General features: G+C 37.1%; 2 protein-coding genes across 3 annotated transcripts; both read right to left on the bottom strand.

The window, feature by feature from the left end:
• Nucleotides 1–3,675: 3,675 nt before the first annotated feature.
• Nucleotides 3,676–15,277, bottom strand: LOC121420857 (selenoprotein S-like). Of its 2 annotated transcripts, none has more exons than XM_041615476.1 (6): nt 15,055–15,277; nt 11,196–11,333; nt 7,699–7,805; nt 6,230–6,319; nt 4,997–5,054; nt 3,676–3,946 (listed from the first exon to the last, which is right to left on the bottom strand). In XM_041615476.1, the coding sequence occupies exons 1-6, from the start codon at nt 15,134–15,136 to the stop codon at nt 3,870–3,872; spliced, it is 552 nt and encodes a 183-aa protein (XP_041471410.1). In that variant the 5' UTR covers nt 15,137–15,277; the 3' UTR covers nt 3,676–3,869. The 2 variants fall into 2 exon arrangements, with proteins under 2 accessions (XP_041471410.1, XP_041471409.1); XM_041615475.1 differs by having other exon boundaries at nt 4,997–5,063; nt 15,055–15,275.
• Nucleotides 15,278–29,759: 14,482 nt separating this feature from the next.
• Nucleotides 29,760–60,274, bottom strand: LOC121420463 (serine/threonine-protein kinase SIK3-like). The gene is given in 13 exon segments (XM_041615109.1): nt 29,760–30,358; nt 30,360–30,382; nt 39,633–40,731; nt 41,694–42,066; nt 43,083–43,180; nt 44,791–44,964; nt 45,837–46,160; nt 48,441–48,686; nt 49,397–49,620; nt 52,172–52,295; nt 53,323–53,447; nt 54,800–54,961; nt 60,071–60,274. Coding segments are annotated over 13 exon segments (3,621 nt in total). The 5' UTR covers nt 60,177–60,274; the 3' UTR covers nt 29,760–29,815.
• Between the last annotated feature and the right edge of the window lie 11,815 nt (nt 60,275–72,089).

Raw genomic sequence — 72,089 nt, 5'->3', positions numbered from 1 at the left:
AGGGTATAAATTAGATTTTTTTAAATCTTTTTTCTCTTGTTCCCCTCTCTTTCTCTCTCTCATCCCCCACTCACTGTCTCTCTCTTTCATCAAATCCAGATAACTAATTGAACAACACAATTCTATTTTAGATTCTCTTCTCACTCTTTAATGAAAGCAGGATAAATTAAACATTTACAAATAACTTTCATGTCATCATAGAAAAATACATGTAACAAGAGGAATGGACAAAATCATTTAAATATCCCCCACTCAGAAAAGCACTAAAAGACCATGTCAATGTTAGGGCGTTCTCGGTATAAAGCCACGATTTAAAAACGTTTGAGCCTTAAACGTCATACAAGTAAGTTAAGCAAGGAAATTCAGAATAAAGAAAACACAAATATAGAGTGGTTTCACTGAGCTGTTTCTAAAGTTATGAATGATCTTATGAACGACATGAATAACAACTACCAACATGTGGGCCAATGGTTTTTTTACATATTGAATTTAAAAAATCCACAGTATATCTAATAATTCCTTTGAGATATTCCTACGCATTTTTGTTCTGGACTGGAATGGTGTTTCCAAATATAATCATCTACCTATAAAGACATGTACATGCATTCAATTTTCAGCTAATGAGCTTAAACATGATTAAAAATCTTATATTTGGCTGGCATCATTCCAATTGCTCGTAAGTTACAAAAAAGTTCATGAAACTACATGTACAACTGTGCTACTTCACTTTAATAGGTACACAAGTTTTATAATAAAATACACTTTCTTTTGAAAAGGCATGTCTGAATGTACACAAATAATACAGAATAATGCTGAAAAGTATGGTATAGCTCAAGCAATGTTTGCACTGTAAATGAGTATTAAAGCTCCAATCAAATTATAAGAACATATCATATTACTGTACATTTTGTTTACCTTCAAATCTCAATTAAAAAACAATTTTCCAGCAACTGTGTGAATCTTTGAAAATCTCATCATCATCATCATTGTCATCATCATCATCATTGTCATCATCATCATCAGATATTACCAAACACTTACAGGCAAAAGACAAAGATTATATTTTTACTATATACACTAATAAATAAGAATTTCATATTGCCCTTAGATCTTAGAATGTCTTTATATCTGAATTTCCTTGCTTGTTTCTTACTGCCTTATAATATTGACATGGCAACCCAAATTCCAAAGCTGAAATGTAATAATAACTAGAATTCACTTTTTATATGGCGCTTTTTAACATTGAAACGTGTCTAAGCGCTTTACAGATATATTATTACCCCGGTCATCGGATTCAATCAGTCATTCCCGCACACAATGTGTGCACATCCTCCACTCCCTGGGGAGTATTCCAATGTAGCATTGTCATCTATATATTATATGGTTTTCTAGCAATACAGATAAAACAATGATGCATGCTCATGTATGTTGAGAGTAAAGCTGCAAGTCACCATCCCCCCAAAAAATGAATAAATAAAAAATAATAAAACAATCAAATGAATAAATAAATAAACAAAAAATAAATACATATACATTGTTTTTAAATGAAAACAAAGAACAGAGGTGGGAAGAAGGCACAGTTATCAGGAAAATAACAAATTTTTTATAATACAAGATGAAAATGACAGAAGTACATAGGCCCGTATTCAATGGTCCATTCCCATGAGCTAACTCTAGTCTAAAATTATGGGAAGCCAAAAACTTCAAACAGTTATTCACATTGGATGTTTTTCATGTCAACTTTTCTCCTTTCCTCATGCTTTTAAATGATGAAAATGGGAAGTTTAGTTGCCATTTCCACAGTTTTTTTATGATTTGAGTGCCGATGTAGAAACTGTACTGTTAAATATTTGTGTCTTAGCGAGCTTTCCATAGTTAAAGGGGAATCCAGCCTTGGCCACAAAATGTTGTGTTAGGAAGAAGAAAAATGAATTAAACAGAATGGTGAAAGTTTGAAAGAAATCGGACAAGCAATAAGAAAGTTATAGCTGCTTTAAGATTGAAATCACTAATACTATGAAGATTTCAAATTGGCAACTGGGTAAGTAAATCATGACAAGTGGCAAGGACAACTTTCCCATAGGCCATGTACTTTATTATCAGGGATTTGTGGTTTTTTCCTAAGTACCCATTCTCCTGGGGCAGAAATCTATATATAGCCCAGGTAGTATATTGTTTTATGTCCTCATGAAAGAAGAATATGATTTTAAATAAAACTTTTGGGGAAAATGACATTTTAGCCATAATATGTATTGGAGTATATGGAAGAGTAGTCCTTGCCTTACATCACTATGACATCCCATATGCTGCCAATTTGAAGTCTCCATGGGTATAGTGATGACCAATATTTACAACTTTTAAAAATTCTTAACTTTCTTGTTGTATGTCCAATATTGGTTGAACTTTCACCTAACAACTTGTCTGATTTTCCTTTTCCTTATAAAAACAAGTTTTTATTTGGGTTGGATTCCCCTTTAAACCACAACTTTAGACCAGAGCTTAAAACATTTCCATTCAAAATACGGGCCATAGTATACCTGAAATCTAATCATAACTTTCATTTTCATCTCATTCAACATGGCACAAAGTTCCACATAATACTTGCATGACTTCAGGCAAGAATAGGGAATGATTAATAATTTGACTTCACCAGCTTTGGAATTTGGGTTTTAAGATCAAAAAGTACACAAATACAAGGTCACACAATAATCCAGCTGTGATTCACAAAATGAAATGTTCACCCAGACAACACTTGAGCCCTATTACGGTAAATTTCCTATCAGCCAATCACATTTAAGGATACCATAGAAATAACGATGGATGATAAAATTACCATAATAGTAACTTTCAAGGCAGCTCACATGTAAATATGTAAACATGGACTACATGTCCAAATATTTTAAGGTGTTTCAATCGATTGCAAGTCAATTTTAAACATCAAAAATAAAATTTGCGATCAATTGTTAATTTGCATTTGATTACAGATTTGCTTTTTGTGGATGATAGCATTTGATTTGATATGCTTAAAATTGGCCAAGTCAATTACTCAACAATGTGAAATTGGTAATTGCAATCAATTATAAATAGCAAGGTTCTGAATGATGATATTTGTGATTGAAATAAATATCTTGCCACACCTCCCTTAAAGGACAAGTCCACCCCAACAAAAACTTGATTTGAATAAAAAGAGAAAAATTCAACAAGCATAACACCGGAAAAATTTCCTCAAAATCGGATGTAAAATAAGAAAGTTATAGCATTTTAAAGTTTCGCTTATTTTCACCAAAATAGTTATATGAACGAGCCAGTTACATCCAAATGAGAGTTTTGATGACATCACTCACTCACTATTTCTTTTGTATTTTATTATATGAAATATTTCTATTTTCTCGTCATTGTCATGTGAAATGAAGTTTCATTCCTCCCTGAACAGGTGGAATTCCATTATTTTAACATTTTGTGCTTCAGGCAAGGAGGTCCTAATCGTCGAATTCGTGAAAATTGAAATATTGTATAATTCAAACAATAAAAAACAAAAGAAATAGTGAGTGAGTGACATCATCGACTCTCTCATTTGGATGTAACTGGCTCGTTCGTATAACTACTTTGTTGAAAAGAAGCGAAACTTTGAAATGTCATAACTTTCTTATTTTACATCCGATTTTGTTGAAGTTTTCAGCATTGTGCTTGTCTGATTTTTTTCTATCGTTTCAAATCAAAATTTTTCTGAGGTGGACTTGACCTTTAATGTATGTTACAGTATGTGGATGTTACATATTCACTACAGCTGTTTTGGGTATACATGTATTTGATGAAGTATGACTGGATTACTGTGTGACCTCTGAATGACCTGTGTACGACCTTTAACCTCATCCACCTCCGCTGAATCCTCGTCTAGGTGCCGGCCGGAATCCTGAACCTTGTCCACCCCATAGTGGGTTGTAATCTATTATGAGAAAAATATCAAAATGCTTTATTTAGATCATAGTGAGTATATCTTTATAACTATTAATTTGTATCTATTTATGATTTTAATCATATTAAGACTGTATTGTTTCTGTGCAAATTCTTCATGTACTGATTTGATCCTTATTATATAGCCAATTTATACAAGCAATTATGTTTCTTTTAACCTCTCCACAGGAAAAACATCCTTTTTTTATGTCAATGGTTTTGTATAAACTTTTTTTTTCAATTGTGGAAATAAAGTTGAACTGAACTGAATTGAATTGGATGCATAAGATTTTGAAGAAAAATGCAACTTTGATACAAAAATACTACTGCTGAAAAAATGGAAGAATCAAAGCTGACAAAAGAGCTCCAAATAGTCAAATGAGTTACATAGGATTATAGAGACTAAATCAGCATTGTAACAATTTGTAAGATACATTTGAATGGTCAAATTCTCAGATAATCATACTGGGTTAACATTGGTTTGACTTTTAAAAAATCTGAGCTAGAGGGTCACTCTGTCACCTGTGTCTGTGATATGTTACAAAAATGAAGCCCAGAAAAAAATTGCATTCAAAAATAATTATTTAGTGCTTCAAAAATTGAAATATAAAGTGACCGGAAACACCATCTTAATTTCATCCCATACACTTATGTGTACTATTCAGGTGTCTATAAGACGCCTATTTACAAAATCGTGGTTTGCCTTGTAGTTTTAGCTTTTCATTCTCAATAATGGTTGTTATCACGGTTTGTTAGTTCTAATACATGTACTTGTACACATGTTTCATCTCGGTTTGAGAATCTTTTTAAATCAGCTGCTCACAAAGTTAAATAATACCTTTAACACCTGAGTGAGAATAGCAAAGTGTGGATTGACGCCTTGTCAAGGGAGGCTAGGCCATGTTGGTATTCAAAAACATGACCCTCTGATTTCAAGGTGAGAGTCAAAACCTCTAAAGCACGACTCTTCCACAGATTAAGAATGAGTGATACGACCCATCCAAATTTTCCACACACACAAAAAAACCTAATCCAGGCTTACCATCTCGGAGTTTTTTCTTAGGTTTATTCTCTCGACTCGCTCCACGGGCTTCCGCTTCCTCAGCTTCCTGTAAAAAATATAAAAAATGATGTTTGGTGGTGACAAGGACTCTGTTTCATAAACGTAAATAATACAAGTACCAATAACAAATCATAATATTCTGTTATTTTGTATTTAGGATCCAAGCCAGAAATTTGTATATACAATAGCTTGAAAAATACTTAATCATGTATCAATTACAGAATAAGAAATGCTGCCCTTTTTGTATTGTTACTTTTGTATTCAAATTGACCCTATGATACCGTAATTAAATGCAAGTATAATCAAGTTCAACATCTGATAATTCGGGCATTGTTTTGAAAATGACCAGGTTACGTTTACTTGGAGACAATGCATGAAATGAATAGAGGGTCAAGGTAAAGATTGTACGTAGGAAAACATGCTTCAACGTGGACCAGATCAATGATGCAACTGTACAAGGTCCAGCTTCCACCTATTTAGCAATAAATAATAATGATCAAGAGCTACCAATATAAATGTAATGCCATGTGATTGTCCGATCAAATTTTGTCATCAACATAATGTAGTGATGGATATGTGTTTATATAAAAAACTTGATACGAGAACTCAGGATCAGTTCAGGCCCATTTCATAAAAACTTGTTATAATGAAAATGCACAATTTTTTGTAACAAATTTACCATCAGCCAATCAGATAGGAGGATTTCAGTAGCTTTTCACTGTTACTCCAAATTTGGTATTACAAGTTTTATGAAACGGGCCCCAGAAACCCTGAATAAAAACGTTTAAATGATGATAAACAGTCAGTTATTGCTGAAAGTGTACATTGTTCACTGCACCCAGTATTGAACAAATTTGACTTATTGTTTGAAAATTACAATTGATTATACACTTTGGTTCCCTAGTTATTCCTAAATCCGTTAAGACATGGGGGGCACAGGTTTTTGCTCACACTGGCCCTGTTCTCTGGAATGATCTTCCCCTGACAATCCGTGAATGCACTTCAATTGACACATTTAAACGTTACCTTAAGACTCGTCTATTCAATGCTTCCTATTGTTAATTGTTCCTGAATCTATTATATTTGTACTTTATCTCTTTCTTTCTTTCACTGCACCTTGGGCACTCTGCTGAGTGGATTTGTTGCATTACAAATCACATATATTATTGTTATTATTATTATAACAATAATCTGACTGATGATAAACCTTACCTCCTGAGCTTTCTTTTTTGATTTGTAACCAAGACCTTTCTGATGACGCTCCCAGTCTTCTATCTCCTCCTTTCTCTTCTCCTCTTCTTTCTACACAGTGTGTCCATCAAGAATGAAAAAACAATTGGATTGTTAACTGATTTAGCGCACAAGATATTCATTGCTGCTACATACTTTGTTACAAGGAAGACATATCATGCAAAAATTTATGAAAATATGAAATAATGATGACTTTGTGTATAAATAGAAGGACAAGTGGGGATGTGAATCATCATCCCACCTGATAAATATTTATTCATGATGGTGTGCATTGTAGCAGTTTGCAAAAAAAAAATCCTATATCTAAAATTTGATAACTCTTTTTATTTATCAGATTTTGATGAACTTAAAGGAGAATGAAACATTTGGAACAAGATAGCTTGTGTGAAAACAGAAAATCAAAGAAACAGATCAACGATAGTTTGAAAAAAAAATGGACAAATAATGAGAAAATTATGAGCATTTGAATATTGCGATCTCTAATGCTATGGAGATCCTCACATTGGCAATACGACAAAGATGTGTGATGTCACTCGTGAACAACTCTTTCAATTACTTTAGTATATATTTCACTTCTAACGGTAGATCATGTGTTATTTCTATAGGAGTGCATGTAATACATATATTTAAAGAATACATCATGGATGAAGAGTTTGTATCAAAAAGCAAAAAAAGAGACATTTTAGGGGTATTTTATAGTCCATCAAAGGGAAAGTTATTCACATATGACATCACACCTCCTTGTCGCATTGCCAATGGGAGGATCTCCATGGCATTAATGATTGCAAGATTCAAATGCTCATAACTTTCTCATTATTTGTCCGATTTTTTTCAAACTTTCTTTGTTTTTATTCTTTGATTTTTCTGTTTTGACAAAAGCCTACTTGTTCAAAGGTTTCATTCCCCTTAACAGAGTTGCTTCAAGTGAATATAACTCCTTATTTTTACATATTATTATTTTCAGTGTGAAGTACCCCTTTAACATTGCGGTGGACAGGGATTTTCCAGGGCTCTTTGAAAATGTCAGGGGCAAAATAAATAACCTCATGATCACAAATATCTCTTTTCCCCTGGTGCATATCATGATAATAATAATAATATATAGCATTTATGAGGTGCCGATCTATCTAGTTGTCTATTCAGTGGTGCAATATATATTACCCCGGCTGTAGCTCCAGCTGCTAAAGGCCCTTGGTGCATTCAAGGAATTAATCCTGCCGGGTACCAATTCACCTCACCTGGGTCGAGTGCAGCAGTGTGGATAAATTTCTTTCTGAAGGAAAACATGCCTTGGCTTGGAATCGAACCCACGTCCTTCAGATTGAAAGACGAGAGTCTTAACCACTAGACCACTACACCCACAAATAACCTCAAGATCACAAATATTTTTCCCCCTGGTGCATATCACCATTATAATAGTCCATTCTAACCTCTTTCTGTTTCTGAAGATATTCTTCAGCCTCAGCATCATACTGGGCCTGTAGTCTTTGTCTTGCTCTCTCCAAGGCTTCCTGTCTCTCTAATACTTCATTCGCATCTAAAACAAGATGGGAGAAAAAGAAATAGGCCCATATTCTGAAGTCAGGTTAACCTTAGACCATGGCCTAACTCTGTGCTCAAATTATGGGAAGCGAAACCTTTCAACATTTTTTTTTACAGTGAATGCTTCTTTATGAAACTTTCACCCTCCTGGAATTAATACAATGGAGATGGGTATTCTTGAATCTGAAGTTAAACCCTTTGGCCCGTATTCTGAAGTCGAATTTAACTTAGACCATGATCTAACTCTGTGCTAAAATTATGGGAAGTCAAACATTTCAAAATTTTGTTTACAGTGAATGCTTCTCATGTTAACTGTGATCTTTACTAATTCTTTAATGGTGAAGACAACTGTCATAATTATCCTTCTCAGGCAGTTAATAATAATGTTTTGGGAGTCAAATGAGCTGACACATTGAACCTCTACTGTTAGATTAATGTAACAATTGGCTTTCCATACTTAAACGACAACTTTAAACCTGAGTTTAAGTTAAACCTGACTTCAGAATACGGGCCCTAGTGTCTAGAATACCCTATACAAGCATTTGCCTATACTGGATCTCTCCATTTCAATACAGATAGATAAGTATTTATCAATAAAAGATGGGAGTTGCTGCAACCCTGTTTGGCGATCAACAGTTGAAGCGATAGAGCCTCGTCGATCTGGCGCTGCACAGCGGCTGCCGGGCTTACCATCAATTGGGCAAAGCAAATTTTCGGAGTATTTCATTTCATGTCTATTTCGAACAATAAAATATGGATTTTCATCATTTGTTTTTCATCTCTACATTTGCTTACTTATATTTTTTTAACTCATGTAAAGAATATTATACATATCTCCATTCTTATTGTTTGCATGATTATATATATATATATATATATATATATATATATATATATATATTATATAGCGGAAGAAATTTTCCAAAAGCCTCGTAACACTGGCGGTCATTCATAGTGGTGAGGGTCAATATAGAGAAAAAATGACTACGAAGTGGTCGTTGCTCCTTGCTTCTCCATTATTGTATTGTATTTGTACTTTGTTTATATATTTATAGTCCTGAGGAAGATCATGCATTGATCGAAAGCTTGATTAAATGGAGAAGCAAGGAGCAACGACCACTTCGTAGTCATTTTTTCCTCTATATATATATATATTGGAAATGAAAATACATGAATTCGGATTTCAATACATATTACAATCATTGAAATGCTCTATGATCAAATTGGAAACTTTAACAAGCACCCTAAATGTTAAAGCCAACATGGGTTCTCACTAAGCCTGAGTCATATCGATTATTTTGAAAACCGGTGTTCGACAGCTCTAAATCGATCGAACATCGATGCATCGAATATTGAAGGCGGGGAAAATTTAGTCTTTTGTTTTTGCGTCGATGCGATGCGCTTTGCATATGCACTATGTACTACGCACTGACGGTACGGCCGGTATGCGCTGGCGTTGGCCGGGTGAGCGTTGCACAAGCAGATGACAGAGCAAAGTTCGTTTGTATTTTCCATGATCACAAAACACACAAAAAAAGCCGGGGACCAAAGCAGAATTCTTCCAAAAATAACTTCAACGATGATATTTGCAGATGACAACATATAAGTTTAAAATGAAACAATAATAAAGACAGGAATCACACAGAGTCGATCCGAATGATTTTCGGTCAACTAGCATTCGCAGTCCATTCACCAGCCCCGTCCGCAGCTCCGTACACTCACTCTCCCGAAACGACAGGCGTGCTTGACGTCAGCGCCAGCAAACAAGTGCAATCAACGGAGAGCGCTGTAACTTGCCTGAGATTGTGTAGTTGGATCCAAAATGAGCTCCAAATAAATTTATGGGAATAAATACGTAATTTTCTCTGGATGGTCATTTGAATTGTTATTCAATGCTGATATAACGATTGTGAGGAAAGATTGTGGAATATGAGTTATGACGACGTTCGAGAATTAATCCTGATAATGACAATCCAGTTTTTTAGACGCAATTGAGCATGCGATCAAAATAAATACGAATGTTTCGAATCGAGCTCTAAATTCGTCTAAATTATTACGATTTAACAAGATTTTATGGTCATACTAAGAATATTGACGATGTCAGCAAAGTATGTTATGTTCATATGGAAGAATTAATACTGGGATTATTTCTATTGTTATTCCATCTCTGGACGTAGCTCTGGCTCCTCCAAGCTCCGAGAAAATAAGCACAATGCGCATGCGTGTTCGATGACGTATGACATATTTTCCCATTCATGAAATCAGAGCCCAAAGTTTGGCACAAACTAGCTTCAAATTGATGGGGGAAAAAATCAAACGCAATTTTCTCTGTTTTGTCATGTAAAATGTTATTATATGGTGATATTACGAACTTGAAGAGAGTTTTCGCATGTAGACAATGTTCGAGAATCAATCCTGATGTGATGATTATTTTTTTTAGACAAGTGCACTAGCTCGACTCAAGAAGTCAAGTCGATCGTCATGAGATGTCCGCCATTGAAAATTGAAACGAAATACAAACGTTTCACATCAAGCTCTAAATTCATATTAATGATTATCATATGCAAATTATTGTTAAATATTACGATTAAATAATGTTCTATGGTCATGATAATAATATTGTTCATGAAAGCAAGATTTATTTTACGTTGATCGCGTCTATTTCCGGCCATTTTCTGGTTTGATTAAAGAACAGTACTGCGCATGCACGATCGATGGCCAATTCCATTCATGAATTCATCGTGCATAAATTATCTCGGCACGAGCAGACGAGTAAGACTCGAACTATGATCGAAATAAACTTCAAATTAATGGTGAATAGCATCATAATTACTCAATCGGTTTCATTTTGGGGGCAATAAAAATCAAGTAAGTAGTAGTGAAGTTGGACATTACTGATATTTTGACTGATTGTATTGTGTAAACGAATCGGCCGGCCGAGTATTTTTTTTTTTTCGATGCACCGATTTTGCAAAATCTGCACCGGTGTCCGATGACATCGATCGAACACCGATTTTAAAATCGTTGTCAGCATGAGAAGATGTCTTTCTCCGACAGTTACCATAGTAACAGTCGGAGACCAGTCTCTCTCAGCCAATCAAAAGAACACTAAAATAGTCAGCGCTGACAATTTAGTCAGTGCTGACAACTTTCATAAAACACCTACCTGAACAACATGAAGACGACAAGAACACACTTGTCGAGATTGGGTAGTTCTATTTAGGACAACACTTGCCCAAGAAAGATACATGGTGTATCGTGAACCTGGTGGTGGTGATTTTTTACCTGATTGCCAAGAAAGCATGATTGCCTGTAAGCAAGCCACCAGAGGACCGACAGCTTAAGGTCCCCTCCAAAGGACCTGTCCACTATAATTCCTACTTACTGTATTTGTTGAGATTTGATTCCTGGCTTCTCTGTTTTTTCCATCCTTGTAGTCTTGTATCCAGCCAGTTATTGATAAAAACTAAACCTATCACACCAAAGAGAATGAACCATCCATAGTTGGCTATGAACTCAGAGGCTGGAAGGAGATACAAGAGAAAGAAGTTAATAATAATAATAATAATAATAATAATCCGCTTTTATATAGCGCTTAATCCATCGGAACGACGTTTCTAAGCGCTTTACAGATATATTATTACCCCGGTCATCGGATTCAATCAGTCATTGACTGATGCAGTCATTGACTGCACACAATGTTTGCACATCCTCCACTCCCTGGGGAGTATTCCAGTCAGTCGCCTGTGAGGCTCACACAATACTGGACAAGCTACAATGACTTTCACATCCTACCGGGTACCCATTTAGCACCTGGGTCGAGAGTGGCAAAGTGTGGATTAACGCCTTGCCAAAGGATGCCAGACCGCGGTGGTGATTCGAACACACGACCCTCTGTTTACAAGGCGAGAGTCAGAACCACTACACCACGGCTCCTCCACTAATAAATGCTGATGCATGTACAATTCATAGCACGTATACCTAGCTTTTGAGCGCCTAGACGGAATGTTTGTCTGCACTTGACAAAAATTTCAAGATATTTACTTGCACTACATGCATCTCCTAAATTGTTTGAAAGTGATATCAGACAATATCAAACATTCTTTACAATTATTTGTGATAAAATACACATGAGTACGTAACATCTTGCATTACTGCAGAACACTTTTAGACTTCCGATATTGCACTATATAATCAAGTATAATTATTGTCTTTATTATGAATTTCAAGATAACCCAGTGCAAAAAATAAAAATAAGTGATAACCTATTGCTTTTTGGGGGGAGTATATGTAGAGCAATTCTATGTAATAATCAACTCTTTGGAAATCTGTCTCCCATACTTTTCCCATTCTAGTTTAGCTTGTAAAGAAATTTCCAAAAAAAATTCAAGAATAGAATCTTCTTTTTCTTGCTCTAATTTGTTCCAATGCACCTCTCCTCTCAGTTTGAGTATTCTTTCTTTCTTTCTTTCCTTTTTACTTCTTCTCTTGTCTTTCTGTTAATGCCCACTATGAACATCAAGATTGACTTGACCTGAATTTTGCCAGGACCGGCAGGTGCAATAAACCGGCTCCTCTATGACGAATAGTGTATTGGTTTACATGCGTAGGTTGTGACTCTCCTATAAACCGGACCAACATTTGCGTCCTTTCCGATGGACCTAGTGTTTTCCAACTGCATTCACACCTGCACTGAATACAGTGGTGAGGCACGCTTACACCTAATGCTATTTCTATAGCATCAAATTTTTTGTTAGATGTGCTTCTGCATGAGCGGGACTCGAACCCCTCACGTTGAGATCTATGATCTCTAACCTACTGAGCTACGCTGCCTGTTTCCCTTTATTTTTTCTTCTTTTTCTTCCTTAACTGCCTCTCTTCTTCTTACTCTGACTCTTCCCTTCCAATTCTACCCTTCCTCTCCAATCTGTTATCCCTCTAGATCTAGTCATGAATGTCAGCAAAGAGGATCATTTTTTTTGGGGGGTGGGGACATCTATTGTTGTGTCCCCAACACAAAAATGTAATCCTGCCTCTAATCTTCTCTTTTTTCTTTGTCCCCATAATATGCCTTGACAATTCCAGAGTCCTTCTCTAAGTTAGTACATGTAGATCTTAGTACTTTGCTTTTCTTTATTCAAGATCCTCCTGATCCTCTTCCTACTTCTCTTCTTCTCCACCTTATCCTCCCCCTATTATTTCTTTTTCTCTCAAGCTCCTCATCATCGTATAACCTTTCTTTCTCAATCTTTCCCGATCTAGCTGCATTTATTTTAGCAAAAAACATGCTACAACATCCTATACACAGCGATTGCGCAATGAATATGGCCTGCATGCATGTTTATAGCCTCTTTGAGGCGATTATTTACAACACAAGACAAGAAATCTTCTACCCCCCCCATGCCAAGCTTTTGCAAAACTCGGATACGCGGATTTAGGGCCTACCTTCGCCTTTCTCCTCAATTCTCAGACTCAGTCTCACGCTCGCTCATGATCTTGTGTTGTATTTTTTTCCTATATTTTGAAACTAACTTCATCTTTCTGACAAATTCAGGCCAAATAGAATGAAAATGTGCATGCAGGGGACATGAGTCTGGGAATCATTCATATGGGAAATTTGGATTTTCTCAACATGACACCCCCCCCCAAAAAAAAAAAAGAAGCAGCATGGTCATCATGGAAAAGCTAGACCAAAAGCTTCGGTCTCTGTTTTGTTGGTTGTTCAGCTGAACTTTGTTGGCTTCACTCACCAAATACAGAGACCGAAGTTCTAGCGCGATCTGTACAGGGGACTCAATGGCCATATGTTTATGTACTTAAGATTGGATAAAACGGGGAAGTGAATTTGCGTGACAGCCGAGGTAAGTCACTGTTTTTGTTCCTTTTAACTTCATTTTTCTCCGTTTTTTGGCAATTGATGCCAAGAGGGAATATAAATTTGCACTCTGGTCACTATAATTTTCGAAATTTTTATTCATTAAAGACAAAAATTGAAAAGCCCCGACGGGGGATTCTGCATTGCAAGTCCCCTAATGGCACCCATGGGTTCATATCGTCTCGCGAGTGAAGGATTATCAGTCATACGCACGCGACACACCACTACACTTCGAAAATACAGTGGGCTTTTGCCCACATAAAATATTATGTTTAAATAAACATTCCACATCCTGCTATGACACTTACCGAATCATTTAGATCCTTCCGTGACTTCTCCTTGAAGTTTCTTTCTAAAAATATGTATATTTTCTTGATCTTTAGTGAAGATTTTACGGAGATAGAAATCAGTCAGCGTTGATATCAATTTTCTCCTGAAGAGGGCGCGCGATTTATATTCATATCAAAGACACGACAAGGGAAAGAATAGGCACCTACACTATTTTACACGCATATCGACGCAAGGCATTACGCAAAGTCCGTGAAGTGTCCAATCTTTTCATTGTATAGACTTTGGTACACCGTATACGTATTATTGACGTTCGTCAAAGCTTGTACTGCTGGTTTCTTTCCAGGCACGTATATTATTTTCATTTTTTTTTATCAGTCATCTTTTTAAATTAATGCAAATGAGTGTTATCATCACCAATAATAATCATTAATTATGTTTTTTGAAGGCATTTCATTAATTGGTGCCCATAATTAGTAAATTAATCATGAGGATTGCGCATTCAAAGAATTTAGATACAGTTATAAAATTACCGAGGAGCTGAATCAAGGTTGTGAAATTATTAGCGCCACCAACGGGCTTCCTTGTATTTCCGTGGAAGAGACAAGCGAAGTCACTTTCGAGGCCGAGGTAAGCAAAATGTGCTTTTTTTTATCGGATTATTATTTTATTATTATTTTATATTCAACAAACTCTTGCTACTTACCGGCAAGAGCCCCGGTGCGTAGCGAGAAGGAGCTTCGGCAAATATTACTTCAGCAATGAAGCGATGTTTGCCGACTACTTCGAAATCCAGGGTCAAACACGGTCTATTGTACGAGGTTAGTACATACTAACCTCGTACAATGTGTGAGTGCCCTAATGGTGGCTGCACGATAGCGAGCCGTCTGTGTACGAGGAGAATAAAAAAAAAAAGTTAAAAACTCCTCGAAACAGACGGCTGCCAGCTGTCTAGGAAAATCATGAACTTATTCATTGACATTGTTCTGCACTAGTCGAGTGCAGTGTGTTCGTCATGTTCGTGTTAAACTTATGAAAATCATTCAAAACATGCTAAACTTGTCTATTTCTACATATTTACCTGTTGACAGTCCGTATGAGACGCTCTCTGGTGTCGTGTTCCCTTCTTCTGTCAGCTCACGATCTTCAAAAATCCCCGACATGTTGGCTCAAACTCGGGTCCTTTGCATGGCAGACTCACATAGGACCAACACGTACACAGCGTACATGCATTCGGTACACACTGATCAGGCATGCAATCAACAATCTCGAATGTTTACATGACGTGTGGAAACTGAACGACAACCTCGGTACCGGGATTCGGTCATTGCGCAGCCCTTGCGCTTTTATTACTTTCAATTATTTCATGATGATCATGATGATGGGAGCTAATAGAGGCGGGGGTCGGTCTCAGCAAATGGGGCTGTGGACAGTTACTCCAACCCTAGACATTTTGAAAACTTACATTTTTGACTGAAAATTTCCCCAATTCACAAAAAAGGGTAATACAATTACAATATCCTTCAATTATTTTAACTCTCTAAAAATGCAAAAGTGCCCCAAGACAACTTGGTCGCATAGCCCCCCCGCATATTTAGGGAACTTGTTGTTGTTTTTTCAGAATTTTTAAGGTGTCCCCTCCCCCCCCCAGGGAAAAGTTCTGCTTACAGCCATGGGTTATGGGAAAAACAAGGAAATGGTATTTTTCTTCTATGTAGTGAATAAAAACTTAAGTTATTGGTCTTTGCATACACTGTCAGGTTAACTGCACGGGGGGGGGGGGGGGGGTCCCTAGAGCAGGTTTGACACATGTATAGAGATGGGATTCAACTCTCTTTGAATTTAAATGAGCACAATTGATTTATTCCCAGAGGCCTTTGATGGTTTTAAAGTAGGGGTTGAGCCAAGGGTTAGCATGCACAAAATAAAATTAAAATCACGAGATGGTTGATTTTGTTGTGTACACATTTATTGGAATAGTGGGGGGTTGAATCCCCTCCCATTTTGTTCAGCCTATTTTTCAATCATGGAGTGGACAATTAAAAGCCCAGTGGATTAGTCTTCGGACTTTGAAACAGAGGGTTGTGGGTTCGAATCCCATCCATGGCGTAATTTCCCTCAGCAAGAAACTGATCCACAATGTGCTGCACTCAACCCAGGTGAGGTAAATGGGTACCGGTAGGAAGTTTTTCCTTAAAAAGCTGTGTGCGCTCTGAACGCCTAGCTTAGCCAGGTAATATAGGAGCGCCTTGAGCACCTAACAAGGTGGATATGTGCGCAATATAAATACCCTATACTAGTATTATGATCAGATTAGAGCATCACATTTCTCCGGCCTCCTCCTCTCTCTCCCCCTCCCCTCTTCATCTCCACCACTCGTCTCTTTTTCTCTCTCGCTTCCTCGCTTAATCTGAGGTTACTTCTCAAGATAATCACTCACTATAATTCCCATTTATTCTCTCTTTTCTTTGCCCAGCAAATTGCTTGTGTCCACTTTCATTTCTGTTACTAAAACTTTAACACTGAATGATAGGGGATTGTTAAGTGGTGCAATGTGACAATAACATGCCCCCTTAACAGACCAATTCAGGTATATGAGGTGCAATTCAATGTACACTATCATTCCCATTTATTCACCTTTTTTTACCTGCCACATTGCTTGTATCCATATTCATTTCTTTAACCAAAACATTGAATGGTGCAATGTGACAATAACATCCCCCCCCCCCCCCCGTAATGGACAGACCAATTCAGGTATGTGAGGTGCAATCCAATGTACACATTCAAAGACATTTGGATAAGGTACAAAGTGAATGTTCTCTTGTGCAAATTATTGTCAGAGAGAGAGAGAGACAGAGCAAGAGAGTCATAAAGTAAATCAAATCACTGAAATTGAGGGAGAAAACTGAGAAAAAATTAAGAAAAATAATACAAACAGACAATGGGAAATTATAAGAAAGGAAGAAATACAGATTAAATTGTGGGTGCGTAACATCATCTCTCACAGATCACGTGTTGAGGAAACAAATGAAATGTCATGAATCTTTTTTCGTCTTCTTCAGATTAAAATGTAATTTTCGGTGTTATGACTCTCCCGGGGCCCGTTGCAGAAGGAGTTGCAATCAAACGCAACTCAAAAAATCTTGCGCAACTTGATTTTCAGCCAATGAAGCGCCCGTATTCAGGTCCTGCACTTGATGTTTTGACTTGCATTTAAACACAACTCTTTCTGCAACAGGCCCAAATATTCATTCATATCAGCTTTTTGCTGGGGAGGGGGGGGGGGGGTGGATTTGATCTTAAAGGGGAAGTTCACCCTGAAGAGAACTTTGTTTTAAAAATAGCAGAAAAATATTGGTGAAGGTTTGAGGAAAATCTGTTAAAAAAGTAAGAATGTTATTAGAGTTCAAAGTTTTGGATTTGTGACGTCATAAACGAGCATTTGGTATGGTTCCTGATGACTTAATTTTGTTTTCTATTCATGATCGGGTGTGAAGTGATTTGTCTATTGATATACAAAAGGTACAGTGAAAACCATTTTCAATATTCTGAGAAAATGACATCTCATTGATTTTTTACCATTCGCTATGTAGGAATGCTGCTCGCATATGACGTCACAGATCAAATAATTGAAATTTTAATAACTGTTTAATTATTTGATTAATTTTTCTCAAACCTTCGGCAATATTTTTTATCATTTTTTCTGCTATTTTTACAATGATTTTTTTGTCAGGGTGAACTTCCCCTTTAAGTGCAGAGTGCAACACCATATATACTCTATGCAACAAAACACATGATACACCACAATACAAGTACACAATGCTCACAGTAATGCATTTTCATATAGATATTTATATATACAAATATTTTTTTTTATTTCAGCATTTGTGATCTAGAGAATTCAATAACAAATATATATCCATTTTACGCCTTATAAATAATGCATATCTTGAAAAAAAAGAGAACAATTTTGCATTTTCAACCAGACGCGGCTATTGTGGAACATACATGTTATAAGTTATCTAGTTTTATATAGAAGACTTCACTTAATATACAGTACTCAAACACAATTAAAAACATACATTTACCTTCATAATCACTGGAAATTGACATTTTAGGAAGAGGAAAGATAGAATCATTCGTAAAATCAGGGACTACTAAAGCACAAGTGCATAAATACTAATTCACTGGGCAAACACACACAGTGATGAGATTGGGGTTTTTTAGAACATTCTTCAATATATTTTATACACCAGTAATCGCAATAACCAATATGATTCTAGTAGAATTCCCATGAAAACATGAAACCGCTACATGCTACCATATTCAGAAGTTGTGTCAGTGCAAGAATGCCATTAACACTATCGCGCATCGCATGCGCACAAAAACGCCCTTAACAGCACGCAATAGTGCATTTCTGCACCGATACGGTGAGCGAAAATGTTTTTTGCTAAGGGCCTATTTGCATCGACATGAAGAAGTGTAAAGACCGAATCCCAAGTGCAATAAGTGATATTGATCAGGGCCTGTACCACAAACAATAGCTATTGATCATAAGATTGATAATCATAATTGATTACATATAATACTCAACATAATCAAGATGAATATTGTGATTAATCACCATGTTGTGTGATACTTGGCCCCGACAGTGATGAATGAATGACATACAAAGGACTTCACATACGAAAGTGATAAAAATAGAGAATTGCCTTTTAAAAGTTCATTTTCACACTGAGACATCTTTAACAACAACATTCTCCCCTGACAATAAGATCACTACTATACAATGTTATGGCACCAATATTCCATCACACTTTCCCTTATAAACAGGATAAAATAGAGATATACCCACTGACAGAAAGAAATATTATATGATATTGTCATTTATGTAATTATTATCAATTTCAAAATGAAGAAATACAAATTCATTGACTATGATTCACAATGGAATAATGGTACACAATTCAAAGCAGAAACAATTTCTTTTTTTCCTTTTTAGAATCATTTTAAGAAAGGAATCCAGATTCAGTGAAAAGGAGAGCAATAACTTAAATGTTTATCTTTCCAATTTTATTTGAAAAAAAAAACCCATCAATTTAGTTATTTTTCAATTAGGACATCAGCCTTTCAACAACATCTTTCCTTCTGACAACTTTCCTTGATTTTGATTGGCTAAGGAGCACTGTTACTATGGTAACTGTCAGATAAATGCCTGACAATTTTATGACATGCTCAACAGAAGTTCATTGCTAGATTCAGAACAGATATATGAACTGAACTTCTGGTTCTAGATCAACATAATGATTACGCTATAACAGGTTATGAATACAATCCTGGGACTATATATTCTTATCCTTAGGGGTGGGGTGGGGCAGGTGGGGTGGGGTAGGGTGGGTGGGGCGGGCCAGTGGGAGGGGACGGGATACAATGGTTCCAAAGCAACATGCAAAACAATTTTTGCTGTAAAGGCCATTTCAATGGCAGATAATTTTCTGACACTCTGTAAAAAAATGACACAGTATTCACCACTGATACCATATGTTCGTAGCATGGTCACAAACATTACTCTTTTTCCAATGAAATAAAATCCTTATCTCATATTTCATAATATATGTCCAGATGTTATGATAAAAGGGTAAAAGTCTGTGATAGGACTCATTGGAATTCAGTTTGCCTTTTAAGGTAATGGAGATGACACTAGTGTAAGGGGGAAAAGAGTACAATGTACATATCATTTCTTCAACCCTTAATAAGGGCAAAAGATGGAAATTACTACATTTTAGCAAATCTTTATAGTACACAAAGGTAAATAAAGCATTATTAATTCATTCAATTATTCATACTATTTTTTTTTTCGAATTCACATGCTGTTCTTTGGTAATTTGAGTACCCACTGTATATGACCATGTACATAATATCTCGGCTAGTTTTCACTTCTATTAAAATTAATGAAAAAAACTTCTAACTTTCTATGAGATTATCAAATTTGTTTATTTTTGGTTAAAACTCGATAATTCATATTCATTGGAGGGGCAAGACCTATCACATGATAAAACAAAATTCAACACATGTGCATACTGAACAAATGAGTGGCATTAAATAACAATAATCCACAAAATCAATTGTGGATCAACTCTGTCTTACAAAGAGTTGAGATTGATCCCATCAATCGCAACTATGGACGGCCAGCAACGTCAACATATACAATGCATATTTGCTCAAAAAAATTCTAGATATGAATGCATATCCATGAATTCATTGATTTCTTGACTATTCGGTGTGTTCTCCTTTGTTTACATAGGGCATTTTACAAATTTCCTGTAGAAGAAATTATGACACTGATGGATTTCCATAGTGTTACGATTGACTGGATCGATCGTAACTCTTTGTAAGACGGGTCCCTGAAATACATGCATCTGATTGGTTAAACACACAATTGTGATTGATTTCAAGTTGGTTTGATTGCAACATGCTATAAAAGATCTGTTTGCTGGACATGCTTGCCAAGTTAAAGTAATGAAAAGGTAAGAGAATGATGTAAGCCCTTTCAAAATAAGATGGTTTTGTATGACTGAAATTACAATTCAAAAATCGAAATTATCACTTTTGTCTGAATAGACATATCCTTAAAAGATTTTTTTAAACATGTATCTCCCTGCATAGGGTGTTTTTAAACATGTACCATCTTCACCAAGAATCAATGTAAAATAAATCTTGATATTCAATTTATGATCCTGTTCCAACGTGGTAATAGTGAACTTTACCAATGCCTTATGGATAAAACTGTCACATTGCGTAAAGTGGATAATTCATGTACTTTAATGTAGGCATTTTCTGTCAGAATCCAATTTGCATAAAATGGTTGCTATACTGGGCAAGCACTGGCATGCTAATCGTAGGTTATAGATAATGCTTTTTCAAAATATACCGGTACACAGACAAGTTAACAGGTTCATGAAAAAGGCATTTGATGGAGAAGTGTGACCAAACAAGAAAATACCGATTTTAAGTTTGGTGTTGGTGACACGAACACAGATTCAGGGTGGTGCATGAAATCTTAGCCCATATTGTGTTTGAAAAAAAAAATGACACCATTCATGTTAATCAACAGCTCAACACTGAGTGATATAAACACCGGAATCAGTCCAAGATTGGTGTTATGAATGGTGTTTGCATTTCCTTCACACCCAGTTTGTGTTCAGCAAAATGGCACCACTCGTGTATTAACAGCTCAACACCGAGTAATGGTAATATGAACACCCAAATCATTCCAAGTTTGGCGTTATGTGTGGTGTTTGCATTCCCTTCACACCCAGTTTGCATTTAGAAAACCGCACCACTCATGTATTGACAGCTAAACACTGAGTAATGGTAATATAAACACCCAAATTATTCCAAGTTTGGTGTTATGTACAGTGTTTGCTTTGTCTAATACCATATCAATACCAACTTTCAACACCACTTTTCAACACCGACATTAAAATAATGAAGTGTACATTGAACATGAGAAGTACAAGGACGTGCAATAGTTAAAAGGGCATTGCTTTTTAAGAGACCATCTCAGGATGTGCGAAGAAAATGAAAAAATGAAATAACAAAAAACGCAATTCGACTGTACTTCCACTAATGCTCATTATAGGATTCACTCTTTCCAACAATAATTCGAGATAAGCGAGGAATATCAAACAAAATAACGAAAAACAATTCTTGAATTTACTTCCACAAAATATCATAGGAGGTTCGTATTCATCCCCGCATTTATTCAACCATCACTACAAATATTTTTAATTGAAATAAACAATTAACCAAGGTCACAAATATATATATTATATATAGCTTTGTATTTATACAATTTAATGAATGCATCACGATCGAATGGGAAGTCGTTAAGACTTTTCACAAATATGGCATCTTGATAAACAGACATTGAGATATCACATCACAGATCAAAATAGAGAAAGTAATATAAAGAAAAAGAACTCCGCATTTTACAATGAACTAGAACGAGTGATTTGATTGCAGATAGAAATGACAGAAATAGCTGCTATGTGGTCATGGTTTAACTGTTTTGTTTCTAGACACATAAGATTGTTATTTCCAAAATGAAACAAGGTTCAATAGTTCACATGTTAGTTAATCTGAAAATGAAAATAGTTTGATAGTCTAGAAATGAAGTGAGGTTTGTACAACTCTACATAATTCTGTAATAACAAACCTTTTTTTCATGTTTAGACTATCAAACCTTCGTAATAGGTCCATGGAAGAACTGACCTTTCTTTCTTAATTTTCAAACTAACAAACTCATTCACTTTAAGACCAACAAACTTTTTGAGAAAGGCCACAAATGTTCAGATGACTGAAACATTTTTCATTATCGGAATAATAAACATCTTGGTATGTGTACATTTGCTCGTATCAAAACAACAAACCTTTGGAATGACAAGCGTAACCCAGTTCTCTTTCTCACCATATTCAATGTGTAACTACTTACAACCAAGATAAAGAGAATAAAGTGTCTCGAAAAGGAGATATACTACCTCTTCGCCCATGATAGCACGGTACACATTTACATGGTCTGTTTGCCAATATGGAGAACCCTATTCCTTCTCATGTACATGTATTCTGCCTCTCCCATAAAACCGGAAAGTGCCACATCTTAAAGCACCACTCCCACTATAAAGATACTATGGTCCGTATTCTAAAGTCAGGTTTAACTTAGACCATGGTCTAACTCTGTGCTAAAATTATGGGGAGCCAGAAGTGTCAAAATTTTTATTATGTTGTATGTTTCTTATGCAATTCTGAGGTTTCTTATATGACGATAGCAGGACATTAAACATCGTGGCCCAAATTCTGAAGTCAGGTTTAAAGTTTTAGTTTAAGTATGGGAAGCCATAAGTATCAAATTTTTTATTAAGTTATATGTTTCTTATGCTTACTGTGCTCTTTCCTGATTCATCGATGGTGAAGACAATCATCTATTTATACTTCCTAGACAATTATGAATGATTTGAGAGCCAAATGAGCTGAAATATGATATCTATACTGTATGTGATTTATGTAACAATTGGCTGTCCATACTTAAACCAGAACTTTAAACCCGAGTTAAGTTAAACCCGACTTCAGAATACGGGCCAATGCATCTTTTCATTACTACTCCCCTGCATCGCCCATTACATTGTCTATGGTGAAATTAATCAAAGGATTGGTAATTAAAAGTCGTTTTGAGATTCCTGCGGGGACAGTCATGGCCTTGCCCTTTGACAAGATGCCTAAATCCCCTTGTTGGCTAATGATGCAGTCTATTTGTAAACACTACATGTACATGCATGCTTTACAGAACTAGGCTATAGCCTGGATCCAACAGAATCACCGGTGGTGGAGTCACTGCTGTCTGTTTGAAATCAAGAGAGGCATTGTGAGAGGGTAACCTTGCTTGGCAGCAGAGGTGACAGAAGACAAATCCAAGGTGCACCGAGGAAAAGGACGGAGTTGTAGATTAGACTGAAGCAGAGGGAGAGGTAAAGGGGAAGGAGAGGGGTAGGGGTAGGAGGAGAGAAGGAAGGGGTAGGGGAGGGAAGGGACGGGTAGGGAGATGAGGAAGGGGGAGGGAAAAAAGGGAAAGGGGGAGAAATGGGTGTGAGGAAGAGTTGGTAGGGGAGGGGAGGAGAAGGGAAGGAAGGGGTAAGGAAGAGAGGGGTGTGGGTAGTGTGAGGAGGGGGAGATCATGAATGGAGGGAAGTTGGGGTTCATTCTTAATTCAGAAAATTCTCAAACAAGTTGTAAAGAAACATGCAGCAAACCACAAGCAATAAAATGAGGACAAGTTACTTAATATAGGAAACTGGCACATGCAACTTACACACAGTGAACACATCGTAAAGGGGGAGGGGAAAGAAATGAGAGTAAGAGAGGGGAAGATGGAGAGAGAAGGATAGAGGCCAGGGGAGAGAATGCAAGGAAGAGAGAAATGGAAGAGAGAAATGGGAAAAAAAGAAAGGGAAGAGAAATAGGAAATCGAGATGGACACAGAGAGGGAGGCAAAACAAATGTTTTTAATTGAAAGTAGAGAGGCAAAGAGGAAGAGAGAGAGAGAAAGAGAAGAAGAGTCAGTAAAAGAGATGGTGAAAACAGCAAAGAATATATTCCAATAAACAAAACTAAAGGCTGATTCATAAACACTAAAACGTTACGAGCTTCATACATGTGTGGTCAGTTCCTCTTTCTCAGAGAAATGTCATCGAAATATAAAATTCAAATAATTTAAATTTCATAACATCTAACCTTGCAGCAATCATCAAGCATTACACATTACCTTGTGTCAGAGTCACAAATAAAGACGTTGTATGCACGTTACATGCAAGTTACGAATGACTTTACGCACCACTGGTGACCATTTCCTGTGCTAAATGATATCCCTATGTAACTGATTTAGTGCCAAAGAACAGGTTCCAGTCGTGCGTAAAGTTATGCGTAACTTTACGAACAGCTCTATGAAACACCACCCTGGGCTGAAGTTATTCAAGACTATATGTGTATTAACATTTCTAATTTAGTGATTTGATAAGAAACTCCCCAAGACTTTTTTTCTTCGAAGCGATTCAATCAACAAGCGAGATTAAACCTAACCATCATCAAAATTGCATAATTCTTTTGGAAAATACAGCTTTACGAATAAATCTCATTTAATACTAATTACACATAATCTACTCAGCTGCCTAATAATTTCTTTCATTAATTCAATGGAGATTTACCTCAGCATGTAAGTTCCAATAAATTCATTTAACCTTCTTACAACAATAATAATTTCTTCATATATGTATTAAAGCCTCCTCCAAAAATGGTGCGAGAGCTCAGTAAAATTTTGTGTACAAAATCAACGGGATAAAAGGCATCCATAAATGAGTATCATGAATACAAGAATGACCCAAGGTCCAAAGGCCCATTTCATAAACCTTGTTGTAATACAAAATCTGCAATCATATTTTATTGAAATCTTTCAATTTGATTGGTAATCTTTCTATAGAAACAAAAGCCCAAATTCACGAAGGTGGTTTTGAAAACACACGGTTGGATCCATGGTTTCATGTATAAATTACGCTTAATTTACCACGTATCCAGCGCGTGTATCAAAAATGTCTAATGCTGATGCGCGCTTATGTCACAGAGCGCCAAATTTACGCCTGTTACCATGGTTAGTTACGCTATTTCATTCATGAGTCCACTGTTTAAAGAATCTGTTGGAATCATTAATTCAAAACAGTGAAGTCATGAGTAAAACAGGACCCATCTCTTGGCCGATGTGGGCCATTCATGGGATATTGTTACTTACTTATACATGCATCCATCTTGCTTGTTATTTATATCCCAATATTCTAACAAAGTGTTTAAATCCAGGTTGAAGTTGGTCATTCCATTAGTGTGTGGAATTTAGAGCAGAGCAATTGTCAATAGAGCAAATGCAATGGAATCGTTTCTTGGGGCTAAGGACGTTTGTAGTCTGAAAAAGCATATAACGGAACTTGAAGCATGGATGTGTGTTGATTCGCACAAGTGATGCATTTTGTCACAGCATTTATAAACAGCATCAAAACAGTACTGAGCTCTAGCTCACCATATCTGAACGAGGATAAGAGGGCTTGTACAGACCGCCCTCTATCAGAACCCTCTGAGAAAATGTGTAAGAAGATACAAACAACTCCCTCTCCCTAAAAATAAATAAAATTGGGTAAAAATGCTCAAAAGACAACCCCAGAGACTTGTCATAAAAGAGACATATGTCTAAAATATATGTTTTCCTAAATCATTTTGACCTGTTTAAACCTGTTAACCTGTCACCGATTGCCACTGGAAATTATTGGCTTGCCAAATATAATAAAAATAAAAGTGGATAAAAATGCTCACATTGACATTGAGAGACAAAAACATCTACATGTACAAGAACATTCATAAACTGTATAGACATTGATCTCATTTTTTTCCTAAATATCTGGACTTGTTGAAACTCTTTCCCCAAACCCAAAATATCATATTTACTCTAATACACAATAGGGGTGCATGCTATTGAAATAAAACCCTGTTACTCAGATATAAAGTAATAATTTACATTGTATATAATATAGCATGCAAGCCTGTTCAATGATTTTTCACATAAATATATAGATATTATAATTATCGACATAAAACGTGATTCAAATTGACTATCAAGGTGTTTTATAAAAAATACTATTTAATTTTTCTACATTCGTACATGTAATAGCATGAATTTATACTTCCATGATTTCTTCGTACACAAGGTTTTAAAAATACAAGTGCTCACATTATATATTTTATGACAAGTTCATTTTTGGTGTCAAAAAGGGCAGTTATTCAAATATACTTCAGAAAATTTCATCGAAGACATCAAATCTTAGGAGTAGAAGGTTAGGCCCATATGTTTGGCTTGTCACAGTTGACTATTTCCCAAAAGTATTGAAATTCAATTGAAGAGTACATACCTCCAGAGCTTGTTCTTTCTAAAGGCGTCTATCTCCAGTCAGGATGGCATACATTGAGCGTTGCTAGGTTGGGCAAACACTTTAACTTGCTCAATCCAACAACACATGATGCATGCAATCTGCAATTTACAAAATACTATCTCTTTGTGACTCGGATCATCATTTCAAGTACTTCACAAAGATTTTTTATTTAAGTCTGAATACTTCATGAAAAAGGGGTATTGCATTTGATCAGAAGATCATTTTTGAGCAAAGGGGGGGGGGTTAATACTAACATTCAGTAGGTCGAGAACAATACAATATGACCTTAATGGTTTTATGAGTGTGACAAACGGAAGCTTCACAAATTTTAGGCTAATATCCATAACTTAAATTGGATTAATGATGAAGGGAATTACAACAAACAATTCAAGCAGCCATTCCGTTCTCATTTCTTCACATTGAAAATAGCAGTGATGTTCGCCCTTCAATATAAATGGATTTTAAGAGAAAAGTGGAAACGTTGCAAAAAAGAATACATAGCTACTGCGAGAATAATACTTGGATGAACATTTCTTAGGTTGAAGATAGCACTGTTAATACATTGATTCATGCAAAGTTGAAAACCAACCCCAGTTTTGTTTATATAATGATTATGAAATTTTATCAATCCAGGAAGTACTTCCAGGGCCCATCTTACAAAGAGCTGCGACTGATCTGATCAATCGCAGCTATGGACGGCCAGCAACATCAAAATATTTTCCAACTACATGTATGATGTATATTCATGCATTCATTGTTTTCCTGAACATTCCCTGTTCTTCTCTTTGTTTACAAAGGACATTGTGCAAATTTCATGTAGAAAAAATTATGACACTGATGGATTTCCATAGTTACGATTGATTGGATCAATTGTAACTCTTTGTAAGATGGGGTCCAGGATCATTGTGGAACACTTGGGTCACACCAACAAAACAGCCCCCAATCAACCAACGGAGATAAAACAATGGCTTATATTCTAAACTCAAGGTTTATACTCTGGGCCCTGTAACACAAAGCATAGCGATAAATAGCAAATATGAAAGAACACTTCTGATTGGTTCCTGGTCAGCATTCTTAGCCAAATGCTCATGTAAAATTGATCTTGATTGGTCATTTGGCGATTGATCGCTAATCGTTGTGTTACAGAGCACTGGTCTAATTTTGTGGTTTTACTATGGAAAGCCAATCATGACATAAATCCCTAATAAGAGAAGTTTAATTTATCAGCTGTTTTGACAATCAAATCAATCAGAACTGTCTGGGAATGATAAATAAGACAGTTGACTTTATCATTAAAGCAGGGGTGAAGAGTTCATTCAACATAGGAAATATACAATGTAAACAGAATTTTGACATTTTGGCTTTCCATAATATAAGCACAGACTAAGACCATGGCCAAAGTTAAAGGGGAATCCAACCCAAATAAAAACTTGTTTTTATAAGAAAAAGAAAAATCAGACAAGTTGATAGGTGAAGGTTTGAACAATATTGGACTAACAACAAGAAAGTTATGAATTTTTAAAAGTTGTAAATATTGGTGATCACTTTACCCATGGAGACTTCAAATTGGCCGCATATGTGATGTCATAGTGATGTAAGGCAAGGACTACTCTTCCATGGACTCCAATACATATTATGGCTAAAATGTCATTTTTCCCAAAAGTTTTATTTCAAATTATATTTTTCTTTCATGAGGACATAAAACGATATACTACCTGGGTTATATTTAGATTACTGCCCCGGGGGAATGGGTACTTAGGAGAAAACCACAAATCCCTGATAATAAAGTACATGGCCTATGGGAAAGTTGTCCTTGCCTCTTGTCATAATTTAATTACCCAGTTGCCAATTTGGAATCTACATAGTATTAGTGATTTCAATTTTAAAGCAGCTATAACTTTCTTACTGCTTGGCTGATTTCTTTCAAACTTTCACCATTCTGTTTAATTTATTTTTCTCCTTCCCAACACAACTGTTTAAGGCCAAGGCTGGATTCCCCTTTAAACCATACATCAGAATACTGGGCCATTAGCTTTAGTAGGTCTGGGGGCCGTTCATGAAAGTTGTCAGCACTGACAAGTTGTCTTTCTCCGACAGTTACCATAGTAACAGTCAGAGGCCATGCCTTTCAGCCAATCAAAACCAAGGATTTCACTGGAATAGTCAGTACTTGCAATTTAGTCAGTGCCGACAACTTTCATGAAACACCCACCTGGAGTTGGTTTCACCGGTGTGTCTGAACTACATACTTGCATAGGGCCAAACGGGCAATCATACCTCACAAGCTTAGATGGCGATTCAAGGCAGTTTATCGCCCAAATCGGAGGCAATCAGGGCCCTTTATGACGGTATTTGGGCAATTCGTTTTGTATTGCGTGGTTGGGCAAGCACACAAATAAAGGGCTCTAAATGCATCCAATATCGATAGTCAACAGGTTAACCCATTGCCTATTGGAACCAGGGGAGCGTTTCATCCATATTTTCATCCAACAAGTTGTCAGATCTGACATCTTTCCATGATTTTGATTGGCTGAAAGGCACTGTTCCTATGGTAACTGTCGGATAAAATGGGACTTGTCGGATAAAACGTCCGACAAGTCCTTTCATGAAACGCTCCCCAGGTGATCCCTATAAAGAGCCTATGGGAAATATAGAATTCAGCAGTGAACAGGAATAACCCATTGGGTGATTTCAAGTTCAGTGTTGACCTTTTGGTGTTGGTGTTAGGTCAATTTTTACATGAGTATAACACCAAACATAGAATGAAGATGCTCCTGAAAAGTCACTCACTGGTTGTTGAGATGTCAATAGTGTGATCAGCATCAGTTTTACAAACTAAGAATAGGTTTTGGAGCTAGGGGAAGCAATCTAAATTCCAACACTAGCACCAACACCATATTAAGGTCAACACTGAACTTAAAACCACCCACTGCCCACTAGAAGCCTATGGGACTCACAAAATTCAGCAGTCGATAAGAATACCCATTCTTTGCCTACTGAAACAAGGTCCCTGTACAAACCCAATGGGAATTGCTAAATTCCCCATTGATTAATGGAAGTGGGTGGTCCCTCTACAAAGCATATAGAATTACAGAATTTAGTAGCCACCAGTGGTAAGACTTTGTTGACAGCACTTCTTGATGCAATGTATGTTTTCCATGTTAAGAGACATCATCACTCGATTTCTGACATCTGCAACATTGATCTCACTCAAAAATGAAATCACTTGGACGATCGCAAGTGCGTTCCTCCAATTAATATCAAACTGCAAACGTTGTCTCCTCACCATTTGTGCTTTCGAAACAGCAAAAGATGCCTACGCTAGAGCTTCATTGTTTGAAGAATTTCGCTACATAATTCCTTATACTGACTGGCATCTCCAGCTATTTTCCGTAATTTGAGACCGTTAAGCGCGAGACCCGGAACCCGACACACCTCCATTTCCATCTCCACACCGTTCTGTTGCAACTCAAACATATTTTCGTTGTTCGTGTAAACTAAATCGGGGTGCCTGCGATCCAACGTCCTTCGGATTTCGTTCACTATTTCATTAAGTTCTTTACACGTTGTCATACTGAACGATTTCGCGTGCTTTATCGGCGACGGTTCGCTCGCGAGGTCCGACGAGTCGCTCAGCGAGATACAACTCATGTTCATACTCTGCCTGATCAACGGCGGAACGCCGCCCTCGTAGTCGAGTTTGACGAGACCGACGGTCATGCCCGAGTTATTATTGTTCGCCATGTTGAATATGTCACCGGAAGGGACGCGAAAGGTTCTTTGTAAGAGCTGGGTTTGGACGTGCCCTGTCGTCGCGTGAGCCGAGTGGTGACGCTGGTGATTGCGTAGTTGACCCTGACTCCCCCCGGAAGCCCAAATGGAAGAGTCCTAATCCAGGCAGACAGACAGAGAGATAGGAGAGAGAGAGAGAGAGGAAGAAGGGGGGAGACAGAAAATGGGTGCTAAGTGAATGGTGCGTGATGAAATCATTCTCATACATAATGCAACATGGTGAGATGAATATTCATGATTTTGCGTCTAGTGCAACGATGCTTGTGAAAAAGTCTGAAAATACACTGACTTTGATTGACTCTCATGGAACAAAATACCAAACGAAATCAACTTCAAATCATTTTTTTACTTTTTTTTCATTTTCTATGCAATCATTCTTTTTCCAGTCAATAAAATTTCAGGAAAATTCATATTTTTTGTTGGTATTTTTGTAGTAATTTTAACTTGTTTCAAATTTTCCTTGTACCACAACATTTGGAAAGGGAAGGGTAGGGTATGAATAACATTTCTTTTATAGCATTTTGTTTCCATTGTTTATATTTTGATCCTCGTTTGGGAGGAAGCAAGTTTCAAATTCTTTAACAATAGCTTTTTCAACGTTCTCACAAGTTTTTTTTGTAGACATCAAATGGGATGTGGAAACAAAGAAAAGCTGATGGGAGGGATACTACGGGACAAATAAGTATAATCTTTATCCATAAATTCATATATTTCATTTTAGATTCTGTTATGTGTCAAAATAGTGGCACACGATTTTAAATGTAAAAGACATAGCAAAGTGCGCTTGTATCAAAGAAGTTTCAAAAATCATAAATTCCTTATCTTTCCCAAAATGCTTTTATGATGATACTCTTCAAAATTTTACTCATTTTATAATAAATTTATTTCATTCAGAATTTTATAAAATTTCCACATTTGCATTCATTATGTTGCCATTTTCAGACAAACATGCTGAAAGAATTATTTGATTTGTTTATTCTTTTCATAAATTACAAAATTTGATTTCATTTTTTTTTTCTTTGTCAAAATCTTCTCCTGCATCAAAATGTGATAACGGTGTTCATTTTCACAAAATTATGAAAAATTAGTATTTTCTACTTGGGGGGGCAACCAGGGAAAAACTAAAGGAATGTAGGGGGGGGGTAAGGACAAGCATGCACAAGGTCTGTGGTACATCAAGCCAAAATAACAAAATAAAAAAATATAGAATTTTGCACCAATACACTAAACACAAAATTCAATACAGAAATTCATATCAATCAATAAATAGACTGGCTTACTCTTCCCCATTTAAATGTATCAATGTTTCTGTAATTGTTACTTGAAAGATCAAGAATTTTCATGGTGGAAATTCATATAAAATCCATTGAAGAGCACCATGAGCACCGAAGGTGGACCTGTGCGCTATATAAGTAGCCACCCTAATTATCATTACTTTCGCATATAATCTCAGGCTAGTGTTTATGGAAAATTTGTGTTATACTGATATCAAATAGTGCTGGAAAGGTTAATGAATTAAGACAGTTTGAATTTAGTCTGCATAATCATAGTGACCAATGCTATGTTGGGGAATTCTTGATCACGTCCCAGGTTGCATTGGATAACCGTTATTTACATTCATTCAAACTTGTTTACAGAATTCAAATGGGTGAGTAAGCCAGTCTATTACAATAGAATGAAATAAAATGATTTTAACATAATAAGCATAACAAGAATCAGATTATGCATTCAAATCGGGCATGGATAATTCAAAGGAAAGGGCATGACCTTTGACCCCAAATCAAAATGGATTACAACTCGAAAGTGTAATCATCTATGCCCCGTTCACTGTTATTAAATATGTATTTTATCAAACAATGTGATCAATCTTTACTATTATCACTTGTCGGCATTGAAATGTTAAGAAACAACTTCCATGTCAAATTGAAAACGATATAATGTGATATACATATATACTCTTGATTTTCGTCCAATACTTACTTGTCACCTTTAAACAATATGAAAATCATGTCCAATAATCATCACATTATCACACCCAATATGGATATCTTCTCTTCGCTCTACGAATTAAAGTAAATGATGCTTGTAATATATTTGCTCATACAAAAAATGTTTTCATTTTGGATAAATATGAGATTGATCTCTGACCAAGTCTAGAAATGATTTAGACCAAGATTTATATTTACCTGGATCAGGTCTAAGATTCATCTTGGACTAATTCCAATGATCACCTTGGACTAGGTCTACAGGTTATCTTGGGCAAGGTTTAAAAGAGTGATATTGGACAGATATTCATCCAGGACCAGACCTAAGAAAGCCCAGGTCTAAGTGCCATCTTAGTCCAGGTCTAAGTGCCATATTAGGCCAAGGTCTCATTTTTCCCTTGAACTTAAGCAGTTCTGAAATGTTAACTTGAGACCTGTTCACCATTTTTAAATCCATCTTTAATCATCTGTAAACAGACTAGAATATCCTAAAATTGTTACTTTTACAAAAAAAATACATTAGCTCTGTCGGGAATAACGTTAAGAACTTATCTACGGCCGATCGAGAAGCAAATCCAAATCTTGAAATCATAAAGGTGATGCTTGAAGCTACAAAGATGATGATGAGGTTTCTACTGATACAAACAAGACTCAATGCATGATGGGCATGCAAACAGCAGGGATGTAGTCAAGGCCAGCTTAGAAGCCACATTTTGCCGGCCTCGGCCCAAGTCACGTGTTCAAGTCAAAGGGAGAAGGTTTACTCCAATGGCCTCGTGACTCAAAGACACCGGCCTCGACTACATCCCCGGCAGACAGGGATATGGGAGTTGAGAGAGAGAATAGAAGAGGGAGGAGTAGGCTCCGCCCACCTTGGTCTAAAGGCTCCGCCCTCTACGGTAATCTACAGTTCCAGGCTGTTCATCTGATGACATCTCAGGAGGAACGGCCTTACTTCTCAATAATCTTAATTCAGTTACATTAACATCAACCTTATAACAAAAAAAATGCACATGTTCAACAGCTTACGACCTGCTGGATTTCGGGCATTACGTCATCTGTTGCCATGGTTACCATCAGAACATTTCCGGTCATACAGCAGACTTCTAAACAGTTCCAGAGGCTGACGTTCTTCCATTTTGTTTTGTATCTCCTATGATGAACATCTTTGTGCATACAGCTAGACTTGATACTATACAGGATGAAAGTGATTCTCTTCTCAAAATCTTCCTTCAATACAAACTGTGAGGTTACACGCTTTAGAGTACGACGTCATCAATTTTCACTTTTTGCATTTCAGCATTTTTCATACCATATTTTTATAGCGCATGATGAATAAAAACCCAATACCAAGATTTGACGGGAATCGGTCAATGGGGGCCTGAGATATGACCTCATGAATACATAATTAGCCCCATCCTCTTACATTTGAAGTCAATGTAATATTGTCCTGGTTCTAAATGTTAGGGACCCAAGGCCAATAATACAGTGACTTCAATGGGGTAATTATGTATTCATAAGGTCATATCTTTGTGCCCCCTGGACCGATTCTCACCAAATTTTGTTAGTGGATTTTTTTCATCATGGGCTACCAAAATATGGTATCAAAAATGCTGAATTGCATAAAAAAAAAAGATTTTAGTGACGTCATCACTTGATTCACTTCCGTACTCTATTCCAATCCAATTCATTTTAGTATTTGGTACAGCGCCCTACACAATTTATTCCAGTAGAAACTTATTGGAACCTATCATTTAAAGTTTCAGTAAAACCTTTGTGGAATTCTCAGCCCTGAACATTTTACTAAATATATCCTCCTTTCCTTCATTTATAAGCACTTTAAAGATATATTTTGTTTCTTCTAAATATACACAGTTTGTGTTGTTAAGATAAGTAATTTGGTAAGGTTACATCCTTATAAAAAACAAGCTGATGGATAAGTTAAGACGAAATTATCAAATTCAATCTAAACCGCTCAGAAAGCTGATCATTATCCTGTGCTTAACAAATTTATCATCAATACCATTCAGTCACTTTTTATTATTAAACACTAAGGCCTGTATTCCGAAGTCAGGTGTAACTTAAAGTTGTGGTTAAAGTATGGGAAGCCAAAAGTATCATTTTTTTTTATTCAGTTGAACGTTTCCTTATGTTTACTGTGCTCTTTCCCTGATCCATTGATGAAGACAATAATCTATTTATACTTACGAGACAATTATGATTTGAGAGCCAAATGAGCTGAGGTATGATATCTCTACTGTTAGTGATTTATGTAACAATTGGCTATCCATACTTAAACCACAACTTTAAACCTGAGTTAAAGTTAAACCTGCTATCAGAATATGGACCTATCTGCTGTACACTATACCTTTGACTTAAATTAACTCTAACATATCAACATGTGGGGAACCCTAAAAGAATAAGTAATAATATGCAATCTTAATTCAAATATAGCTTAAAGATAAATTCCAGTATTGGTAACGATCTCAAAATGACTTTTTACAGAATCTAATATAATGACCACCCAAGTGTCTGTTTGTATGAATAAAAAAATATGTGCCACAGGATTCTGGAAGAATTTGAGTAATTGCTGAGAAATAAGCAAAATAAGCGCGGATTTGGTCACTTCCGTCGGGTCTTTATTCCAACAATATTAATACACTGTCCCACGTGTGCCTATCTGTGTTGGTGATCTTCAGTGTGAATATTTTCGGCGTAGATTTCAAGATTTCACAAAGTTCAGTTTATGTAACTGTACCAGATCTAGATCCTCGATAATATACTGACAATTAAGCCTGGTTTTACAGACTTTCTCATGAAATCAGTGTTTACTGCAACTACTGGAATTTCTCTTTAAATTAACTCTAACATATCAACATGTGTGGAATCCTAAAAGAATAAGTAATAATATGCAATCTTAATTCAAATATAGCTTAATATAGTTAACACTGAGCCACTTTATGAATTTAAACTGGATTTAAAAAACAAGTGTAAGAACCAGAACTTGCGTGTTGAATGATTACCTAACAGATACGCTTAAAGGTAAAAGGCAAGTTAGAAGATAATGAAGTCACGGACTTAGAGTTGTCAATTGGCAAGCATACGGTTTGGACAAGAGTGAAAAGAAATACATTCACATACAAAAACACCACCTATAAAGTGCCTTACAATCTAAGCAGATAAAATAAATATGACAGGACCAAATTATTCCACAAAAACTGATCAGCGATAAGCACGGATAATACACTTAACCTTTCTTTACATTTACATTTAAATTTACATTTACACTTAATACCTATCTATACATTATCATATCAAGGTGTTTTTAAAGAAGCAGTAAATAATCAAATATATGATTCTGCCAGTAATATACAGGATGACACTCCTTAAGGTAAACATATTTACAAGACATGCAATTCTTAACATACAGTGTTTTTACAGAGATTGCAACATGAGGACATATCTCTTTGAGTTTTTATGTGAAGTATATGAGGAAAAGGTTGTATGATGTGATAGTGATATAAAAATATCGGTGTAAGCATCAAGTCCTGGCCAAGGCCTGGTCACACCGCCCGAGCGTTGTTTGAGCGGAGAGAAAAAATCATCACCGCTCGCTACTGTTCACCATTTTTCGATTTCGATTGTTTGTTTTTTATTCTGATTTTTGTTTTTGATTTTTTCCCAATTTTGTGAACGAAATTCGACTCGATTTCCCTTCCGCTCCACGACCGCTCCAACAACGCTCGGGCGGTGTGACTAGGCCTTTAGCCACAAGGAAAAAGGTCTGAGAAAACTTCTACATATCCCTAGCCCTGGGTGTTATCATATAGAAATTTGTAAATATCTTGTCATATATAGGCAGTGCAATACTGGAATATCCGGGATGTAGTCGACGCCGGCCTCAAAGTCACATATTGCCGGCATTGGCCTCAGCCTGGGTCATATGTAAAAAGTATCAGGGAGAACGTTTTTCTAGTGGCGTCGTGACTTTAAGTACCAGCCTCGACTACATGCATTTCTGCTCATAAATAGGATTAAAACATCATTTACATCTTTAGGTAGAGTGTATGCTATTATCAAAGAAAAATCAAGTCAAATAAAAAAAAAAAGCTGAAAATTGTAAAAAAAAAAAAAATAACTAATAATAAATACAAAATCAGATTCTCCCCTCCAGAATGCTTGGATAAAGTTATAGTTCTTATAAAAGGCATGATAGAAGAATGTGTACATAACTTGAATTCACAATGGCCTACAATGCTGTAAAAATAGTTTCTTACAAGTATGGACATCATCAAACACTTAACCTACACAAAACTAAGTATGTCACACTGTGGTCATCACTACTTACATATATATATTAGATATAATTTGAATCAAATCAACTTTCTTGTGTGACATAATCCATATTTTCCATGTGAGTTCGCAAAAATACAACATCACCTCTTGATTTGGTCATGTAGAATACACCAATTGCTCATGCTAACTTTTTCTCCAATATAAAACAAATACATTCAAGAATTTAACATACATACATCTACGGCTCATTCCTCATGTGCTAAATTTTTTAATGTATATATTAATTTTGTTTAAATACAATACACTACTCCACATTACTGCATAACGACACTATATGTATTAAGCTACAGCACCACTACAGCGATAACACTGGAATTTTTTATCATCGCCACTAACGAATAGCCAGAAACAGGCATGATTTATCAAAAATTAATCAGTGTCTGACATGCCACTACTTTCCTACAAAGAGGCTCTCTTGGTAGGAATGCTGCCCTCTACTGTTGAACATTGGTTAGGCAATATAATTCATGGCATTCAAATATCCTATCACCTCCTACAGCATGTTTTTAATAGCAATACTGACGTGTAATACTTCAGTAGGATACATACTGTACGTAATTCAGCTCACATGCATACGGTTTCACGCTGGAAGAATATACAATGTGTACATTTAATATGAACATACTGATTGTCCAATACTTCGATATTCATAAAACAAAAATCAGCTGACGATTTTGCATTGCTTGCATTCCAATCTAGCCTTAGTGACATCTCTACAATTCCTTCTTGTGGATATCAAGACCTTTGGGGCTAAATAATTACTACATTCACTTGACATTTAATGATAATCTGGAGAAAGTGCTATTTTTATAGGCATCTATATTCATTCAAAACATAGTTTGAGACACTTATATTTAGAAGATAGAAATTAACTGTTATTGAGGAGTTCATGGGACATGATGTGAAAGCTTGTGTATAGTTTTGGTAAATCCACCACAATGCACCTATCACTATTCCAATTCATTGCTAGCTAATATGAATGGATATGCCCTATAACAGTTATGATGTGGAGAATATGAAATGAAAATGTGTTTTACAGGATAAATTTTGCGATTTTACATGGAAATTTAACTTGATCGGGTCACCCGATCAAATTAAAATATCTGTGTGTTTTTGTCTTTCAATTAAATCCTATTCCAAATCATGGAATGGGCTGAAACTTTCAAGATATGTTCTTTGTCTGTAACTTTTGGATATCTAATCACTAAATTTATAAGATAAGTGCTTGAATGCCCATTTTTAAAATTTAAAACAAGCATCGCCGAGAGAGGGCGCTATATATCCAAGATTTGAATATTTTAAATTTTCTCAGAGAAGTGCAGTTGGAAAATATCTAACGGTCTCTACGCTTCAGTAAGACTGTCATATTAGATGATATTCGATTATCAATCACATTATTGACCCTTTACCAAAGCTATACACAGGCTTTAATAATTCAGGGGGCTGTTTCACAAAGATTTAAGAATGATTTAAATCGCACTTAAATAGTGACGCGTATCTGAAATGCAACGCGCAGTAGTGCGCATCCTCTTTGCATGATCTGACCAATGCGGTCATGCCTTTTACACCACACGCAACTAGCCATTTAAGTGCGACTTTAAGTCATACTTAAATCTTTGTGAAACACCCCCCCCAGAACCCCAAAGTGAATAAAAAAATATAGGGTGTAATGAATTAAAGAGATAAACTCAATCATCAATGTTTTCTTCCTTCTTAAGCTTGTCTTGGTGCATTGAGATAAGATATAAATGAATCTGTACATAGGTGATGGAACAGATACCATGAAAACCATATAAAGAATGATTCAGATTGATGTCTTCTGATCTGGGCCCCATTGCATAAAAGTTATTATATGACACCTAGACAGATCCTTGTGATTTGATTGGTTCTTTGATATTGTTCATTCAGCCTATTTCGCAATGACGTCATCAGCCGTGCAATTTCTTATCCAGTCATCGTGCAATTTTGGATCCATACGATTTTGTCCATTGCACGCGCGCACCGAGACTGCAGCTGCATGCACAAGAAGTGCGCATTCCTGGTTGTAATGACGTAACAATCAACGGACCGAACACACACTGCATGAGCATGTTTTGCATCGAAATTCATAAATTTCACATGAAAAAAAAAAATTATGTGTCATATAAACCAAATACTGAATGTTTCTTCATTCGTGCCATGGACAGAATACTTCATGAGGTGAAAGATGAAATGATCCATTCAACGAGGCGTAGCCGAGTTGAATGGATCATTCATTTCATCTTTCACCTCATGAAGTATTCTGTCCATTGCACTCATACACATTCATTATTTGTATTCTATTATGACAACTTTGCCATCCAGTGGTAACTACCACAGTAACGCTTATCACCAACCAATCAGAATCAAGGATTCCATGCAAGTCACCATAATGGTAACTTTTTATGCAACAACACCCTGATGTAAAACTGCACTGGGATAAAAGCCCAATTTACCATGAAACCCTTTTGAAGAATGAACCCATTTTTTCAGATTGATGTTTGTGAAATAGTTAATGAATCAAGCAGGTATTACAGATATGACATCCTATAGTCATCATAAAAGAATGATGAATATTTATTTTGGATAGATGGTTATTAATTGAATTGAATGGAACTGAATTGAAGAGTTGAATTTGCAACAAAAAAAAATGTTTAGTACATGAATATCGTCACTGGGGAAAAAGAAAAGAAAATTGAGTAAAGGCTGTATTTCAGAAGTATGGCAATGTCTGGCAATCTCATATTGTCTGAAGAGACATATTTCTGTATAGAACTCTTTCTAGGCAAAAGAACGTTGCCACTTTATATGCCAAACTTTAGCAAACAACCTTTTCTGAGCTGTCCTGAAATTTTTGAACTGTGTGAATACTATTTTTTCAGAAAGGAGATAAAATGATATATGATGAGAATTCTGCCTTTTCATCAGTGAAACCATTTATATAATGATAACTAGGATATTGAATGGTATATGTGGAGTCTATTTACCTTGAAACCCACTAATGGAATGCATTTCTTGATTCTGAGTCGTGTTGTCTAACACCTGGTGATGCAGTTCGGCTTCCTCAAACTCTTGAGCTTGTTGTTCTAACTGGGAAGGTACCATACCAGGAAGCAGATAACGTTGACTGAAAGGCACTGCCGACATCCCTGCAGGAACCTCGTTGCTGACTGACAAGGCTTCGTTCAGCTCTCGGTTGGCCTGGGCCGCTAGGTAGGCTTGCGTCGCAGAGGGATGGTAGTTAGGCAAGTGTGAATGGGCGGCCATACCTATGTGGAGAGGCTCGGTGGGGACGGCCGAGAGTGGGGCGGTGTGGTGTAAGTGTCTATGAGCCAGGTGGGCAAAATCTTGAATGGGGATCTGATGGAGCGGGTGCTGAAGGTGTTGTTGGACGGTATCGGGGCTGCCAGCCATGCCAAGCTGGTTAGTGTAGTTGGAGTTCTGTTGTTGTATCATGTGAAGCTGCTGATACGCCATGGCTTGCATCAACTGCTCCGCGTCGATACTGGAGCTATGTTGCTCCCTATCAAGGCTCTGGTTACTGTCTCTACGGGAACTGTCTCTACGGGTACTGTCTCTGCGTTCTCTGGTATCTTCCGTCTCCTCTAAGAGCGGACCGTTGATACCGACATGCTCCAGGCTTCCGTCCCCTCGAAGACTCCCCGACCCTTGATTAGACCTATCCGGACCATTCAGGTTCACCTCCACTCCTCGGTGCGAGTGAACGGAATGAGCGGAGACTGGGCTTGGAACAGACTCGTCGGGCTGGCTACAAACAGAATGCGGTGACCCCACCATTGTGTCCAAGGGATTGGTCGGGAAGCTTGTATCCGTTGGACTCTCGACGCCAGTCTCCTCCGGGTGGACGGGAAGCGAGCTGGACAGCGGAGGGCTCGCTCTGCTGCCTGGGCTGTGTAGCTTCCGAAGGCTTGGAGGACTGTCCGACTGACGTTGGAGCTGTAGGCGTTGCAGATGCTGCTGGAGATGCTGTGTTTGGATGTCTGCGATGGGGACATCACTACGAATGGACGAAACTGGTGAGAGGTGAGGTGACGTGCTTGATATCCCCGTTGGTGAATGGGATAACTGAAATAAGAAAAAAATAAACCATTAATCTGCCTGATGACCAAGGTATGTTAATTCTTATGATTCACTTCATTCCTTCTGTCAGTCTAAACCGCTCAGAAAGCTGTCAACCTACTAAAGAGCTGCTAGGCTAAAGCAAAGATTCTAATATCCAATTCCTTTGAGAGCACATTTTATATTCTAAACAATATTTGAGATGATAGTATGCAAATTTAATAATATTTCTGTTATCAAAACTTTTCAAATAGAGATGATATATCTACAATGCTTTAAAAACAAAGTAAAGAGTACGGAATGAAGTTAACAAGAAATGGTTTACTCCCTTTTTGTCTGAGTAGCCTATAGAGTTTAAAGGAGAATGAAACCTTTGGAACAAGAAAGCATGTGTGAAAACAGAAATATCAAAGAAACAGATCAAGGAAAGTTTGAGAATAATCAGACAAATAATGAGCATTTGAATATTGCGATCACTAATGCTATGGAGATCCTCACATTGGCAATGTGACAAAGATGTGTGATGTCACTTGTGAACAACTCCCCTCATTACTTTAGCATATATTTCACTTAAACTGCCTCTATTATCACATCTTTCAGTAGATCATGTATTCTTTCTACAGGAGGGCATGTACTACAGATTTTTAAAGAATGCATCATGGATAAAGAGTTTGTATCACCGTAAGAAAAAGCAAAAAGATACATTTTTGGGGGTATTTTATAGTCCATCAAAGGGAAAGTTGTTCACATGTGACATCACATATCCTTGTTGCATTGCAAATGGGAGGATCTCCATAGCAATAGTGATTGCAGGTGTTTGCAGTATTCAAATGCTCATAACTTTCTCATTATTTGTCTGATTTTTATCAAACTTTCTTTGTTATTACTCTCTAATTTTTCTGTTTCGACATAAGCCTACTTTTTCAAAAGGTTTCATTCCCCTTTAATATGAATTGCACAACTTTTACCATGCCAGTATGCATCTTTTCTTTGTGGAGCTGATGCTGATGCTGCTGAAGCTCCAAGGCTCGTGCATCAACGGGGGAGCTGAACTGCTTTTGTAACTGCTGACACTCCTTATGAAGCTGTTTCAGGGAACTCTTCTGACTGCTACTGCTACCCCCTCCGGTAGCAGCCAGTCGTTCAAGACGCTCCCGCTGGTAGTACTGGAGATTGGGCATGCCGTCGGAGGCTCGCCGGGCGTTGGTGGAGGCAAAGAGGTGAGGGGGGCGTTCTGGTTGGAGGAAGCGTTCCCGTCGGGTGCGGGAGACGATAGGCATGTCGTTGGTTGAAAGGACGTCGGGGCCGATGGTGTGCCGGCATCGACCCTTGTTGAGATATCTGTCAAAAAGGAAATAAAAAGTTTGAAGGGTATGCAATGTCTAAATGAGAGTGAGGTCCTGCATTGTACATAATTAGTGTTATTAAAGGAGAATGAAACATTTGGATTAAGATAGCTTGTATGAAAACAGAAAAATCAACTCTCCCCATTACTTTAGTATATATTTCACTTAAACTGCCTTTTTTATCTATCAGTAGGTCATTTGTTCTCTCTATAGGAGGGCATGTAATACAGATTTTTAAAGAATACATCATGGATAAAGGGTTTGTATCACCATGAGAAAAAGCAAAAAGAGACATTTTGGGGTATTATATAGTCCATCAAAGGGAAAGTTGGTCACATGTGACATCACACATCCTTGTTGCGTTGCCAATGGGAGGATCTCCATAGCTTTAGTGATTGCAATATTCAAATGCTCACAACTTTTTCATTATATGTCCAATTTTTCTCAAACTTTCTTTGTTCTTATTCTTTGACTTTTCTGTTTCGACACAAGCCTACTTGTTCCATTCTCCTTTAATCAGTAATTGTTGATTTATAATGGGACTGATTCTTACAAGCAATATTTTTATCCTCCCATTCCCTCCCTCACTGAACAAAAGACTTCATTCTTTCGTTCATTCCACCATACTAATACAAATAATCATTACAGAGTCTGTTCTCTCATTCTCTCAATTAGGAACCTTCGTATTGCCTCTTCATCTCGTTCTTATTCACTCCATCACCCATCTAAAGATCACATTCATTCATTCTATCAATCACTCACCTTCGTATTGCCTCTTCATCTCATTCTCATTCACTCCATCACCCATCTAAAGATCACACTCATTCGTTCTCTCAATCACTCACCTTCGTATTGCCTCTTCATCTCATTCTCATTCACTCCCTCACCCATCTAAAGATCACATTCATTCGTTCTATCAATCACTCACCTTCGTATTGCCTCTTCATCTCATTCTCATTCACTCCCTCACCCATCTAAAGATCACATTCATTCGTTCTCTCAATCACTCACCTTCGTATTGCCTCTTCATCTGGCTCTCCATCTGAGTTTTCATCTTCCTCTGGCATGGTTGTATCAGATAATCTTTGTTGCAATGTCTCCGTACCAAGCTATATGAAAAACCATATCAAACATAATTCAAAACTGGTTCAAGGAGATTCAACAATTTCAACCAGCACCTTCTGGCACATATTGTTTACTCACACATCCTTGGGTGGTTACTTTGTTGGATTCTGGGGCCTGTCTTACAAAGAGTTGCGTTTGATCCGATCAATTGCAACTATTGAAAGCCAGCAACATCAACATATAAAATGCATGTTTGTTCAAAAAAATTCTAGATATGAATGTACATCCATGAATTCATTGATTTCTTGACAATTTGGGGTGATCTCCTTTTGTTTACAAAGGACCTTTTGCAAATTTCCTGTAGAAAAAAAATTATAACTGATGGATTTCCATAGAGTTACAATTGATTGGATCAATCTTAACTCTTAAGATGGAGCCCTATCTTACAAAGACTTACAATTGATCCAATAAATCACAACTATCGACGGCCAACAATGTGTCAACATCTAGACTGCAAATTTGTTCAAAATATTTTTAGGTAATAATATATACATATTCATACATTCATCATTCTATTAAAGATTCAGTGTAATTGTCTTTGTTAAGGAGATTAAGGAGATGCGCAAATTTTCCTGGAGAAAAAATCATGGCATGGATGGATTTCAATACAGTTGAGGAAGATCAGATCAATCGTAACTCTTCGTTAGATCATTACGCAGGAAATATTTTTGCTTGCCTCATATGAGTAGCATTTTTTTATCATAAGAGAAAAGCGCCAACTTGATTCTAAACAGTCCTGTGTGAAGTCCTGCTACACAACTGACTTTTAATGTAATAAATTTTAAGCTTCAACCAACCTTTTTGCATTGAAGTCTTTAAAAAACTGGAGGCAGATTGCAATGTGATATCTTAAGAACTATTCCCTGTTGCCACAACTGGCATTGGAGCACTGTGGCCCAGTGGATTTAGCTTCTGACTTTGAAACAGGAGGGTCGTGGATTCCAATCCCATGGTGTAGTTTCTTTGATCAACATTGTGCTGCACTCAACCCGGGTGAGGTAAATGGGTACATGGCAGGAATTCATTCCTTGTAATGCCACCGCGCTGTAAATGCTTCACGGCTAGAACCAGGGTGAAAATATCCAAGTCGTCTGGAAGCGCATAGGGACGCTATTTCATAATGTGATATCCGCTATACCAGAACTACATTATTATTGTTGTTATATACAAATAATACATGCAGCTGAGTGCGTTAGTGGAGATGCAGAGCATGGGAGGTTTCTTTAGATAGGTGCCGCACTGTGCACGAGCCGTTGGCAGCGAGTGCCCAGTGCGCAGCACCATCTGAGGAAACTGAGCTTTCTCTGCATTTACTTTTACGCACGACACAGCAAGTGCATTATTTGTTTTATAAAATAGCAATACAGAAACAAATTCCTAAAAAGTTACAGTACAGTTTTGTTGGACTTCTCCCGGAACTTCTCCAGCACTGGTCTGCTTGAGCGTGAAACGTCAATTTTCGTTGCGCACCTTTTGCACTGCTGTGCATGCACAAAAAAATTGGATGTCATGTGACGCATATTGGCCAATTGCGATGCTTGAAATAATACACCTTTTTTATAATAATTATTATTGTTATCATTAATGTGCATACCTGTCCAGTTGCATCAATGTCCCCTGGTTGACTGGTTCTGACTGCAGTCTGAAGCTGTTTCCTGAACTGTTGGATATTCAGATACATGTTAGCGCCCCCATCGGACGCCCTACGACCAAAGTTAGATTGCCCAGCAGTGGCTTCTAGGGCTGGTGGTTTCAACAGGTGCTGCTCCTGAGGGGTGGAAGGATAGGGGTGGAAACTTAAAGGTTAAACGAACAAGTAGACATAATAGTACCACCTCAATCCCTTAAAGCTAAATGAAAGTAGTTGCAGTAAAACACTGATTTCATGAGAAAGTCTGTAAAACCAAGGTTAAGTATTAATATACCATCGTGGATCTTGATCTGGTACACTTACGTAAACTGAACTTTGTGAAATCATAAAATCTAAGCTGAAAAACGATCACCCTGAAGATCGCCAACACAGATAGGCACACGTGGGACAGTGTATTATTACTATTGCTGTAAGAAAGACCTGATGGAAGTGCCCGAATCCTGTGCTTATTTGCTGATTTCTCAGCAATTACACAATTTCTTCCAGAATCCTTTGCCACATATTTTCTATTCATACAAAAAGGCACTTGGGTTATTATTATATTGGATTCTGTAAAAAGTCATTTTTAGATCGTTACCACAACTGGTATTTATCTTTAACTTCTCATATCTGGAAAGGTTCATCCCCCGCAATGCAATGTCCTCATCAGTGTAGTTTTGTAATCCAGACCCACTTGAATGATAACGTACTATTTCACTATACAATACATTCATAACTCAATTAACTATGTTACCAAGTAGCAAAGAGGTTTCATTTGCCTCTCATTATAGGCTTCCCCAAGGAAGAACAGCAGTATTTTGCAAATACAGCTGAATTGGGTGATCCTCCGTTATTGTATGTATTTCTCTTGTATATAGTATATTTTTTATCTGATTACGGAAATAAAACAAACAAACAATTCTTATTTATTCTCTTTATTATGGAAAAGATATTTTCTATGGCCAAGAATATGTTTGAAAACTCTGAAAAGTGACACCACTGCTTCTTACCTTATAATTGAGCTGTTGTTCTGCTTGGTTGGGTATAGCACTCAACAGGGGCAAGTTCTGTGGCAAGTTCATATTGAACGCAGCACCCGCCCCACCGAAGGGCAGTCCCATCAGGCCGGCCAGGGGGGCGTCGCCCTCCCCACCGAGCCCCAGGCCGGCCAGCTGTGGAGGGGGAGGGAGCTTGGCCCGCAAGGCTGCAGGGAGCTTGTGGCCGGAGGGGTCTCCAGGGATGACGGTGTTCCTTCGGATCTGGAGGTAGCGGGCCAGAGCCTCCGGGCTTGGCTCCTCTGGGTCACTATCCATCTCCTCCAGTTGGTCATTAGACTGAAATCAATGAAGAGGGTGATGACGATATTTTGCTTTATTTTCTTGTTTTTTATGCCATCAATTTACTCTAAAGTAGAATTCTTTATTATCTATTTTCCTACCAATCTGTATAATTTGTGAAGCGTTGTGGCGTAGTGGATAAGTCTTCTGACTTTGAAACAGAGGGTCGTAAGTTCGAATCCCAGCAATGACGTAATTTCCTTCAGCAAGAAATTTATCCAGATTGTATTGCATTCAACTAGGCCCGTTTTGAAAGTCCATTTTTGATGCACGTGTACACGGCGTGTTTTTCGGTCGTGTACACGTGTACACGTTGTAAACACTGTGAGAGCGAGTTCTGTTTTCATGTCGACACGGACCCGCATCAACATGTCATAAAAAGGGGTCTATATAGCCTAAGTCACGGTTTTAAAGCTTACCTGAGAAGTTTGAAGTATCAATCCACAAAAATTGGTGCAAATTAAAAGTTTACTCGGCTTAGCAGCGCATTAAATTAATAAAGAATGCAAAAGAAAATCAGTGCAGGGCCCTAGCTAGCGCCGACGCTCGTTGGATGCGCATTTTGTATACTGTACCGTACATGCATGCACAGATCGCTGCAGAATAAGTGTAACTGAAGTTATCGATTGATTTTCATTATTATGTTGCCAATTTGAAGAGCGTTTGTTTGTAGGCTTGTAGCACATGTGTGCGAGTGTATAACACGTAAGTTGTAGCGATGATCGCTATCGCAATTGGTGATTCTCAAATTGACTCTGAGTGTGATTGAGCAATGCTTTCGAGCTTTCGAGACCGGAGCAGACCCATTTCGTGGTACAAAAACGTGAGTCTCCAGAAAGAATGTGGATTAAATTGGCGATTTTGGAAGTGAACTCACTCTGGATTAATTGAAATATATTGACATATTAGTAATTAAAACATGTGCAGTGTCTGAGAACTAAGATTTAATGTGAGGCTGTGAGCTTGTTCACTGACTTTGTAGCCCCATGCAAGCTTTATGCAGATGCTACCGTGTACACGGTGATGGAATTTAGTACACGTGCACTGACTTGACCGTGCGTGTACACGTGTACACGTGTACCCGAAACGGGCCTACATTCAACCCAGGTGAAGTGAATGGGTGTCCGTCACGATTAATTCCTCGAATGCATGAGCGCTGAAAGGCAGCACGAGCTACAGCCGGGGTAATAATAATAATATTACGCCTCGGAATATAATATTTCTAGATAGATGGCACTATATAAATGCTTATCATTATTATTATAATGTTTTGGTGGCTGTCTCGACAAACCCTCTAGGGTTAGACAGCAACTTATTTCCACTTTTAATCACATAATCTTATCTACATCATTGTAATATTGTAATTTATTATCATTTTCAAACCTGTCTATTTTACCCTTTTTTATATTGAATGGAATAAAATCAAATCGGACTGTACTATCAATATTTCAAAATGCATTAAATATTCATTATAAATGATTAAATCGCTAATTTCTTTTTGTTGAAAACTAGCATAATTGATGAAAATAAATCATACCATCAGATTCAGCACGTGAAGATGTATCAGCTTGCAAATTTTCAAATTCATTGGATTTTACGCCTCTGAGATCGATAGAGGGCCTGACCCCACCTCCCCAAGTATTTTCATGGAACAAAATAGCCCAGTACAATAAGGATAAATGGAAATTGGCCATCAATTCAAACTTTACACCAAACAAATTCCAGGAATTCGGTAGCTTTTAACAGTGGTGATTTTCTAGGCCCCATAATGCAGAGCTTAGCATAGATCGTAAGTTTGATTTTAACACTCGATTACATTGGTCACTATGTATTAATCAAGCCTTCAAATCGACTTTACAATCAATCACTAATCATTGTTATGATAATAATAGCAGGGCCCGCTGGTAGAACAGTTTTTGAAATTGAAGTGGCTACCCTGGGTAAAGATACCTATATTATTATTATCACACCGTGTCTGTTAATTATTGCCTCTGTTCTATTTGTGTTTTTAATCGTACCATAATGTAGTAATCAAGGGAGTCGGCTAGAACAGGTCAATGGCCTTTCTGACTTCCTACATCCGCTACATTTTCTTTACATTTCTTTTATATTTCTACCATCTTTTTTTTATTGCTTATACTGTGATTTAAATTCTTTTACTCCTTTGTTGTTGCATACTTGTATATATGTTTGTATGTTTTTAAAGGATGTCAAATAAATGAATTTAATATTATTATTATTATTATTGTTCTACCAGCCCCTGGATAAGAAACCAACCTGAATAACTTGGTTGTCTTCATTGGTCACATTAACTTGAGGGATCATCTGGTCACCAAGCATCAGGTTGCGTTGAGCGGCCGCGCCCTCCCCCATCGCCAAGGCATACAGGGCAGCTGCTGATTGGCTCTCCTCCGTGGCCTCGCCCATGACACGCCCAGGCGACGCCCTCAGGTGACGACGATGCTTGTCCAGCAGGAGATTGTAGATTGCACTGTGCTCATCAAAACTTTGGTTTGTTATAGACTGAACGGAACCAAGAAAATGAAACAATCATGATTTATTCAAAGGATAGAAGCAGTGTCTAAGGAGGTCTTACATAAACATATTTGAAATCTGGTGACTTAGGTACTTCTGTTGAATTGTATTTCAATCATTCCCACAACAAATCAATACACATCAGAGCCCCGTCTTACAAAGAGTTACGATTGATCCAATCAATCTCAAGTATATGGAAATCCATCAATTTCATAATTCTTTCTTTAGGAAATTTGTTCAATGTCCTTTAAAAACAAAGAGAAGCATTCTGAATTGTTTTGAAAACAGTGAATGTATGAATAAGCATCAATTCAAGAAAATATTTTGAACAAACACGTATTCTAGATGTTGACGTTGCTGGCTTTGCAAGTATGTAGTTGCGATTGATCGGATCTATCATAACTCTTTGTAAGATGGGGGCCCTGTTGTGCAAAGAAAAACGTTGATCTGATCAATCGCAACTATGGATGGCCAGCAACGTCAACATCTATTATGCATATTTGTTCAAAATATTTTCTAGGTGTGATGTATATTCGTGCATTCATTGTTTTCTTGAAAATTCACTGCGCTTCTCTTTGCATAAAAAGGACATTATGCAAATTTTTCATAGAAAAATTATGACACTAATGGATTTCCATAGTTACAATTGATCGGATCGATCGTAACTCTTTGTACAACAGGGCCCTGATGTTACAAACCTGCATGATATCTTCCGTCTTCAGCCCCATTGAGACCATGTGTTGTAGGATCAGCTCGTTCACTGGTTCCTCCCGATCGCTCTCAACGTTGTGTTCTTTGAACATCTTATCAAAGACTGGGTCTGCTCCATCGGCCTTGGTCCATCGATGATTCAGGACCTGGTCTGTCGTGTAACGTCGGCCTGGGTCCAGGATCAACATGTGCTTTATTAGATCTTCACAACCTAGTTAGGATAAGAATTTTGGGTAAGGATTGTTATCATAGTTTTTTTTCCTTTTTCTTCCCATATAGTTCTCTTCCTTTGCTTCCTACTTTTTTTAAATGGGAACTCAAATTGCGTGAAATTAGAAAAAAAAGATACAATCATCATCATCACCTTATCGTCAACAACATCATCATCATCATCACCACTGCCATCACCATCTTCATCATTATCATCGTCATTATCACCATCATCATCATCACCATCATAATCTTCATCATCATAATCATTATCATCACCATCATCATCATCACCACCATCATCACCACCACCACCATCATCGTTGTCCTCATTCTCATCATCATCATCACCACAATCACCACGATCATCATTGTCATCCTCGTCATCACTATCATCATCATCATTCACTCTGACATCATTCCATACCATCTCCTCCACCTACATACAAAAAGAAATACATGTAATTGAAACTCCATATTGAAAGGATTCAACATTGAAACCCTAATACCTATAAAGAGAAACCTTACAAAAGTCAAATCACGAAGAGAATAAAAATAGAGCATAAATCTGTTTGCCTTCCTGCAACCAACGACAGGAGACTGTTTCCTAATTATATTGCTCACATACTCGTCTGCGTTTTGTTTGCTGCTAAGTTTGTTAATGTTTCGTATTACATTCAAATCATAATGTGAATCTTAATGCTGTAACATTCTGTACATACGTTATGCACTTTGTAAATATGTTTATTGTTATTCAGGGCCCCATGGAAGACCACTACTTACTGGTGAATGGGCTACCCTGTCAAAATATTAGAAATAAATAAAAATACTTTCCTTATACATGTAGTTATAGAAAATTTGTTTTCAAGGTAAAGTCCACCCCAGCAAACTGTTGATTTGAATTAATACTAAAAACTCAAGCAAGCATGATGCTGGAAATATCATCAAAATCCAGTGTAAAATAATGAAGTCATGACATTTTAACGTTTCACTTGTTTTTCACAAATAAGTTATATGCACAACTCAGTGAAAAGCAAATGAAAGAGTCAAAGATGTCCGCCACTCACTATTAGAAACTTTAAAAATGCATGAATCTCTTATTCTCTGACATGTTTTAATCACACCTTAACCATTATTGTTCTCTATTTTTTCTGATAATCATAAGACCTACTTGAGGATGAATTCTCATTTCAAATCCAAGTTCTTCCTCTGGGTGAACTTCCCCTTTAACACATACTGTATTATTACAGCTGTTGGGAATGGTGCTGAGTACTCTTATTACTTTTAAACAGGTTATCTCCACTTTATTTTGAGTTGTTTCTGTAAATACTATGGAGGAATGAATTATATTTTTTAACAATAGATCTAAACAACTCACAGAAAGATCATATTACATTTCTGAAAGCGTTAGGACTATTCTGAAGGTCTTACTCAACGCAGACCTGTGTTACCGAAACTACTCCATAAATTTCTAAAGCTTCAGTGCTATTACATATATCTACTCGCCACAAATCAAACACCATGGATTAGGTTCACAGAGATGTTAAAATTTAGACCATGGATCGATTAAAATTTTGAGACATTAGTAAGCTTCAGAATAATAATAATTCACTTTTATATAGTACGTAATCCATCAGAATGCTTTACATCTAGCGCTTTACGGATTTATTATTACCCCGGTCATCGGATTCAATCAGTCATTCCCGCACACAATGTGTGCACATCCTCCACTCCCTGGGGAGTATTCCAGTCATTTGCCAGTGAGGTGCACACAGTACTGGACAAGCTGCAATGACTTTTATATCCTACCGGGTATTTAGCACCTGGGTCGAGAGGGGCGAGCTGTAGATTAACGCCTTGCCAAAGGACGCCAGACCGTGGTGGGATTCGAACACACGGCCTTCTGTTTACGAGGCGAGAGTCAGAACCTTGAGCATGCTGTTCCAGTGATTCCTCATTTAGAATGCATGTGCTTCGAACAAGCTTTTTTCCAGGGCTCAATTTTGATCAAACTAACCTTAATTGGCTACATTGTATTTCAGTTACATATAATATTGACCCCATAAAAGAATTTCAGGGGCCCTGTTTTAGTTTTGCAGGTTTTGGGGGCAAATTAGCATTATTTTACTAAAATGCACTTGATTTGTGCTTGTCATGGTCTTGTCCAGGCTTAGGCAAATTAATCTTAAACCACCTATGTGACTTTCACCCTATGGCCCGTATTCTGAACTGGGGTTTAAATTAAACCAAAACTATGGAAAGCCAATTGGGGCACAAATCCTTAACAGTACACTTCCAATTCATTAACTCATACGACACCCAAATTGTCTGAGAATGATAACTGAAGTATTTTGAAGTTATTTACATCATTATGAAAGCAAACAGAGCCAAAATAGTAAACATAAGAAATATACAATATGAATAGAATTTTAGAATTTTTGGCTCCCATAATTTTAGCACAGGCTTAGAACATGGTCCAAGTTAAACCTGACTTCAGAATACAGGCCTGTGAGTTAGATAAATTTAATATTATGAGCAACACAAAGACTTACCTTCGGACATGAAGAATGGTATCCTAAATTGACCTGATAAAACCCTTGCTCTCAAACTGTGTAACGTCTTTCCATCAAACGGTAAAGCACCAGATACTAATACATATAATACTACTCCCAGACTCTGTCAACAACAAAAGACAATAATTGAACAGTTTAACTGGGCTAGTTCAGACCTGGAGGGCGTTTCATGAAAGGACTTGTCGGACGTTTTATCCGACAAGTCCCATTTTATCCGACAGTTACCATAGTAACAGTACGTCTCAGCCAATCAACATCAGAGAAAGATGTCAGATCTGACAACTTGTCGGAAGAAAATGTTGATGAAACACTCCCCAGGTCGGTGTTTCATAAAGCTGTTCGTAAAGTTACGCACAACGTTACGCACGACTGGAACATGTTCTGAGGTCATATATCAATTACAAAGAGATATCGAATAACACAAGAAGGGATCACCAGGGGAGCGTTTCATGAAACGATTTGTCTGACATTTTATCCGACAAGTACCAGTTTATCCGACAGTTACCATAGGAACAGTGCATCTCAGCCAATCAAAATCAAGGAAAAATGTCAGATCTGACAACTTGTCGGATGAAAATATTGATGAAACGCTCCCCTGTTGTGCGTAAAGTCATTTGTATCTTACGAACAGCTTTATGAAACACCCACCTGGGGAACATAACACAAAGCTTAGAAATAACTGTAGAACAATTTTTAAAGATTGATTGCATTGACTACAATGTACAATTAATCATGAAGATCAAGCTTACGATTACTCGCTTATCTTTTGTTACGGGAACCTGGGGGTGTTTCACAAAGATTTAAGTATGACTTAGGTCGCACATAAATGTCGAAGCGTACACGATATGCAACGCGCAATCTTATTGATCAATACGCAGTCGTGCGCGTCAGCTTGGCATGATCTGACCAATGCTGTTATGCCTTTTATACTGCGCGCAACTAGACACTTTAGTGCGACTCTAAGTCATACTTAAATCTTTGTGAAACACCCCCCTGGTGTAGCATAGGGACACATGTTTGTTGGGAAGCTCCTTCAACAGGATGTACATGTAGTCAAAATTGATTACTTCCAGATTGGTAATCAAAGTTTTCCATCAATTCCAAAAAGAGTGGTTTGTATCTATACTCACCCATACATCAGCCTTTGGACCGTTATACTCCCTACCCTCAAAGAGTTCTGGGGCGGCATAGGGAGGACTACCGCACCATGTCTTCAGTAGATTGTCCTTCTCAAAGAAATTACTGAAACCAAAATCTGCAGAGGAAGGGGGGGGGGAGATGGAGGAAGAAAGAATAGAAGACAAAATGAAGGATGTTTCCTTCAAAATTCAATGGCTGCTGAGAGACATAAAGATTCCGGTTCAGAAACCAAAAGACCAAACCAAGACTGATGAAAGAAATTAAAATACATGTACAACATGATTAACCCAAGGCCAATTCCACAGTGTGATTTTAGTATTGACTGGAAGAACAATTGTTTTTAAAAAGAGAGTATTAGCTTTTTCTCAGATATCTATAATGCCCTTCAACTCCATATTGAACTTTATTTGATCTTTCTTTTTTTTTAAGTCAAGAACAGGATCCAAAAGTTATTAAATCACTGACTTTTGAAATTTACTCATGGATTATTGATTGGCCTAAAATGTATTTTATGCCTACAAAAAACTATTCTTTTAGTCTCATCAGAATCTAATCTTGTTGTCCCAGAAAAGTTCTTCTTGTACACATTGCTGTATTGCCGGTTTATTTTCCAGAAATTAAACAAGATGGAAGAGAAAATCCATTATTTTTTGTCCAGGTAGTTTTCAAATAAATATAAACATTTTCAAGAAAATATGGGCAATAGATCAGCATTTTATGGATGAATCAATCAGGATGTGAAATCTGAACTCTAACTTTTGGGGAATCCCCCCCCCCTTCTGATTAGCACTTTTTAAAACAACTACCAGAGTTCAGGCCTAAGTTTCTTTGATTTAATGACAGAGATCTCGGGAAGCTGAAATCATAAATCAACATAATAGCCATTTAGCGTACCAGCATTTTATCCTATTGCCCTTTTCTGTACTATTATTCAAATGATTCTCACTCAAGATAAGTACTTACATGTAGGTGCTATTACAGTTGTTCAACAATACTTGTACTTTTAATAGTTCCGTTCCACAATGCTATTGATTGGTGTCATCCCATAGGGTATAGTCCTACTCATCTACCAGTTTGTCTATTTTTTGTATAAATTGTCTTTTATCCCATTCACCATTTTTGTCTAATTTCCAGTGAATAGGCTACATACATTTCGATCTTTGCAGGTTTGCATGGTGGAGTTTATAACATGGAGAAGGTTTATGGTATAAGAGTCAAATGAGCCAGTACAATGAACCTCTACTGTTAGAGATTTGTGTCACAATTGGCTATCCATAGTCAAACCACAATTTTAGACAAGAGCTTAAATTACACCCGACGTCAGAATACAGGCATATGCGAGTGCTAGGGGCTTTTTATTAGGGCTCAGCAGGACATTTTGGGGGCAAATTTTGCCTCAAGACCCCATGTAACCCCCCCCCCCCCCCCCCCCCCCGAGACCAATTGAATATAACCCAGCATACTCACCTGCTATTTTAACATTCATATTAGCATCAAGAAGAAGATTTTCAGCCTTCAAGTCTCTGTGAACTATGCCACGTTTGTGACAGTAGTGGACGGCCGCAACGATTTGCTTGAACTTCTGACGGGCTTCCCTCTCCGTCATTTTACCGTGTGATATAAGATGATCTATTCAACAAGATAAAATAATTTAGTATAATAATAATAATCCGCTTTTATATAGCGCTTAATCCATCGGAACGACGTTTCTAAGCGCTTTACAGATATATTATTACCCCGGTCATCGGATTCAATCAGTCATTCCCGCACACAATGTGTGTACATCCTCCAAGCTACAATGACTTTCACATCCTACCGGGTACCCATTTAGCACCTGGGTCGAGAGTGGCAAAGTGTGGATTAATGCCTTGCCAAAGGACGCCAGACCGCGGTGGGATTCAATAATAGCATTAATGATTATAAGCAACATCTATACAGCAAGTATAATTTTATAAGTGTGCAGGAGTTTTCTCTCCACAATTGAATAATTAAAAACATTAAACTTACAACCCTTTTTAAAGGCATGTTCACACCGCCAAAGCGTTGTTGGAGCGGTCGTGGAGCGGAGAGAAAAAAATCATCACCGCTCGCTACCGTTCACCATTTTCCATTTTGATTGTTTTTTTGTTGTTTTTTCGATTTTTTCCCAATTTTGTGAGCGAAATTCGGCCTTCTTTCCCTACCTTTAGCATTAAAACATGCATATTTTAATTTATATGTACATGTACTCCCACTCTTCATATAAAATAGGATAAATACATGTACATCGGCTAGGGGTAATGCGTGTCAGTGAGAGTTCTGCACTTATTTACACCTTAATCAATTTCAGCCACAACGGTGTATGATTGGGGAGCAATTTGAACCATACATGTATTGGGAGGGGTGTGCTTATGTGCTGATATACACCTGACTTCTTAAAGGTCAAATCTACCTTAACAAAAACTTGATTTGAATAAAATAAGAAAAATTTAACAAGCATAACACTAAAAATTTCATCAAAATCGGATGTAAAATAAGAAAGTTATGACATTTTAAAGTTTTGCTTCATTTAAAAAAACAGTTACATGTATATGCACATCTCGGTCGGTATGCAAATGAGAGAGTTGATGACATCACTATTTTTGTATTTTATTATATGAAATATGAAATATTTTGATTTTCTCGTCATTGTCATGTGAAATGAAGTTTCATTCCTCCCTGAACACGTGGAATTCCATTTTTTAAACATTTTGTGGTTCAGGCAAGAAGGTCCTTATCACCAAATTCGTAAAATTGACATATTGTATAATTCAAACAATAAAAAACAAAATAGTGAGTGAGTGACATCATCGACTCTCTCACTTGGATGTTACTGGCTCGTTCATATAACTATTTTGTTAAAAATAATCGAAACTTTGAAATGTCATAACTTTCTTATTTTACATTTGATTTTGATGAAATTTTTCAGCATTGTGCTTGTCTGATTTTTTTTGTTGATTCAAATCAACATTTTTCTGAGGTGGACTTGACCTTAAAAAGATATACATGTAATAACAGAATTCATTTTCTCTCAGTGTACCCCAAATATTCACATCATCTGGCCTTCGTCTCTTATGGGTGAATATTAATTACTTTCATAATGAAAGCAAGAAATATGATAACCAAAATAGGATTGAATTCACATCAGTATCAATGAAGCTGTGATGCGTGTACACTGGTGAGAATGAAAAGCGGATTTCTGGCTTTTTATGGGTGGTTTCAAGACATTATTTATCGTAATGTTGATTCCTTAATGACTTATTACAGTTTCGCACCATTTGACTTGATTTTTTATTTCCCAAGGGGGAATGAATACATCCCATCCCAGGTATCAATCTGTATTGAATCCCTAAATTGGCAAGACTTTTATTTTTACCCAATCATTCTAATGTGTATCATACAGCCTTGTTTTAAGATTGTATACATGTACTAGGGTGCTACATAACTTTTTAGAAGCACTTGCCCACTCGGGCAAGTAAATTTTCAAATAGGTGGAATATACTTGCCCCAAAATCTATTTCACTTTCCCGAAAAAATCCTTGCAACAAAAAAGTTTTACCTCTTCAAAAGAAAGTACCGGTATTGTGGTTTTATAAACCATTGACCTTTTTCTCTCTTTTGACATGAACTGATCTACCTGCCATGACCCAAATTAGGATCAATATCATATCGACCCTAATTTTGGTCATTCTACTGTAAGAATTTTGCTTGCCCATGCTTGCCCAATTCGGGCAAGTATTTTTGTTTTTTTACTTTAAAACACTTGCCCTACTCTAAATTTTGCTTGCCCCGGACAATCGGGCAAGTGCTTATGTAGCACCCTGCATGTACTATAGGCAAGAAATTCATGACCATATTGATAACGGAAACGTCTAGCCAACACACAAGGGTACCAGTGGGTGAGGATTGCATGCAGGTCACCAAAGGCCAATTTCCAAGTAAATTCACTGCCATGCTTGCTAATTGCTGGTATATGTTCATTCATTACTCAAAAATGTGGGGTATTAAACTGGAAATGTAGCTGGACCATAAAACTTGACCCCAAAGAATAAGACAGGCATTGCATTCAGCAAAGCTTATAAGATTTGGGGCCCGTTGCAAAAAGAGTTGCAATCAGTCGCAACTCCAAAAATCATTAGTAACTTGATTTTCAACCAATCAACAGTGCACATTTTTTTACTTGCGATTGATTTTTTGACTTGCGATTGATTTTTTGACTTGCGTTTTTTAAAACACAACTTTCTGCAACGGGCCCTTGGTGTCTCATCAAGTTGACTCGGTTAGGATGAGAAAACATAAAGTCATCAATGATCTTGTCTTTATCAAGTACACTGGAAGAAAACCAATTTCTCAACTGCCTGTTTCTTAATTTTTTCTTGTCATTTGTTCTCGCTATTTTTATTAGCTCAGTGCTTTTTCAACCTTCCATACCTACCAAATATTTCTCCTCCACTGGCATACTCGGTAACGAGGTACATTTATCTCTGCCCATCTCTATGACTTGATAGTATACAAATAATGCATGTATTAAAGCACGTGCATGCAGGGCCAAATAATGAACGATGTGCGAGAAGAGTCAATGGATAAAAATCACCGAGGTCCGGAGGACCGAGTGCGGTATATCCATTTGGCGAGTCGAGCACAGAGTTCATTATTTAGGTCTTCCCCCATGTTAATGAGTTGTCCCAAATGCTATATTTGATCTAAATGCTACATAATTCCAGATAATTCCAGACCCTCGCACTATCCTGCACTCTGACGTCAGAGTGCAGGATAGTACTTTTGGTATGACATCATAGTGCAATTTGCTGAATATCATGTGATCCGATTTGGACCAATTAGATTCTTGAACATTCTTGGGAGTTGTATGAAAACGAATCTGAGGCGGGAGACTGAGAAGCTTCATTACTCTAATATCCAAGACAACATTCTTGGTCTTTACCAAAGTGACTTTACTTTTTAGCAAGGAAAGAAACCACATTTACAAATCTTGTCTTGTTGACTTTGTTAGAAAGATAAAAACACAAGATTTGGAATCTCATCAAGTTGTCTTTGTGATGGGAAAACAGGAAGTCATCCAGGGTCCTGTCTGCTTGTCCAAAGAACAATTGACGAGAACCATTCTCATCTTCTGGCTTCTGGATTCCATTTTCTTGTTATTTTGCTGTGAATACATCACCTCAATGTTTATTAAAGGGAATTGAATTGGCTTGTGTCGAAACAGAAAAACAAAAGAATACCGTATGTAACGGTGTATTAACCGCACCTTTTTCTCGGCGGGATAGAAGCAAAAGTCGGGGGTGCGGTTTATACACGGTGACGGGTCTGAGCCAGCCAGCCGTAACCCCTCCCGTATATATACGATGTCTGCCAGTTCACAACACATCGAGTGGCCGGGCGTAGCCGCCCAGGCAATGTCGTTTAGAGGGGTATGAGCCGCGGGTAATGGGAAGCGATTATTACGATCTAAATTAAATGTTGTCCATAACAAATGCACCCACCTTCATGACACTAATTTTGACTTTATTCTCGATTCAAAATAGTGAAGTTCCCTGGCTAATTTAAAAGAGACGCCAAGCATACTCGGTAATATTTTGTCACCGATGAGCGAGAGTTGAGTGAGCTTAGAGATTGCGTTGTAATGTGGTTATAATGCGACTTAAGCTGGCGCTATTCAAAGTCCCTTTTCGCGCCAGCTTTTTTTTCCTTCCTGTTTGTTTGCCTTTCATAAGATACCATGTAAACCCGCGCACGAGAGAGACGGCACAAAGCCGTAAAAACAACTGGAAAAAATGTCAATTTCTTTGTTTCTTGAACCTTCCTGTAATCCCGTATCCAACAGACATAAAAAGACATAAAATTTCTGAAAGTGATTGTGAGGTTGTGATCGAGAAATGTGAATGTTTCTTCCTCCTACGCTGGGAAAGACACAGATCATAATTTGATGTACTGGCATGAGTGGTACTGTATCGAAGTTTGCAATGTAATGGCAGTGCTGTGTGTGTGCGTGTACACTGTGACTGTGAGGTGAGTGAGTGTGTAAGTTGCCAAAATTGTCGGGACCGTTCTTTTCTTTCTAACATTTGTAGATGAATTGATCAAGAACAGTAGATTTCCGCATAACGGTTAAATCTCTCTGGAATTGGATACTTTGAAATTTTAAAAACTTAGATTTTGTTTCTTCGTACCTCAAATATGCATGTAAATGTAAGATTTTTTTTTTTTTTTTTTAGTCCAAAGTTGGGGGTGCGGTTAATACACCGTTACTTACGGTAAGAACATAGAAATTTTGAGACAAATGATGAGAAAGGATGTGTGATGTCACATGTGGACAACTCTCCCTTCTATCGACTATAAAATACCCCCAAAATATCTCTTTTCGCTTTTTCTTATGGTGATATTAACTCTTCATTCATGATGTATTCTTTAAAAATCTGTATTAACAACTCATCTACTGATAGATGTAATAAAAGAGGCAGTTAAAGTGAAACATATGGGGAGAGTTATTCACAAGTGACATCAGACATCTTTGTTGCATTGTCAATGGGAAGATCTCCATAGCATTAGTGATCGCAATATTCAAATGCTCATAACTTTCTCATTATTCGTCTGATTTTTCTTAAACTTCCTTTGATCCGTTTCTTTAATTTTTCTGTTTTCACACAAGCTACATGTATCTTGTCCCAAAGGTTTTTATTTTCCTTTAAGCTTCCTACTCACCAAATATTTCTCCTCCGCTGGCATACTCCGTAACAAGGTACATGTATCTATCCGTCTCCATGACTTGATAGAGACGGATGATGTGCGGGTGACTGAGAAGCTTCATTACTTTGACCTCGCGGACGATCTTCTGGATGTTGTCGCCTTCTAATTGTGTCTTGTCTATGATTTTAATGGCCACCTGTATCGGTAGGAGATGGGGGAAAGGCAATTAGTAAATGGTTTCATCATTATTTTTTTCTCTGGTGTACTAGCTTCTTCCTCCTCATCAAGGAGTATATACTTCATGGTATCTGGGAAAACGATTGCCATCCTACACTGCAAGTCAGACAAAAATAAGCCAGTTCGTAGTTCCTTTCTGCGCATGATCAAAAGATTCTACGCATGATCAGAAAAAGGTCATTTGTACTAAAGTGACATGGTGCTTTAAAATCTAATGAGATAAGCACCAACTTTGATGTCTTGATTATTCATATATTCTTTTGAATTGTCGTTTTCATTTACATCCACAAAAAACAACAATGCTTCCACGAACGACTGGTATTTCACAGTTTGCAAAGGACATTGTGCAACATGCTGAGATATGCATTCAAGGAAGGGATGCAACAAATGCCTTCATTAAGTGTTCATTTGTGTGCTATTCTAGTCACTTGGTCTATTTAATTTCTTCATCCTGCTATGTAAGGCAAGCTTACGTAATACCTTGCTTTGAAATCTGCCTATCATGATGAAAGAAATGAAAGGTCATTTGACCAAAATTGTCCATGAAGTAACTACGAACTGGTTTATTATATCGCATACCACACAAATGCTGTCCATGAAGCCCCTTTCACAATTGGTGGTGCGACTGCTTACAACCTCTGCGATTGTGTGCAACATACATTTTGACCAAATGATCACAAACGATCGCAAGAGCAATTGTGAAAGCTCCTTTACAAACACAATTATCAGTTTACCTTAAATGTTCTATGCACCACACATTTATTGTGGAATGACTCTTCTAGTATTATGATCAGTTATACATGCATGTATCATCCTGGGCGATGAGACGGCAGGTACGGATATGACTTCCCTCCCTTACCCCCCCCCCCTCACCTTCCCATGACAAGAATTTTTTTTTAAATATCATAAATTATATAGGATTTGTATAGTGCACGTATCCACCTTGCTTGGTGCTCAAGGCACTCCTATATTTATACTCCGGTAACATGTAAACTAGTCTACAGATTCGGTGCGAACAGCTACGCCGTGGCTAGGATTCGAACCCACGACCCTCTGTTTGAAAGGTGAAAATCAGAAGCACTAGAACACGACGAACCCACATTACTACAATATATACTTGTTAAAACAAACTCAGGGTCTGTTCTGCAGATCAAGATCACTCTGTTGACTTTATCTTTCTGAGATTTTTTTTCATTGTAAACACAAAAGTGTGTTCACCTTTAGTACCCCGGACCTTTAAGTTCATCGACCTTTCCTTGCCAGACACCATTGGAGTTGAGGAAAATTTCAATGATAAGATACCCAAACAAAATAATGGATAAATGTAGCAATTACCTAGACAGGAGAAGTTCATTTATTTTAGGTTAACTTAGTGGTGCCCCAGATTATTGATCCTTGTTTGTGTGTATAGTGCCATATCAAAAGAAGTCTAGAATAAGCACTTAGTTTGATCTTTCTCATTTTCTTGTACCCCTCTTCTTGTCATGCTATTTTCTTGCACTCTACAATTTTTTTTTTCTTCCTTTTCTATCCCTTTATTTCACTTTTTCTGGTCAGGAACACCTCTCTCTATGTTTGATAAAATAAACATGGAAATATTCTAGAAGGACCCTTTTCCTTCATGAAAACAGGGTATTCTCGGACCGAAAATGTTGACAGAGTCTGAATTCAGGCTTTGGTCTAAAAATTAGCACCGAAATGTTTTTTTTTAAAAAGGGAAATTGCTCAAAGTGGAAGAAGAAAAATGTTGCACCATTTTTCATTGATGATGCTGAAGTTTGCAGGACCATGTCTGAACGAACCTGCAGACTGTAAGGTAGCCTCAAAGAGAAAAAAACAGGCCATTTCTTCTGTTTCTTGTTGAGAGCCTGTTGAAAAGAATATTTACTGTTACATTTCCCTTGTTTGTATGGTCACTCTGGACAACAAATTCTACCTCTATGTATATAAAAGAGTCATGTATTATTAAACATAGCCTACTGACTCATCCCGTTTCACATAGGCCTAGAGCCTGGGGCGCGTATTCTACAGTCGGGTTTAACTTTAATAAACTCAGCTTTAAAATTGTGGTTTAAGTATGGATAACCAATAGTTACATAAATCACTTACAGTAGAGATATACTTCAGCTCATTTGGCTATCAAATCATTCATAATTGTCTAGGAAGTATAATAGATGATTGTCTTCACCATCGATGAATCAGGAAAGAGCGCAGTAAACATAAGAAACATAGATGTACAACTTAATAAAAACGTTGACACTTTTGACTTCCCATAATTTTAGCACAAAGTTAGACCATGGTCTAATTTAAAACCTGACTACAGAATAAGGGTCTACAAGTATATAGTAATAGCTATCAAAACTATTGATATTTAAAAGATAAATGCTAGTTGTGGTAATGATCTCAAAATGAATTCAAACAGGATCCAATAAATCACCACCCAAGTACTTATATGCCATATCGCTCTGGAAAAAAAAAGTGTAATTGTGGAGAAATGAGCAAAGTAAGCATGGAATTCCATCAAATATCAAGTATTTTTCCAAGGAATTTTAATAATAAACTGTCCCACATATCGTTTTCTCTGTTGTCATCAGCATTATTGATTTTTCAGCTAAGAATCCATGATTTTACAAAGATAAGTTTACGTTAATATACTAGATATAGATTATTTGTAATATTGTGACCATTATTAGAGTATGCTGCAGCAACTTTCTTTTACCTTAAATATAAAAAAAAGAAACTCTGCTACTATTGATTATGAATAGTCTTCCTATTTAAAACAAGCTTTAATTCTACAAGTATGCTGTAGGAGCCTGTTTCACAAAGAGATATAACTGTGGCAACCTTACAAATCTTATGGGAACTACATGTAACTGTGATAACAGTATTAAAATATATATAATAATATCCAAGTCCTTGGAGGAGCATACAGACATTATTCATAATTGTGATATGCGCTACACAAGAAATGTTTATTATTTAATATTATTATCATTAACAGGGCCAAGCAGCTAATCACAGTTTTTGGTTTCCATGATAGTAATAATGGCAAAGTAACAAAGTAACTATTAGTTATTAAAAAGCAATAGGCAACTAATCTTACAATGAAATTTGCCTGGCGTTAAATCCGTTCAAACATTGAATGTAAACGGGGTTTTATATTTGGATCATTGAAGAGTAGGTTGGCTAATCTTGTGGTTGTAAAGTATATTTTTGATACAGGGGCAGACAGTTCTTGACAATTGGAGAGAGTGGCTTGGTCCACAAACAGCTGATCTGGAGTATTTGTTTACATCCCTCTCTTGAGAGATGTTTGATGGAAACATTCACCGTTGTTTACTTTGAAATCCAAGATGTCTGGTTTATACCTACAGGGGTCCATCGCAGAAAGAGTTGCGATCAAACGCAAGTCACAAAAACTTGTGCAGGTTGATTTTCAGCCAATGAAACACCCATATTCCGGACTTGCGCTTGATATCTTAACTTGCGGTTAAACACAACTCTTTCTGCAACAGTTTTCAGATTTCATGGAACAAAAAGGCAGTGATTTTCCAGAGGCCCAGTTTCATAAAGGACTTACAACTATTGTAACTTTGCCATAATGGCAACTACCATGGTAACATGGCTCAGCAGACAATCATAATCAAGGTTTCCATGGTAGTTGCCGTAATGGCAAAGTTACGACAGTTGCAAGTCCTTAATGTGAAACGGGCCCGAAAGTTCTTTTGAGCAATTTGGGGGCATGATCCCCAAGCCCCTGCCATATGTAATTCCTCGATTTAAAGTGACCAAACTCAAGATGTCTGCTTACACCCCATTAAGCTTTAGGGGATAATTTCATGAAATGATTAGTGATTTTTGATGACTATTTTGCCAATATAGCCAATTAGATGCGACGATTTCAATATCTTATGTTGCAAATCACAAACCAATTGGTTCGTATGCTCTAAATCAACTTTTATATCACATGATTTAAAACATGAAAATGTCCATGTACATTCAAGATTATTAATGACACAGAGAGAAAGGTTAAATGGGGGATTCTCACTTCAGCCAAACTAAAAAAATATTATTCATTAAAGACCTTCATTTTTGAGGAGTGAGATCACGCCGGTGCTCCTACCCCGCTCCTAAAAAAATAAGAACAAATAATTACGGTTCATAAAAAAAAATCTTGGCAAAAAGTTGCTGAAATTTCACATTTTACCTCTTTATATTCACGAAATAGGAATCTGTTTTCCATAATTCTTTGAAATTATTTTGATTTAGTTGGAAACTACCAAAAAATGAAAAATATTCACCTCTTTCCCGACTCTTGATTTGATTTTAAACTCAGTAAATATTGTAGATTTTTATGGCAACACCATATCTACATGTGGGACTACAATATTTACCTAGTGTAAATTCAAATCAGAGTCGGGAAAGAGGTGAATATTCTTCATTTTTCTGATAGTTTTGAACTAAATCAAAATGATTTCAAGGAATTATGGAAAATAGATGGCCATTTCATGGATTTAAAGATGAAAAATGTGAAATTTTTGCAAATTTTTGCTCAGTATTTTTTTTTCTTTTTTAAGCAGGAGCGCGATATTTTGTAAACGTATTGACCCGGGCCTAGTTTTACCACAGATTTATTAATAGCTAAACAGCTACATGTACAATGTTATGAAAAATCTACAATTTATCATGTATTGTATTGATTTGAGCTCCTCAAGGAGAGCGATTCTGAGAAGCTCAATTGAGCTCCTCAAAAAAGTAAGGAGAGCAATTAATTGAGCTCCACGAAATTATAAACGTGAAGGACTGATATTAATCTTAGACTGACCACTGAAACTGCGATCATTTGATGAATGTTGAAAAATTTACCAAATTCCATTAATGTCATTTCTAACTGGGGCCAATAAGCACAAAGCCTAGTGAATAATCATAAGGCTGTTTTAATCATTTCTTGCAATGATCGAATATGTGCAATCAATCAAAAATTATAATCATACCATCGATTACTATTCTTATAGTCGGGAGACACTGGTAATCTGAACATTGCTTGATTTTCAAGTAGCTCCTCAAATGAAGATCTCTATTTGCTTCTGGAGCCTTGAGAGATGTTTACCCACCGATGTTCTTGGTGTTTGCTCAAAAACTTCTGATATGTGATCATTGTGTAACTACCAGTAATCTACAAAAATGTGCCATCAAATACGCAATCGTATTGCTTTGAACTGTATGTGACATTGCTGGTGTTGGTGGTGATTTTTTACCTGATTGCTATAAAGAAAGCATGAAAGCAAGCAACCAGAGGACCGATGGCTTAAGGTCCTCTCTGAAGGACCTGGTACTGAGGATTAATGCCTTTACCAAAGGGCACTAGCGCACCAAGTGGGAATCGAACCCGGGTCACCGGAATACGAATCCCCCGCTCTACCGACTGAGCTATCTCGCCTCCTGGAGAGGTCAGATCAGCCTTTAATGTGCTAGAAATGTTTTTGGTCTTTCGAAGTACTAATTGTTTGTTTATGTACAGAAAATGAAAATTTTGTTTGAAAAGTTCATCTTGGACACTATACAAATAGCGAATAAGCATGAGCGCGATGGTGCAAGATTTTGCATGAGGTGAAAGAAAGATGCTCTATTCAACAAGGCGTTAGCCGAGTTGAATAGAGCGTCTCTATCTTTCACTGAACGCGAAATCTCGCACCATTACACAAATAGGAATATTTGCGTTTTGTTTTGTACAATGCCTCGGAATCTAGCAAAAATATGAAATAAAAATAATTTTTTCCCTACAGTAATATATGAAAAGGGAGCAAAAATATCGAAAGCGAAAAGCAGAATACCTTAAAGCGCACATGAGCTTGGGCAGCATTGTGCATTGAGCCAGCAGGCTATATGTGTATTGCACCTTCATTTTTACTGAGCGCAATGAATTAATTCGTATTGTGACGTCACCTCCTATAAAAGCCGTGCAACAGTACATTTTAGATGATACATCATGTGTGCAACGGTACGAATGTTTGACATTCAATCTCTCATTTGCTCACATACAACAAGCTTACATTTACTTTTATCAGTTGAACATAATCAAACAATGTGACAAGATAGTACTTGGAATGAGTTATAACACTGTGAATCTAAAATCCAGCATACAATTTTTTTTCAGGGCAACTTTTCACAATTTACCTACTGCCTCTGGAGATTTTCCAGGTCTCTTATGGAGGGGGGGGTATGTAATGCTCAGGGGATTCCCCCCCAAAAAAAAAAAAAAAAATTGGTTATAATATAAATCACGCAAACAATTTTTTCAGGACTACTTTTCACAACTTACTGCCTATAAATGGGGATGGGGGATCCCCCCCCCCCCCGAGTCCCACGTAATGTTTCCACTGCTAAAATGTAATTCCCAATCTAAGGAGACCAAAATATACATTATTTAATGTTTTATGGGCTATTAAAATCAACTTTGTAAAACAAGACAAGAAAAACTGTACATTGCATAATGTAGTTCTAATTCAGTATCTTGATTCTAAATTTGTTCATCACGTGTTTGCCGAAGTTCTATTTGTAACAGATTTTCCAAAAATAATCAATGTCTGTTTATTTTGTCAGCCAAAAGATTACATAACTGTCTTCATCTGATGTTCATGCATGGATGTACACGTGATATTGTTGTCATTGCATGGTTTCTATATCTACATCAGGAACAGAGGCCTGTTTCATTAAGAGTTAGAACTGTTGTAACTTTGCCATTATGGCAACTACAGTGGTAACCTCGATTTTGATTGGCTGCTGAGCCCCGTTGCAATGGTAGTTGCCATTATGGCGAAGTTACAACAGTTTAACTCTTAAAACGGACCCCAGATGATTAACAAGAATTATAAAAAAGCCATATTAAAAAACAAATCCATTCATTTTTTAAATTGAAACACATCATCTCCAAGAGACATTGATGCATTGTGTACTTGATATGTGGGTTCAAAAGTCTATTAAAGAGAAATTCCAGTAGTTGCAGTAAACACTGATTTCATGAGAAAGTCTGTAAAACAAGGCTTAATTGTCAGTATATCATCGAGGATCTAGATCTGGTACAGTTACATTAACTGAACTTTGTGAAATCTTGAAATCTATGCTGAAAAATGTTCACACTGAAGATCCCCAACACAGATAAGCGCATGTGGGACAATGTATAATTAATGCTTAGAGCGTCGGGCCCGACGCCCTACCCGAATCCTGTGCTTATTTGCTGATTTCTCAGCAATTACACAATTTCTTCCAGAATCCCTTGGCACATGCGTTTTATTTATACAAACAGACACTTTGGTGGTCATTTCATTGGATTCTGCACGAACTCATTTTGATGTCGTTACCAAAACTAGCATTTACCTTTAAAGGAAAACTGAATGAAGAAATTAAAACTAAACTTGTTGTGTCCTTCTTTTGATTTTACCACTGCGCATGATCACTACAAATTATTTTTATCTCTCTTGCAAGACAGAGTAAAATCCAAGTCATGCCAATGTACAGTTAGTACACAACAAGTTCATACTAGACTATACAAAATTTACAGCAGCAGCAAACTACATGTAGACTTTTATGAGTCAGAAAAAATAATATTTGAATATTCAAGGTCTCAAGGATCCACAAGTGCTAAGTTTTTTATATCAGATTTTTTTTTTTTCTCAAAATTTAAGACTGACTGATGTGTGGAATCATATTATCATGGATTATGTATCAAAGAAAAAAATATTCTGTTCCAGATTTGTCATTCAGCATATTTTGTTTGCATTTTATTCAATCCTATTAGTGATGAATAATATGATACTAATTCATTAAACTGCAATAGTAATTTAGTCTCATTGACTCTTGGCTGTGATTTAAGCAAACTTTCATGTGAACACGTCTTATGTTTCGCAAGCACTGAACTTTGATCAGGGGACAGAAAGCCTTAGTATCACATCTTTTTGGTATATTGAGAGATAACCTAGATTTGGTACAAGAAGATATTTGCAGGAGGTATTATTGCTCCAATTTGGACAGGATTCAATTCAATCCAACTCCTACACAACAAGCAGAAACTGTGATGTGATTACATTGGTATTTTGTGAACAATGATTTATTTTTTTAAAGGCCAAGTCCACCCCAGAAAATTGTTGATTTGAATAAATAGAGAAAAATCAAACTAGCATAGTGCTGAAAATTTCATCAAAATCGGACGAAAAAATGAAAGTTATGACACTTTACAAAGTTTCGCTTATTTTTTACAAAACAGTTCTATGCTCAACTCAGCGATATGCAAATGATACACTCGATTTCCATCACTCACTATTTCTTTTGTTTTTTTTATTGTTTGAATAATACAATATTTCATTTTTCTACAGATTTGACAATAAGGACCAACATAACTAATCCATAAACTGTTAAAATAATGGTGATTACACATGTTCAGGGAGAAATAAAACTTTGTTTCACTTGACAAGGAGAAGAACATTAGAATAATTTATATCTAATATAATAAAATACAAAAGATATAGTGAGTGGATGATGTCATTGGTTCACTCATTTGCATACCAAACAGGATGTGCATATACATGTAACTGTTTTAATGAAATTAAGCGAAATTTTAAAATGTCATAACTTTCTTATTTCCCATCCGAATTTGATGAAATTTTGTTTTGCTTGTTGGATTTTTCTCCTTTTTTTCAAATCAACTTTTTGGTGGGGTGGACTTGTCCTTTAAGTACCTTCAAACTGAAACAGTCCTAGTACAGATATAGGGAAGTGGTAGAGATAAAGAAACTCTTCGCGAGAGTGAGGAGGACCAGGGGGGTGTTTCACAAAGATTTAAGTATGACTTAGAGTCGCACTCAAGTGTCTAGTTGCACGCAGTATAAAAGGCATAACAGCATTGGTCAGATCATGCCAAGCTGACGCGCACTACTGCGTATTGATCAATAAGATTGCGCGTTGCATATCGTGTACGCGTCAACATTTAAGTGCGAACTAAGTCATACTTAAATCTTTGTGAAACAGGCCCCTGATGATGCAACCAGGGCTGGATGCAACACCGTCTGTCTGCCGGCCTCCTCCAATCAGAGCCATGCACCAGCTACATGTATTAAGATCTGAGACTGTTTCATCAATATTATCCATCCATAATTTATTGTTCGAAATAGACACGAAATGAAATACTCCGAAAATTTGCTTTGCCCAATTGATCGTGGGCCCGGCAGCCACCGTGCAGTGCCAGATCGACGAGGCTCTATCCCTTTAATTGTTGAACGCCAAACAGGGTAGCAGCAACTCCCATATTTTAACGTCTTTTGGTCTGACGCGGCCGGGTTTGAACCCCCGACCTCTCGGTTGTGAGACGGACGCTCTACCAACTGAGCCAACACACCGGTTATTGTCGGTTATTGTCAGACAAGTTGTTAGATCTGACATCCTTCCTTGACTCTGATTGGCAGAGAAGCACTGTAACTATGGTTACTCTCTGATAAAATTAGAGTTGTCCGGGGGGCGTTTCATGAAAGGACTTGTCGGACGTTTTATCCTACAAGTCCCATTTTATCCGACAGTTACAATAGTTATAGTACCTCTCAGCCAATCAACATCAGAGAAAGGTGTCAGATCTGACAACTTGTCAGATGAAAATGTTGATGAAACACTCCCCAGGTTATTGAAAAATGCATGACATGTCCTTCCATGGAACGGATCCCCAGACTCTGTACCCCACAAAGCGATATCGTGATGGTTACACAGTAGGCGGTCCTGCACCAGCCGAAGTTTGCTCAATCTCGAGATTTTAGCCCGATCAGCCCTCTTCGCGATTAATCTCGAGAATCAAGAAACCCTGTCTCCACCATCGCAAGTAGAGCGATTCCTGCTCGAGCGAGGCATCAATGCATCATGGTCTGACGGCGTGAATAAATGATCCCAAGTGTGTCTGCACCTGCTGATAATTCGTAAAAAAACGCTACTTTTCTAAATAATACCAAGTTAACTTGGGATTGCAATCTCTAGATCAATCCAGCGAACCAACGCAATAATTGCATCTCCATTCCAAATAATCTCGAGATTGTTCTGATCAGGATAATTTGCCGGATCAGAAATAGCGCGCTAATTTGAAAACTCGGGCTGGTGCAGACGGCCCTCTAGAGCCTGGCAGTGAACTATGATTTATCGACCATGTGGGGATGAGACCTGATGGAAAGTACTGTACACAGCAAAAACTGTGGTGTTAACCGGTGTACATAGAGGACCACACCAGTTATTTTACACTAGTGTTAAATTGGCGGTGTTAGTTTTACACCTATAGGTGTTATTACAACACCTTTTGTAGTTACATTTACACTCTTTGGTGTTGTTTAATCTCTAGGGTGTAATTTTAACACCTCAGGATGTGGTCTTCTATTAACACCAATTGGTGTCAGTTTTAACACCGCAGTTTTTACAGTGTAGAAAAAGCAGGTGTAGACCAAATGGCAATGAGCCAATCACATGATCAGCGTAATGAGGACATACCTGACATGTGACATAATCAAACTAATAGCATGAATGGCCTGGAGATACAAGACAAGAAACTAATTAGAAAGCAGCCATCTCCACATGTCGCTGTATGTATTCCACTTTCAGTATTTGTTCTCTACTTTTCAGACATCATTTCTATTTCCTAAAATCGTTAACATTCACAAAATCAAGACCAAAATATAGCCAACATTTCTATGGCAATATCGAGACATGTCTACTGATCATTCTTCGTTTGGTGTGCATTAAAACTTTGTTTATATTCATCACCAGGATATACAGTGAAAGGTAATTTTGAGTTTGCGTTTTCTCTCTAGATCGACATATTTGCACGATAGTATGGTAAAAATAACCTTTTATTTCAAAACCCTTTTCTTGAAAAACAGTGTTTAAAGAACTGTATAACACTGAATTCTTTTCCACATGTAAAATGCACGTGGTGATTGAAATCAAGTTTCGAAAGCACCCAGACATAATTTACAGAAGTGAAATCAAACTTGTATAGGGGAAAATCCCAAGGTCATATTACACGTTTTACGAAAGAAACTACATAGAAACCAAGAACATACATGTACATGTATGTGTATAGATAAAACTAATTTTGTTATTTACAAAGTGTAAATGTACAGAAGTAGCCACAAGACATAATGTAAAATCTGCCATTACATGCACCTATAGTAGCATGGGCAGGAATATCATAACTATAACTTGTTATCTTAATTTTGATATACCGGTACTTTTTGTTTCACAATTTCATGTTGTTCTCTGTTTTTGCATCAGCATTGCAATATGTTGGACCGGGACACTTTATATATTAAGAAAAAACATATAAGACTGTGCACTGCACAATAATAATCATTGTTACATTCCGGGGGGCCACTTCCATTCACAAGTGGATACCATGCGCGACCATGGGGTCTCGAAAAGCACCCTAAACACGTAATTTCCATATTCTAAAAATGCACCCCTTAACAAGTATTGGCGTGTGAAACCCTACCCTTAACAAGTATTGGGAACAAAACGATATACCGTAAGTAACGGTGTATTAACCGCACCTTTTTCTCGGCGGGATAGAAGCAAAAGTCGGGGGTGCGGTTTATACACGGTGACGGGTCTGAGCCGGCCCGCCGTAACCCTTCCCGTACATGTACGATGTCTGCCAGTTCACAACACATCGAGTGGCCGGGCGTAGCCGCCCAGGCAATGTCGTTTAGAGGGGTATGAGCCGCGGGTAATGGGAAGCGATTATTACGATCTTAATTAAATGTCCATAACAAAC

Source organism: Lytechinus variegatus, chromosome 8 (assembly GCF_018143015.1).
Source record: "Lytechinus variegatus isolate NC3 chromosome 8, Lvar_3.0, whole genome shotgun sequence".
Lineage (NCBI taxonomy): Eukaryota > Metazoa > Echinodermata > Echinoidea > Temnopleuroida > Toxopneustidae > Lytechinus > Lytechinus variegatus.
This window is presented reverse-complemented; position numbering and strand designations above follow the sequence as displayed.

Coding starts and splice junctions, on each gene's coding strand:
- LOC121420857 (XM_041615475.1), bottom strand. CDS start 15,136: ATGTCGGGGATTTTTGAAGATCGTGAGCTGACAGAAGAAGGGAACACG. Junction 6,320..7,698: donor ATCTTCAGAAACAGAAAGAG/GTTAGAATGGAC, acceptor CACACTGTGTAG/AAAGAAGAGGAGAAGAGAAA. Junction 5,064..6,229: donor CAAAAAAGAAAGCTCAGGAG/GTAAGGTTTATC, acceptor TATTTTTTACAG/GAAGCTGAGGAAGCGGAAGC.